Raw genomic sequence first — 72,089 nt, forward strand, 5'->3', positions numbered from 1 at the left:
TATGTGAACTAAGGTTAACTAATTGTGGTAATCATTTCACACACTATATATATATATCAATCATCACATTGTACACCTTGGACAGCTACAATATTATATATCAATTAAGTTAAATTTCCGTCTGGCCTGTCATTTTGCAAAGGCCACTCAAGGTCAGGGGACAGAACGCCTCCTCTCCAAGTGTCCTGCCAGCCCACCCACTCAAGATCAGAGGGACAAAATGCCTAACTAAAACAAAACAAAACAGAAACACAAAAAAACTGGAGAGAGGGAGGAAAGGGTGCCCTGAAAATTAAAAAAAAAAAAAAAGCACGTTGACAGCGCTAAGAATAAACCACCAGGAAAAAGAAACCCTACGTGTCAGATCCTGAAGTACAGAAGGGTAAGCCCGCCGGCAGTCCAGACCCGGGGGGACCGGGGTCCCCAGCCCTGCAGAGCCAACCGCAGACCGGCTCAGGCGCCCCGCGGAAGCGCGGGGTCCCCGCGGCCGAGTCGACGCCCCCGGACGGCGCCGGCTCCCCTCTGCCCACCCTGCGCGCTGGGGCTGGAAACGGCCGCGGAGAACCGCGGCGGGGCGGGAAGGGGGGCTCCAAAGAGGGTCTGGCGACTCGAGTCGCTCCGTTTCTCGGTAGGCTCAGCGCGCGCCGTGGGGGAAGAGGGGCGGGGGTTCGGGAGGAGGGGACGGGCGGCACTTGCGTAGACCGGCAGCGGCCACGGGTAGACAGCGGGCTCGGTCCCCAAGAGCGACTCCAGCCTCAGGGCCAGCTTCTCCCCCATGTCTTCGAGCGCGGTCCCCGCACCGCGCTAGTCTGGCGGCGTGGGTGGGCCTCGTCCATCAGTTGAAGGACTGGAGAGAAAAATGAGGTGCCCTAGAAAGAGGGAAGTGTTCCTCCAATGGACTTGGCACATCAGCTCTTCCCTGTGTCTCCAGCCCAGAGTCCTGCCCTGACTTGCCTGCCTCACGGTCACAAGAGTCAACTCCTTAAAACGAAACTATATATGTAAAAATATTGAATATATACAAGCCTATTAATTTGTATATGTGTGTATAGATATTATATATATATGTATACACATATGTTTATATTTGTATGCGTGTACATATGTACGTGTGTGTGTATATACACACACACCCTATGGATTCTGTTTGTCTGGAGAACCCTCACTGATACGGACACTTATGACAATTGAGCACCTGCTCTTTGCCAGCCAGGGAGCCAAACGCTTGTCCTTTCTGTGTCTCCCTTAAGTGTCGCAAGTCCCAGGAGGGAAGGTGATGCCGCTCCTACCTCAGGGGTGCCTCAGGGTCAGAGAGGTGCACAGGGCGGGGGGCTGGAGCCTGGTGGAGCCCAGGTGGAGTTCTAGCAGCAGTACAGCCTAGCAGTCCCACTTCCCCGGGTGCCTCTCACAAAGACGCCGAGGGAGAGACGGGGTCTGAAGGAGGGGATGAGGAAGCTTCCGTGGGTCTGCAAGCCCAGACCAAGGCTGACTCGTCAAGGGTGTTAGAGGTCAGGACTCTGGTTACCCTGGGGATGGGGTTACACAGAGCCATTCCCATTCTGAAAAAGTATCCATTCTGCTCTTGTTTGTATGTTTACCCCCCCTCCCCCAAATCTTTTAAAAACAGATTCTCTTGGTTGCTGGGAGCACACACGGGGAAGTTGTGTGTGAGGGGGTGTGATCCAGGGGACAGGGAGGATAAGCCCCCCACTCGTAGGGCCAGGAGTGGCTCAGCTTTGTGAGCTAAGGATGGCCCGCGGGGTCCCAGAGAGAAGGGTCCCTGCTCCGTCCCTGCTCCGTGCACCCCATTCCCAGCCTGAGAAGTCCAGAGCCCACCCCCCCTCCCACACACACACACACACACACACACACCAGGGAGGAGAGCCAGTCACCCTGGCTTCCAGGCTCCGGCTCCAAGGCTCCCGGCACTAGGAGCTATTTTCAGCTTTCATGCCCTAGGACAAGGCCAGAGCTAGTGTCTCCGGAAACTCTCTGTCTCTCGCCCGCCCGCCATCCCTCCCTCCCTCCCTACCCCGCCTCTTCCCCTCCCGCTCCAGCTGTCCTGCCCTCCACCCTGCATTTCTACACAGGATGGCTCACAGACAGCTGCTCCCCGGCAAAGCAAGCCCTGGGGACTTCCCTGGAGGTCCAGCGATTAAGACTCTGAGCTTCCACTGCAAGGGGTGCGGGTTCGATCCCTGGTCAGGGAAATAAGATCCCACATGCCGCCCGGCACGGCCAAAGAAATAAATGAATAAAAAATAAAGTTATAGTGATGAAACAGCCCTAGTGGTGCAAGGATGGGACGTATAGCTCTATGGTAGAGAATAAAGGTCCAGAAACAGATAGATGAGAACTTGATATGACAGAAAGTGGGGAAATTAAGGAGTTTTCAATAAATGGCATTAGGACAATTGCATATCCATGTGGGAAAAAGTAAATTAGAAAAAAAAAAAAGCAAGCCCTGGTCAGGTGTGACCTTGGGCCCAGGGCCATTGGCACACGTTGTCGTGTGGGATGTTCTTCCTTAGACTCCTCCCTCCCTCCTGTGTCACTGTCACTTCCTCCAGAACCTTCCTGGACTCCCCTACACAAGCCCGGGGTGTGCCCTCACCCGCTCACCCTGGATCACCGGAATTCCAATCCCGGCCCACCCTTCCCCGCCAGGTAAAGAACTGGGCCTGGTCAATAAGACCGTAGAGGTCCTTGGCCATTGCTATTGCAGTTGGAATTGTTACTGTGTTTACACAGGGTGACCAACACCCGCCCCCAGTTTGCCCAGGACCGCTCAGGTTTGAGCGCTGGAACTGTGGGGAAACCCTCATTTCTGGGGAACCCCAGAAGGCTGGTCAGCCTATTTAGGATGGATCTTTCACTTGATATCCCAACCCCCGAGAGCCAGAAAGGGAATCTCCCCCCTCCTTCCATGGTAACCTTCATTCATTCATCCACTCATCCCTTTATTCAACTCCTTTATTCAGCAAGTATTTATGAAGCATCTACTACATAGCAGACACTCTTCTAGGTGCTGGGGACAGTAAACTGAGAAGGTGTGATTTGTTACATGGGGATGATGTCTCGGAGACCACTGCAGGGCATGGGAGGTGGGAGAGGGAAGGGGCAGTTCTAAATGCAGGCTCTGACGGGACTGGGGCAGACCTTGCCCTAAGCCAGGCTGGTTGCTTCAACACAGCTGTCCTCACCCAGGGCCATCCTGCTTCCGCCTCACCCAGTTCTTCGGTGATGTCTGGGGAAAATCTGTGGTTGTCACAACTGGGGGGGAGGGGCCCCTGGAATCAAATGGGGGACAGGGATGCTGCTGAACCCCACACAGTGCCCAGGAGGGGCCCCCAGCAGAGAATGACCCGCCCCGAATAACCCCAGTGCCATGGGGGAGACCCTGCACTAATATTATTCAGACCCGCTGGTGCCCCTAGATTCCTGCACAGGCTGGGACTCTAACCGGGTCACCTCTGTATCCCGAGGTGACCTAGCGTGGGGCAGCCAGGAGGGCTGAGTATCAGGGATGAAATGACAAATCTCTGTGCCCACTCTCCCCGCCGCACCCCAGGGTCGATGGCCTCTATCTCCTCCCTGTGCAGGTAGCTTTTCCCTGAGCCATTTCTTCTTGTCAAGGTCCCTGTCGCATGTTGTGTTCCCCGAAGATGACGTTGAGAGCAAGGATTGGAGTGCAGGTGGTTGACGTGAGACGTGCAGAGAACAGATACAGCTGCCATAGGGTCCCGCAATTCCACTCCTGGGCATAGATCTGGAGAAAACTCTAATTCAAAAATATACATACACCCCTGGGATTTCCCTGGTGGCCTAGTGGTTAAGACTCTGTGCGTCCGGTGCAGGGAGCATGGGTTCCATCTCTGGCCAGGGAACTAAGATCCCACATGCTGTGTGACAAAAAAATAAAGAAAGAGAGAAAGAAAGAGAGAAAGAGAGAGAAAGAACGAAAGAAAGAAAGAAGAAAGAAAGAAAGAAAGAAAAGATACATGCACCCCAATATTCATTGCATCACTATTTATAATAGGCAAGATGTGGAAGCTACCTAAATGTCCACTGATGGATGAATGGATAAAGAAGATGTGGTACATATATACAATGGAATATATTCAGCCATAAAAAGAATGAAATAATGCTATTTGCAGCAACATCGTGGATGGACCTAGAGATTATCATACTAAGTGAAGTAAGTCAGAAGAGAAAGACACATATATGATCTCTCTTATATGTGAAATCTAAAATACGACACAAATGAACTTGTCTATGAAACAAAAACAGACTCACAGACATAGAGAACAGACTTGTGGTTGCCAAGGGGGAGAAAGAGGGAGGAAGGGTTGGATTGGGAGTTTGGGGTTAGCAGACACGCAAACTATTAAATATAGGATGGATAAGCTACAAGGTCCTACTGTCTAGCACAGGGAACTATATTCAATATCCTGTGATAAGCCATAATGGAAAAGAAAAAGAGTTTTATTTATAGGTTCCATCCCTAACTGAGCTGGCCCATCCCCTCCCATGGTTCTAAGTGCAGCCCGAGGCTGCAGACTTCCCACCGTGGTCTTCAGCTCCAGAGCAAGCCACCTGCAAACCAGCCGCATCTTCCCAGGGGCTGGCAACTCTCCTTTGCTACTGATTCCAAGACACATCCAGATAGCACAAATGTGACCATGAAAACAAACTCAGGCATGTTCAAATCAGGGAAATAACATTCTTATCTCTGTTTAGTAGTTGCTTAATTTTAGAATAGCTTAGAGTTACAAAGAAGTTGCAAAGATCTGTACAGAGTGTACAGAGTGCTGTGGACCCCTGACCCAGTAACCCTATTTCCAACACGTTAGTACTTTAGTACGTTAGTACGACATGCTTATCCAACTAAGGAACCGAGATGGATACGTTATTATTAACTAAAGTCCACACTTTACTAGAATTTCCCTAGCTTTCCCCTAACATCCTTTTTCTGTCCCAGTCTCCTCTGGGCTGTGACATTTCTCAGACGTCCCTGGGTTTTGATACCTTGAAAGTTTTGAGGAGGACTGGTCAGGTATTTTGCCCCTCAATTTGTTTGTCTGTTGGTTTTCTGATGTTTTTCTTATGGTTGGGCTGGAGTTATGGGGTTTGGGGCGGAAGATCCAGACACAGATAAAAATGTCATTCTCCTCAGGTCACATCATCAAGGATACACACCATCAAGGATACACACATCAAGGATACACACCATCAATGGGACTTGTGACAAACAATTTTACCCTTGATCACCTGGCCAGTATCGTCTTTTTTTTTTTTTTTTTTTTTTTTTGCTGCGTTGGGTCTTCATTGCTGCACACGGGCTTTCTCTAGTTGCGGCGAGCAGGGGCTCCTCTTTGTTGCGGGCACGTGCTTCTCATTACAGTGGCTTCTTTTGTTTCGGAGCACGGGCTCTAGCTGTGCGGGCTTCTGTAGTTGTGGCATGGGGGCTCAGTAGTTGTGGCTCCCAGGATCTAGAGCGCAGGCTCAATAGTTGTGGCCCACGGGCTTAGTTGATCTGCGGCACATGGGATCTTCCCGGACCAGGGCTCGGACCCGTGTCCCCTGCATTGGCAGGTGGATCCTTTTCTTCTTTGTTCCTTTTGGAACCAAAACTTTAATCCCAAGGAGTCTCACAAAACATATTACAAATGACAGCATGAAAAAAAAAATTGCACAGTAACTCAAAGTTCAGCTCTACAATATACTCTTCATCTGGCAAGACACTGGTATCTTGATAATCTCAACTTCCAAAAAACATTACAAAGAGCTATGTATTCATGTACAGTAATCACAGAGGGGACTTATGACCTAACTCAAAGGGAAACTAACTTCCTTGAAACTTCTTAGATTCTAAACTCACTGGACAACCTCTTGTCCAGTGTGAAGACTAGTGGAATTCTTAAACCTCTAATCTAGGGTAAAGGTGCGGCTTTCATTTCTACCTGCTGGCTTGTGTTCACAGCACCTTTTAAAGACTGCTTGCTTAACTACAGCTGCATACCATATCCCAGCTACAGAAAGTCTTTTCAATGTTTGCCAGTGTTGTTTCCATAATAATAAACATCACACTTTAGGTGGGCAGGAGTTAGAGTTTTATTATCAGTCTAGGCAAGACCAAAAATTCAAAGCAAATTCAATTTTGCTTACGAGAACATTGTAAAGAAACAATTCATCATATTACATGCCTCATATGACCCATTTCAAACCATAGAGAATGACACCTTTATGTGTCACTGTCCCAAGAGACAAACAAATGTGAACAGCTAAAACATTTAAAAAGTGCATCAAGCTTCAGAAGTCTCAAACGAAACTTGAATTTTCTGTACATACTCCTGTCAAATGAAGTTATTTCCTGTGCACCACTCCTCTTGCAAAGTGGTCTGCTATTTCCTTTCATTTGACCTGGATCGGCTAGGAGACCTAGAGAAAGATCGGGACGGCTTGCGATTTCTCTCCTGGGACAGTGATCTCTCTCTTCTCCTATATCTACTAAAGGGACCTGCTCCGGCTGCGGGAGAAGCTTCTCCGTCTTGGAGATGTGTGGTGAGGGGGAGGACTCCTCCTCCGATGATCATCTCGAGGGCGACGACCCCAAGAAGGCGGCGGCCACGATTTCGACTTCTCCTTTCCCCATTCGACAGGTCCACTCTTACTCGGCAGCCACAGAGCGTTCTCCGGTCTAGTTCTCAGACAGCATCCGCTGCATCTCGGGGATCTTCATTTTCAACAAGAGCGAAGCCGGGAGGGTTTTTAGCAACCCACACACTTCGGAGTGGTCCATAATATCCTAAAGCTCGTTCGAATTCAGTCTTGTTACCACTGTTTCCAAGATTCCTTACATAAACGTTACAGTCCAACGGACAGGAATCCCGATGCAAGACCCTCCTGGCTCCTGGGTTTCATGGGCCACAGGGTGATCCCGGGCCTCTAGAATCTCGCAGCTGAACCGGCTCGCACAAGCTGTGCTGTGGGGATGCTTTTCCCCCTATGTGTCCAGCCCAGGGCCCTGCTGTCTAGGCCCAACCTCCAGGGTGACAGGGTGAACCCCAGGTCCCTGGAGCAAACACTCAAGAGCCCTGGTGACCAGACTCAGGGGGCTGGGGCGGCAGCTGGACATGTGTGGCCACCCTGGTGGTGTTTGGCCCCATCTGCAGTTCCAGTTCCAGCTGAGAAAGAGCCTCGCTGTGTTATTTTCTCCTGGTTGTGTAAGGATCCCCGGTGTCATTTGACAGAAATGTAGATGGTGTGTTCTTTCTCTCTTTTCTCCCTGCTTCCTCTCGTCCCTCTCCCCCTCCCTCTCTCCCTCTCCCTCTGTCCCTCTCTCTCTCTCTCTCTCCCCTCTCCCTCTTTCCTCTGCGTCTCTCTCTTTCCCTCTCTCCCTCGCCCCCTCCCTCTCCCCCCTCCCCATCCCTCTCCCAACTCCCTCTCCACCTCCGTCTCCCCCTCACTCTCCCACATTCCTCTCCCTCTCCCCTCCCCTCCACCTCCTCCCTCTCCCCCGTCTCTCTCCCGCCTCCCCCCTCCCTCTTCCCGCCTCCCCCGTCCCTCTTCCCTGTCCCTCTCTCCCTGTCCCTGTTTCCCTGTTCCGCACGCCCTCCCTCTACCTCTTTCCCTCTCCCTGTCCCTCCACCTCCTTCCCTCTCTGGAGAGGGAAGGAGGTGGAGGGACAGGGAGAGAGAGCAGGAGGCGGGGGAGAGGGAGAGAGAGGGGGGAGAGGGAGAGAGGGATAGAGGGAGGGAGCGAAAGACGTCTCTCCCTCCCTCCCTCTATCCCTCCCTCCCTTTATCTCTCTCCCTCCCTCCCTCTATCCCTCTCTCCCTCCCTCCCTCTATCCCTCCCTCTCCCTCCCTCCTTCTCCTCCCTCTCCCTCTCCCTCCAACTCTCCCGCTCCCTCCAACTCTCCCGCTCCCTCCATCTCTCCATCTCCCTCACTCCCTCCCAGAGAGGGAGAGATGGAGAGGCAGAGACAAGAGAGAGGGAGAGGGGGAGAGGGAGAGATGGAGGGAGAGGGAGGGAGAGGGGGGGAGAGGGAGAGGGAAAGAGGTCTCTTCCTCCCTCCCTCTCCCTCTGTCCTCCTTCTCTCCCTCTCCCTCCCTCTCTCCCTGTCCCTGTTTCCCTGTTCCGCTCTCCCTCTCCCTCTTTCCCTCTCCCTCTCCCTCCACCTCCTTCCCTCTCCAGAGACGGAAGGAGGTGGAGGGAGAGGGAGAGGGAAAGAGGGAGAGGGAGAGCAGGAGAGGGAGGGGGGAGAGGAAGGGAGAGAGGGGAAAGGGAGAGAGGGATAGAGGGAGGGAGCAAAGACGTATCTCCCTCTCTCCTTCTCCTCCCTCTCCCTCTTCCACCAACTCTCCCTCTCCCTCCATGTCTCCATCTCCCTCACTCCTTCCCACATAGGGAGAGATGGAGGGAGAGGCAGAGATAAGGGAGAGGGAGAGAGGGAGAGGGAGAGATGGAGGGAGAGGGAGAGAGGAAGAGAGAGAGGGACAGAGGGAGAGAGAGAGAGAGAGGGAGAGAGAGAGAGAGAGAGAGAGAGAGAGAGGGAGAGCGGGAGAGGGAAAATGGTCTCTTCTTCCCTCCCTCTCCCTCTCTCCTCCGACTCTCCCTCTCACCCTCCCTCCGTCTCCCCTTCTCCTTCCCTCGCCCTTTCCCTTCCTCTCTCCCTCTTCCTCCCTCTGTCACTCCCTCTCCCACCATCTCTCCCTCGCCCTCACTCCCTCTCAGAGAGGGAGAGGCAGAGACAAGGGAGAGGGACAGAGGGAGAGGGAGACCGGAACAGGGAAACAGGGACAGGGAGAGAGAGAGGGAGAGGGAGAGAGGGAGAGAAGGAGGAGAGAGGGAGAGGGAGGGAGGAAGAGACCTCTTTCTCTCTCCCTCTCTCCCTCTCCCTCTCCCTCCATCTCTCCCTCTCCCTCTCTCCCTCTGCCTTATCTCTGCCTCTCTGGGAGGGAGTGAGGGAGATGGAGAGACGGAGGGAGAAGGAGAGTTGGAGCGAGAGGGAGAGGGAGGAGAAGGAGGGAGGGAGAGGGAGAGAGGGAGGGAGGGAGAGACATCTTTCGCTCCCTCCCTCTATCACTCTCTCCCTCTCCCCCCTCTCTCTCCCTCTCCCCCCTCCCTCTCCATCTCTCTCTCCCTCTCCATCTCCCTCTCCATCTCTCTCTCCCTCTCCCTCCACCTCCTTCCCTCTCCAGAGAGGGAAGGAGGTGGAGGGAGAGGGAGAGGGAAAGAGGTAGAGCCAGAGCGTGCGGAACAGGGAAACAGGGACAGGGAGAGAGGAAGGGAGAGAGGGAGAGGGGGAGAGGGAGAGGGAAAGGGGGAGAGGGAGAGGGGGAAGGAAAGAGGGAGAGAGAGAGAGGGACAGGGAAAGAGAGACAGGGAGAGAGGGAGGGAGAGAGGCAGGGGGAGAGATGGAGGGAGAGGGAGAGGGAGAGGCAGCGAGGTAGAGGGCGAGAGGGAGAAAGGGAGAGAGAGCGGGAGAGCGGTAGAAGTGCTGAGGAGGGGGGCTCCCTCCCCCTCCCACTCCCATCCTCTCCCTACTGCTTTCTCTTTTTTCTGCTTCAACAAACACCAGGCACCTTTTAGATCAGCCCTGAAGTCAACGTTGATGCTTGGACAGCCTGACCTCCCCGCTGACTTCCAGCCCAGGACCACCGCTGGGAGATGAAGTCTGCGGGGCCCTGGGCGCAGGCTGCACAGGCACCTCCCCTGATGCCCAATCTCTCCTCGTTTACGAGGCAGCCGACACTCCCCTCCCTGACTCCCCAAGATTTGGGGCCTTTTTAGTATGTGTCGATAATGCCATGAGCTACTATTTAACTCTTCCACGAGGACCCATCTCCCAAAATGCAGTGGTTTTCAGCCTTGGCTGCACTAGAGAACCCCCAGGGAAGGGAGAGACGTCTCTCCCTCCCTCTCTCTTTCTCTCCCTCTGTACTTCTGTCTACCTCTCTCCCTCTCCCTCTCCCTCTGGGGTGATACCCGATGAGCTCAGAATCGCAGATGGCCCCCCCATCCCCTCTCTGTGGCTTGCATGGGGGATGCACCTTCTCACTGTGGCCCGGGCATGGCCTTGACATTCAGACATCGGGTCCTGCATGGACACTTGTGTTTGTTCCATAGCGCATGTGGCTGCAGTCTGTGCTTCTGTAGATGGGGGCTGTGCGTGAGCCCTTCATCTTCCCCGCAGACACCACTGGTGCTCGCTCGGCCTCGCGGGTGATGCGGGGGGCATGGGGGACAGTCTTGTGTCCCCACCTTCTTGGGCTACAGACAGGCCACGCTGGTCCTGTGGTGACTGGGGGCTCCCAGGAGAACCCCACTGCAGACCGGAGAGGTGGCCCCAGAGAAGGTGGCGTACGCCTGGGGCCGGGCCTCATCAGTGAGCCACGGGCCACCTGCAGCAACAGGTGTCTCACCGTCCAGGGGCTGGGTGTTCGGGCGCCGTGGGGTTGAGCTACTGTCTGCACGGCAGCCGTGTTTGTCTTGTTGAGCCCGGGGAGGCCCCTTGGTGGCTCCTGGAAAGACTGGCCGCATTTCTTCCTGCCCTTGGCCTTAGAGCCCATCACGTTCATGCCACTTCCGGCTCCAAAAGGACCTGTGTTAATAAAGACCACGTGTTAGGACAGCACCAAAGTGTCTAGAAATCCAGGCCAGGAGGAGGAGGGAGGGGGATTGGCTGTGCCCACCAGTGGCCTGGGAGCCCTGCCCGCCTGCAGAGACCTGGCCCGGGGCCCGCGGGGAGGGCGTGGCCCTCGGTCCCCAGCGCCTTCCGTCTCTGGGTTCCAGGAGAACTGCGTGATCCTCAGGGAGCTGGTGAGGCTGTAGGCCCTGAAGTCCCGCCTGCTGGGGTTCCGCACGCATGCCGACTCCGTGCTGCAGATGAACATGGACAAGACCAGCCAGGTGGTGGCCACTGTCCTAGGTAACACCACCTCCCCCTGAGTCCCAGTGGGGACGGGGTCAGGTGCACCTTGACCGGACGTGGTGCTGCCTGAGACCCCACTGTGTCAGCCCTTGGGGGTCACCTTCCCAGACCCTTCATTCTGCCTCGAGGGGCGCGGGGTCGGGGGTGGCTGGGGGGCCGCCCCAGGGACGTAGCCGAGCCTCTCCCCTCCGCCCACAGGTGAGCTGGCCCAGAAGCTGAAGCCCCTCGGGGAGCAGGAGCGGCCGTGATCCTGGAGCTAAAGGAGGCCGAGTGCCAGAGGCGGGGCCTGCACTTTGACGGCCCCATCAATGCCTGGGACCTGCGCTACTACATGAACCAGGGGGAGGAGACGCGCTACCACGTGAACCGGTACCTGCTCAATGAGTCTTTCCCCATGCAGGCGCTCACACGCGGGCCGCTGGGCATCTCCCAGGAGCTGCTGGGGCTGACCTTCGACCTGGAGGAGGGCACCAGCATGTGTCACGAAGACGTGAGGCTCTAAACGGTCTGGGACGCGGCCTCGGGCAAGGTCATCCATCGGCAAGTTCTACCTGACCTCTATCCTCGGTGCGTGCGTGGGGGAACCTGTCGGCCGTGGGCCGGGGCTCCTCTGTGGAAGCGGGGCCCCATCCACGTCCCTCCGCAGGGTGGGGAAGTCCGGGCATGCGGCCTGCTTCGGCCTGCAGCCGGGCTGCCTACAGCACGACAGATCGCCATCGCGGCCACGGTGGCCAACTTCACCAAGCCTACGCCCAACCTGCCCTCCCTGCTGCAGCATGATGAGCGGGAGACCAACTTCCACGACGTCGGGCACGCGATGCACCAGCTCCGCTCCCAGGCGCAGGGCTGCAGGCAGGGGGCGGGGAGGGCCCGGGCGTGCGTGGTCCTCAGGCAGGCCCTCGCCATGGGATTCTTTCACTGACATCACCCCGCACGTGGTGACGCCCTCGGTGTCAGCTTCCATCACCAAACCCCAGGCACTGGGCGCGTAAATAACGGAAATGGATGTCCTCGAGGCTCTAGAGGCTGGAAGACCCAGATCACGGAGTCAGGGCTGGTTCCCTGCATGTTAAATACATGTACTCAAGAGTTGCCTTGAAAAAAGACAAAAGAAAAGAAAGGAACGTTGCCTGCAAGTCTGCTGACAGCCGGTGATGAGAACCAGAGGGAAGGCTCTGGGGCCGGGGGCGCAGTGCCCTGTGAGCTCGGGGGCTGCTACCAGTCTCCGTGGAGGCTCAGCAAGTCCCAGTGACTTCCCCACGTGGGGGGCGCCACCTGAGCGTCTGGGCCCAGGACCCACTGCTCGTTCAGTCTTCCTGTGGTCAGCCCTTCAGCCTGAGAGCGATGCTCTCACAGGCTGCACCGGGGCATGTGGGGACAGTTTACTGAGCTGTACAGACGTCACTACTGCTTTGGACCATTTCCGTCACCCCGAAAATGTCCCTCACGCCCTTAGCTATCACTCCGTCCCCTCGCCAGCCCCTGACAACCAGGAACCCACTCGCTGACTCTGTGGATCTACCTGCTCTGGACGTTTCTCCTCAGTGGGGTCACGCCCTGTGTGTCCTTCTGTGTATGACTTCTCTCGCTGAGCATCGTGTTCTCAGGGTGTATCGACGCGGCAGCGAGCGTCAGGGCTTCACCTCATTGCGTGGCTGAGGGACGTAAAGAAGACAAGAGAAAAGAAAAGAACGTTGCATGCAAGTCTGGTGACAGCCGGTGATGAGAACCAGAGGGAAGGCTCTGGGGCCGGGGGCGCCGTGCCCTGTGAGGCCCTGGCGCTGCTGCCAGTCTTGGTGGGGCACGGGCAGCACCGTCCCTCAGGAGCTGCTGGACAAGCTCATCAAGTCCCGGGAGGCCAACCCAGATGCGGCCGGACCGAGGGAAGGGAAGGGGGCTTCCGGTCTGCCCGGCTGGAAAGCACGGCCTGGACACGGTGCCAGCCCCCCGTCTCCTTCCTCCCGTCCCCCAGGCCTCTTCAACCTGTGCCAGATCGTCCTGGCCAAGGTGGTTCAGGCCCTGCACACGCAGACGCCCGCGGACCCGGCCCAGGAGAATGCCTGCCTCTGCCAGGAGATCCTGGGGTTCCCAGCCATGCCAGGTAGCCAAGCGCGCACCGGGCTCACCTCAGCGGTCGGTTGGCGGCTACTGCCCAGGTCAAGAGGCTCGTCTGGCGGTGTGTGAATGGGGACCGACTGACGGGCTCCGGCCGAGGCCCGCTGACCTCTGGCCTCTTCCTGCCACGGTTCCTTGGCTGGTCCCTCCAGCTGTGGCCCGCGGAGTCCGAGGGTGGGGTGGGAGGCTCTGCACATGCTTTCTAGAGAGCCTGGAAGAGGCACGAGATGGCTTCATACCCCGAACAGAAGGCATCGACGAGGTCTGCCCATTCGTGTCGGTGCGGACACGCGGTTCACTCCCTCGTGAGCGCTTTAACCAGCGATCTCCCCGTGGTGGAGGGCGAGCCCTGACTCATCTCTCGCAGCCTCGGCAGCTGACCTTGTAAGAGGCTTAGGAGTGAACCCTCGTGAGCTTCAGCAGAAAGTCGGCAAAGATTTATTTGTGTCCCTCCACTGAACTGCCAGCGAGGTCCCCGTTTTCTACAAGTGTTGGGCCAATACTCTCTCTAGTGGCAGGGGACTCAGACAAGGCTGCTTTGGGGCCCCCACCCCCGCTCTGGGGCAGGGGCACTGAGCGGCCAGGGAGCCGGGCAGGAGCCCCTCCGCGTGTGTCCCAGTGACCCACCTGCCTGCGACCTTCGGCCGCCTGGCAGGAAGCTACGACGCCCAGTCCTATGGCCAGTCATTCCTGCAAGAAACACTGGAACCAGTTTCTGCCAACCCGCCAAAAAAAAACGACTTCAAAGGCAACGTGGTGTCACAGGAAGGGCTTGTTTCTGTGTTTCTTTGTTTTTAGTTCATTAGGCCTCACTTAAAATTCTGATTCCACAATGCACTTGCTTTGGGATCTTGAACAACACTCATAACCTCTGCAAGTTTCAGTATAGTAAGTTTATGTGATTACCTTCATCTGTAATATCCCTGTGTTGCAAGCTTAATTAATTCAGATTAATTCATCTTAATCTTAATCTCAAGTTCAGATCAAAGACTAGTTCCTCTGTGACTGCTCCTCTGAACTGATTCAAAAGCCTCCTCTCCCGTCCTCATTTGGCTTCTCTTCTCTTCTCTTCTGGAATCTCATAAGAACTTCTATGACCTCTCTGGTTTTTTGTTGTTGCTGTTGTCTGTTTGTTTGGTTTTTAATTGAAATATAGTTGATTTACAATGTCGTGTCCGTTTCAGGTGTACAGCACAGTGATTCCGTTTTCAGATTCTTTTCCCTTATAAGTTATTACAAAATATTGAGTACAGTTCCCTGTGCCATAGAGGAGATCCTTGTTGTATCAGTTCTTTGCCTTCTTTGAATGACCGTAGCACTTGTCTGTATCATTTTTATGTCTGTTGTGGCTTTGTGACTGAAAATGAAAATTTTCTATTTGTTCATGTCCTGGCCCTTCCTTAAAAATGTGTTCATTTACCTATTTCATATTTATTGACTACATCTTAGACACCGTGTTAGCTGCTTGTTCTAGATGTTAGTAAACCATAGACCTTCCTGCTCAAAGGGTCACAGTATTTGTGGGAAAACAAAAAAACGAACAACTTACGTCTCAAATAGCTTTGTACTTCCCAAAGAGAGCACACCTCGTAGGTACAATAAATATATGTATTATACATAAATGTATAAATAGTTAATGGCATTAAAAACTTGAGATAACTGCTTTTCTATTCTGAGGAAATGATGATAATATCTCACCAGGAGCTCAACACCACTCTGAGAATGAGGGCTTAACCCCCGACCTGGCTCACTGCATCGCTTTCTTATATGAAAATAGACAAGTCTGTACATGCTCTCTACAAAAAGGCTTATCTGGCATGAATTTCAGATAGCAAGAAGAAAAATTCAAGAGATTCAGAGAAGCATCCAGAAGCTCAGGTGATTGTCTGGCACTAATACAACTTGCTTGACAGGAAAATAGAGCTGTAAATCTCACAAAATTAGATGATCTTCTAAGAATTTCAAAACCGCCTGCTATTAATTAGAAATCCTAGAAGAACCGCTTCTTTTAAAGCATACTGATAATATGCTTTACAGCTTAATATTCAGAAGCCTATGTTTTGGCTAAGTGAGCTTCAGGAATGAAGGAAACTTGTGGTTCAGTTCCATCTACTCTGGAACCTCTGGTCAAAACACCTACTTCTGTGCTCAGCCATCTTATCATCTGTAAAATGGAGGCAACTCTAAGAAAACATAGTTACAGAGATGTTGCACAGCTTCCTGTGTCACTGTCTTCATTTGTTTCAGAAAACCAATAACGTCTAAGCTACTACTGCAAAGAGTGCAGTGTTACTTGGGGTCATCTAGTGCAGCTCTGTCAAAGTAAAGAAAAGGAAAGGGGCCTAGAATAACTATAATTTTCCCAAGAGGACACTATTATTTGATGGCAAATCTGAGTCAAGAACCCTGATCTCTTTGATGCCATTCCATTGTTCTTTTGTTGGGTTCTCAACAACCCAGAGAAAGAAAGAGAAATAAAACTCCTATGTGCTGTGTCACTGGTACAGGACGTGGCAAGATTGGAATTGGAGAACTACATATTAACAGGTATTTGGGAAATTCTTCAAACTAATTAAGATATATACCAGGTACATAAAAAACAGTTATGTTTTCCCAAGATTATTCTGTGGAATGAACAGAACTGGTAACTGAAGGTGCCTGTGTGCTGCAGTTCCAAACAGGATGGGTGAATGCTTGTTTTCTGGCACCTTTAAGACTCCACCCCAATATACACATTAAAATAAAATTAACATTTCAACTGGGTCATATTTAATTCTGCATGCTCTTGTAAGTCAGCAAAATACTCCATATATCATTTAAGTTGTCACCCACTTTCTTTTCCTTTTTTTGCGGTACACGGGCCTCTCACTGCTGTGGCCTCTCCCGTTGCGGAGCACAGGCTCCGGACGCGCAGGCTCAGCGGCCATGGCTCACGGGCCTAAGCCGCTCCGCGGCATGTGGGATCTTCCCGGACCGGGGCACGAACCCGTGTCCCCTGCATCGGCAGGCGGACTCTCAACCACTGAGCCACCAGGGAAGCCCGTCACTCACATTTTAACTTGAGTTTTAATTTCTAAAAGTCTTTCCAAACACAAAACAGAGGTGGGAAAATGGTATATGGGAAGCTGCAGAGATGAAATAAGCTTACTTCATGCGGCATAAAGATGAATACCCAAACAACTTCTGCATAGCTGGAAGTGTCCAAATCTACTATCTTCGTTTTGTAGTCAAGGCTTCCGGAAAAATATGCTAACGGCTTCCTAATTACCCAAATGCCCCATATCTGTTTCAGTAAGTATCATTATATATTATGGAAATTTTTCTCAGTGACAGAGAAAGACATCCTGGCCGAGCATCCCCCTGCCCATGACAGAGATGATGGGTCTCAAGCTACCTTGAAGGCGTTGGAGCCCACTTTATCCATTACTAATATTAATGGAGGACAAAACTTCATATTCTGTTTGCTCTGTGTTTGTTAAGTCACTTCTTCCCTTCATTAAAATGGATGACACATAATTGAGTCTGTAGTGTGTGTATCACTGGAAACTGAACACATTTTTGTTGGTTTTATTAACGTCATAGGTTTCTAGGGGGGGTCTACTAAATAACTAAGTCTAGTTTCACAGTTACAAATAAATTATGATGTAATTTTGAATAAATTAAGCTCATCATAAAGGAAGGATACTGATAGTTGCTACTACCCCTTCCTTGAGGGGCTCTTGTAAAGCACTAAATAAAGTAACAGAGGTTTATATGCATGCATATATTTTCAATGATATTTGAACACACTTGAAAAGAACTCTACAGAATGCATTATAAAACCTCGATGCTGTGTGTCCCTAGTTCCCAGCTCTCTCGTTAAAACTATTTAAATGAACAAAATGTTATCTATTAGGATAGCTATCAGAGTACTCCAACTACTACTTCTTGCAGTACCCTGTCCCAACCATTTGCCTTCCTCTTCCCATTAGTCCTTAATTCAGAAACCCCAGAGATTTGTTCATTAATTTATGAACATATTTCTTCATTCAGCCAAGAAAATTGATGGATCCCTTACCAAATTTCAGGCACCCTTCTTCAGTATGTTTTCTAGGCATGTTCAGGAAACACAGCAGTGATTAACACAGATGAATACAGCCTCTCTTGAGCTGAGGGGAGAGACAAAAGTAAAGAAGCAAATATAAAATCATAAGTGTAAATACGTAAATAAAAATTGAATAAATGGGTAGAATAACTAGTATATCAGGTAAGTGCTGGAGAAAAACAGCAAGCAGGGAAGGGGGATGGAGATTGTTAGCTGGTAGGAGGAGGCTGCGATCTGAAACTAAGTGATCACTGAGGGCTTTCTGGGGAAGATAAAATTTACGAGGGAACCTAAGGTTGTGAGAGGGAGCAAGGTGCATATCTGGGAAGTGAATAGTACAAGCAGAGGGAACAGTCAGATGGAAAGGCAATGAGGCAAGAGTGGGCTTGGAGTATCCAAGGAGCAGAAAGGATGTCAGTGTGTGGAAAACAGAGGGAGCAAAGTGGAGAGGAGAAGGAAACAGTCAGAGAGGAAACAGAGGCCCAGATTTCTAGGGCTGTGGAGGCACTTTGAGGACTTTGCTTTTCCTGTGAAGAAGCCATTGAAGAGACTTGAGTGACATGATCTGACTTATGTTTTAACAGGATCTCTCTGGATGCCATGTTGATTAGAGACTGCAGGAGAATAAGGACAAGCCCCAGAAGACCAATAGTTGATTCAAATGTCAAGAAACATTTATGCCTTCACCCTTCAACTTCACAAATGATGCCATTTCCATTGAGCTATTGAAAAATATAATCTGGCTTTCAAAACAATAAACCAGAAGGCATTTTCTCACATAAGCAAGGTCACAAACAACTGTCAGCTGAAGTTGAAATAGCAACAAATCAAATAATAACAAAAAACGTTTTTTACAGATTTTAAAACCTTACAAAGCATTTTCTTGTCCATTATCTAAGTTAATCCTCAAATCAACGCCATGAGATAGTTATTATTTTCCCATTAGAAGTGATCGCATATTAAATCCTTAGTGATTGCTCAAGAAAAGCTGAAATCTTGAGTGTACATCTATTAATGCCAAGGTTGGGTTTTTTACCCATGGGAACATTGGATGCTAAAATCCACAGGGATTTTCAGCTCAAGATGGCAGACTAGGAAATATATTTACTTTCTGGTCCTCCTGAAACCACGTTTAAATAAAACTGTAGAAATACCAAAATTAATCAACCAATAAAAGCCAAGACATTGTGGAAGTCATCAACCACAGAAAGATTTCAACACATTTCGAGAAGGCAAACAATGAAATGGAGGGGCCATGAATAAAATAATGAAGAAAAGACTACCCTAAGTAGGGTCTGCACAAAGCCAGTCAGCTTTTGCTGAGCCCTGGTTATAGTAAAGGACAGAAGAAAGAAGAGGGGCTGAAAACAAGGAGACAAAAGTCATTTTAGGAAAAAACGTTCACTTAATGAGCTCCAGGGAACCCTCAGCCTGCTGCCATACTCACTCATGTATTACAGTGGATTGTTGGTAAGCAAGACAAGAAAACAGGGAACCAACAAACAAAAATCAAGACACTGTTTCTTACTGAACTCTTCTCAAATGAGATCAAGAAATTAGGGTTCAATGCCATAGCTGTAAATCATTTCTGCTCCTGGAGAGGTTAGAAAGGGCTTATAATAGTTACCCTTTTTTTTCAGACAGAATTTAGGTCTGAGCAAAAGCTTTTGTGTCCTCCAACCTCAAAGTTTATTGGGGATGGAAGTCCAAATTTGCTTTGACATACCATAAAAAGAATCTCATGAGCAGAGGGTCAAACTACTTTTGGAATATATGAATTATGCCCAGTGTGATTTTAAATAAACAAAAATATATCAATTTTTACTGATCTATATGATTCTGGGTTCTGAAACTTCTACATGTTACATGCCTGATATATAACACACAATGTCAGTCCCACGAGAGAGAAAACACTCCAATGAAGCAAGCCAAAGAAACAAGATTCGAACAAGGTAAAGTGATGTGTAGACCAAGACCAGGATTTTTCAATTCTTTCCTGTCATGCTGTAGCTTCCAGCTCCTGAATAAAAACACATGTTTCCCTTGTCCTAGACACACAAGAGTATGTCTCCTCTATGGGGCGTAAGAAGCTCTAGAGTTACATATGTGTAGTAAAGAGTGGACCCAGCCGGCATATTCACAATGACCAAATTGTGTTGATCGTACTTTATTTTAAACCAATACATCGCTCCATGCTGAAGTTGCAATAAATGATATATTTGCTTTCTAGACATGAATGAGATGCCTTACTGGATATACTCCAGGAAGGCCAGAGAAACCGGCTTCTAATCCATACAGAATAATTCATTGATGAATTCCTTTCAGGATAGCCCCTGATTTATCTAGAATATAAGCTTTACATACCTGGATCCTTCAAACTAGACCAAAGGGAAAAATCTAGGCTGCAAGCCTCAATTAGAAATGTGGGATGGTGCTATGCTGACAACTGGTGGTCCCTGACCTATCTTCTGAGATTAGAACCCAGTGTGGTGGATGACCAATTCACGCGTTGAACAAAAAGAACACCTCCTACAGGGCAGTGTATGTGTTCATTACAGGTATGGCACTTAGGGCTAAGTATCATAAGGACTTCAAGAAAAAAAAGAAAAGCATATGACATGAAGCATATATGTCAAGGAGGCACCAGAGTCCAGAGCACAAGCTCTGGAATCACACAGGCTTGCTTCGAATCCCGGCTAAGCCACTACCACCTGTATACCCTGAAGAACAGTCGAAGGTTTAAATGTTCTTTCACCAAATTTCGAAAAACAAGTGAAGAAAGAACCTACCTGCCAGGAAGGGACATCGTGGGGTGCAGCATCCAGTCGCGTCAGGGCTCTGCATCCCCTGCTCAGAAACCTTCACCGCCTGGCTCATGGTGATGCTGGCAGATCAGCAGCCCTGGAGAAGGCGCTCCTGTCTCCAGGGCTCACGGACAAGCTGGGGAGGTCCACGGAGGAGGCGGGCCACAGCCTGGCAAGCTCTGGGTGCCTCCTCCACTCAGCTCTGGGCAGGCTCTGGCCTCTGGACCCCGTTGCGGGGAAGGGCTGGCCGATACATACCCAGGGTTGAGGGGTCTGCAGAGCCGGTGCCCAGGCAGGGTGAGCTCTGGAGGAGACGGCTTCCACAGTCCCCAACAGTCTCCGCATGGTGGCCCATCCGGTGCCAAACACCTGCCACCCACAGCGACAAGTCCCAGCCGCTAGAAAGTCCAGAAGGGGTCGGGCTCTTTGCCCTCGGGCTGGGTTTCTCCAGGCGCTGGGCTTGTGTGGGGCCCCCAGCCCACCCCCTGACCCGCCCGCCCTTGCTCTGTGACACGTACAATGCAATGTCAACACCCAGGCTGAGCCGGCCAGTGTTCAGTGCGTGCTAGACCTTGAGAAGAGTTAGCAGCTAGGGAGAAGCTCTCCCACTTTCACTCGCTTTTCTCAGATCACGCAGGCAGCCCATCTCACCCCAAAGCTATGGACACCACACCTCCTTCCCAGGCTATCGTTTTCCGTTCTGCCCCTGTTTTCCCTTTCCATTCTGCCCCTCTTTTCCCCAGCACCCCATTTACGGCTTCGGGTGTCATCGGTGCTGCAGCAGGCAGCACCTCTGACCCCGAAGCTATGGACACCACACCACCTTCCCAGGCTTTCGTTTTCCGTTCTGCCCCTGTTTTCCCTTTCCATTCTGCCCCCCTTTTCCCCAGCACCCCATTTACGGCTTCGGGTGTCATCGGTGCTGCAGCAGGCAGCACCTCTGACCCCGAAGCTATGGACACCACACCTCCTTCCCAGGCTATCGTTTTCCGTTCTGCCCCTGTTTTCCCTTTCCATTCTGCCCCTCTTTTCCCCAGCACCCCATTTACGGCTTCGGGTGTCATCGGTGCTGCAGCAGGCAGCACCTCTGACCCCGAAGCTATGGACACCACACCACCTTCCCAGGCTTTCGTTTTCCGTTCTGCCCCTGTTTTCCCTTTCCATTCTGCCCCCCTTTTCCCCAGCACCCCATTTACGGCTTCGGGTGTCATCGGTGCTGCAGCAGGCAGCACCTCTGACCCCGAAGCTATGGACACCACACCTCCTTCCCAGGCTATCGTTTTCCGTTCTGTCCCTGTTTTCCCTTTCCATTCTGCCCCTCTTTTCCCCAGCACCCCATTTACGGCTTCGGGTGTCATCGGTGCTGCAGCAGGCAGCACCTCTGACCCCGAAGCTATGGACACCACACCTCCTCCCTAGGCTATCTTTCTCCGTTCTGCCCCTGTTTTCCCCTTCCATTCTGCCCCTGTTTTCCCCAGCCCCCCCCCCCCATTTACGGCTTAGGCCGGCATCGGTGCTTCAGCAGGCAGCAGCTCTGACACCAAACCTATGTACATCACACCTCCTTCCCAGGGCTGTCATTTTCCAGTCTGCCCCGTCTCCAAGTAGAACCACTACCTATTTCACACGGCTGTTCCTAGTTCTGGGAACACACCACTCACTGGTAGCAATGCCTCAGCCCATGCCTCGACTCATTTACCTGCAACGCTGGCCAACAGATAGACCAACATTTCAAAGTTATGACAGAAAGTTGAGTAAGTTATACACTTGGAATTGCATTTATTATTATTAACAAGCACAACTGTAGTGCTTAGACTATAACAGGTAATATTCTAAGTTCTTAGCAAATATTAACTCACTTAATCCTCATAATGGCAACCCTATAGGTAGGTAATGTTCATAATATTCACCTTTTTGGGGGGAAACTGAGGCCCAGAGGGGTTGAATAGCTTGTCTAATGCCACACAGTAAGTAGCGGGCAGAAACCCAGGATGAAAACCAGACCGTCGAGACTTTCATCACTTTGCTATGTCACCTTAATAGATGTTGTGGTTAGGGAAGGGACTAAACTGACAAGACTCTGAACTTGAGAAGGGAGAAATTAGAAAGTGACTGATCCTAGAAACTAGAGAGGATTTCAGCTCAGAAATTTCTGGTGATGAGACCCGGAAGAACAAGAACATGGTTGGAATATTAACTTGGGGTAGTATCTGAATCCATTGAGAAATGGTTTTGTCTTGTGTTTTTTTTTTTTTAACTTAGAAAGGCCTGTTGGATGAAGATTAATGAAAAAAAAAAAAGCAGAAAGGAAAAGAGTAAGGTGCCTGAAGTGAGACATAACCTCTTCCCTGTAAGTACTAGGGGTGGGTGTCCTGTGGGAAAGGATGGAGCTCTCAATACAGGTTTGTCACCAGGATGAACAAGGAGAAACATGGCAACCATTGTACTGGTTTTGATGATTCCTCAAAAACCAAGGCTTTAGTTTCCAAGAACTACCCACAGTAGCATACCTACCGTGTGTCAGACATGCCACCAAGTGTGTTTCCAGTCACACATTTTAATTGGAGAAATAGTTCCTATGAGGTACACATTAGTTCCCTATGGCTGCTGTAACAAATTACTACCAATGAGCTTGTGTAAAACAAAACACACTCATTCTCTTATGGTTCTGGAAGACAGAGGTCCAAAACCAGTTTCCCTGGGCTGGAACCAGGAGTTGACAAGGCCGTCCATTCACCTTCTAGAGGCTCTAAGGGAGAATCTGTTTCCTTGACAGCATTCCTTGACTTCTGGCCACATCAATCCAACCCCAACTTCATCATCACATTCTCTTTGGAGTAAAAACTCCCTCTGCCTCTCTCTTACGAGAACACCAGTGGTTACATCTGGGTCCATCCAGGTAGTCCAGAAGAATCTCCCCATCTCAAAACCCTTACTTTCATCCCATTGGCAAAGTCCCTTCTGCCATTTAAGGTGACATTCACAGGTTCTGGGGATTAGAAGGTGGACATTTGGGGGCAATGGTACTATTCAGTCTACTACAAGGTAGATACTATTATCTTTCTCAGATGTAGGAAATGAAGTTTAGGGAAGTAATTTGTCTCAGGTCTACAATTTCCAGAGTAGAGATTTAAATTCTGCCAGTGAGACTTTAGGACACACTCTAAACAACTTTAACCTGTGTCCTTAATTACTGCATAATCCTTGGTTAAGAGTCACACTTAGGTATCAAGACCCAACTGAATATAACACAAGTACTGTCTCCTCTTTCACTATGTTTGCCTGGTGTATTTATGAATCTTGCCCAGAGCAGAAGAGTTCAGAAAATTGTTATGCACCTTTACTAGGAGAAAGCAGTTACTGTTTGATGTGCACGGAGTAATGGAAGGCTATTTAAAATAAAATAAAATAAAATAAAATAAAATAAAATAAAATATGCCACCAAATCGTCAAGTGTCACAACAGAGGTAACCCCGTGGGAGTCTTGAGGAGACTAAAATTATCTCCAATTGTGCAGGTGAGAAAAGTGTCACTAAAGGCAGTTGTAGTTCAGCCAAGCCCTACGGCACAGAAGTAGGAATTTGGATATGTACGAATGGGAAAAAAGACATTTTAGGCATGGGAAACAGTTTAATGCTGAATGGATGAGAAATATACATTAGACCTTTCTAAATCAACTGGCTTATTAACTCAGTAAATCAGATTTGGTCAGTCAAACTAGCTTTAGCTGATTACTTATCCAGGGCATAGCTGTTGAGAGTAATTTTTGTCATAGAACAGTAAATAAAATTCTTGAACTATAGCTTTAGGCTTGCTAAGTGAAATAGATTGCTCTAGCTGATGTTCAAGTGACTTACTTGGTACTATTCACGAAATTGGGGGTTAACAACTGCTTAAGACAACATAGAGAATTGATCTTAAATAGTACTTGCAGTAGTTACTGTGTAAAGTATCTGTTCAGTAGCTCATGGTAAATGGGTGTTTATAATCCCCACTGGACAACCAACTGCTTTTTTGCAAATGGTAATGTGAATTGCTGTTGCATAAACTATAGTAATGACCACCTATCTAATTTGTGGTCCAAACCAGAAATCTTCTAACAATACTGGTCTCCTAATAAAAGGAAGCATGAAGCTAACACACACTGGGTGTCTCCCGTGTGCCTGTGCATGCATCTATATCTCACTGAACCCCCATAACAGCCCCCAAGAGAGGGACTCTGAGTGTCCCCATGCTGCTGGTGGAGAAACAGGCACAGGAAGGTTCAATAGTCTATCTACCTAAGATAACACAGAGGGTGGGAGAGCCTGTTTTTAAACCATCTGCCTCCAATTCCAGGTGCCAGGAGCCAGATTCAGCCTACAGGCCTCTTCTGCTCATCTGGAGGTGAAACCATGTGTAAGGATTAGTCAAATCCTGTCTTCACTCCTCAAGGTAGCTTGAACACTTGCACGTCCTCCAAATAGCATGTAGCATAAGCAATAAGATGTTTGCCCCGGGTATTGTCCAGGAACTTGGAATCAGCTGTGTCTAGTTAGGCTGAGCTGGTTAAGACTGGAGAGGACCACCGATCTTCCACCTGGGCCAGTGCCTTTTGACCTCCTGCCATCAGAGGGCCGAAAACTACAGCCTGAGAATGTGCTGAGCCCCGTAGCCTACTTACGCCAGCTCAGAACAATGATGAGCACACCTTTTTCCAATCACCTTTCCTCATGCTCCCCATGCCTCATACTGCCCTGCTTCTTTATTCTTTATCCCCTAGATACCCCAAGCCCCTTGCCTTTGGGGAGGCGGATTTGAGACCTATTGTCACGTCACTTCCTCGCTTGGCTGCCTTGTGAATAAACCTCCTCTTTGCTGCAAACCTCAGCATGTCAGTGTTTTGGCTTGCTGCGCCTCAGACAAAATGGTAGGGAGCAGTGGTAAAGGTCCCTTGCCTGTGAGGGAAGCTGGTTACTAGTAGTCACGTTGCGGATGTTTTCTCCTCCCGGGGGGGCAGACGTCCTGCTCTTCCAGAAAGAAGGGAGAAAGGCAGGAGCTGGACCCTTGCTCTCAGGGTCACCGTCACCTAGGAGCTCGTTAGAAGCACAGAATCCAGGCCCCACCCAGAACTACTGAATTACAGCCTGCATTTAACAAAATCCACAAGAGAGGCATACCCATATTAAAGTTGGAGAGGCACCAAGCTGGAGTCCACGTAGCAGAGAAGCAGACAGGATTCTAGACCACGCAGAGTGTTAAAGGCCAACAGTTTGTTTTCTATTCTCAAAACAATGTTTTTGAGCCATGTTTATGAGCAATGTCCCAACTTGCTTTTAAGGTTTCTTGGGTGAAGAATGGATTGGAAGGAAACAAGATATATGGACACTGGTTAGGACCTCATTGCAACAGACAGGCAAGTTCAGTATTAGGATGTTGAGGAAGAGTTGACAGATTCAGAAGAAATTCAGGAGATAAACTGAAGCGGGCTTAATGGGGTATGAGATGGAGGAAAGGAAGGTCTTAGGGAATTAAAGGGTTTACTACACGTATGAGCAAAGCCTCAAAATTAATCCTTTGAACGTACAGAGGTAGAGCTCTCAAAGGACACCGGTTAGGAAGCAACAGTACGCCCTTTATAATTCCAAGAGACAACACAGATCAACTGTTTCGATGGAAAATTCGGCAGTACCGGTGCGTTTTTTCACTCAAACTTAGTTCCAGTGACTATTACTCACATTTTCTGTGCCTAAACAACACAGCTTGAGGAACTGAAGGGGATTCCATCCTGGTAATTAAGGAGGGTCCCCAACACTGACAGTCCCATCTTAAAAAGCAGTCCCCCTGCATTTTACCCGAGGAGCAATGGCCAGAGCCTCCCTTTTAAAACGATGGGGAGAAATCAGAACATCACACACTGTCCCTTTCAGCTACTGTGAACTGAGCCGCGAGACGACCAGTACCCCCTAGCACAGCGCGGACGGGCCAGCGCGCGGGGGCCACTGTGACAGGCGACAGCACAAGAGACGAAGCCCAGGCCCAGGGGCTCTGAGCTCCACCGGCAACGCCCAGGGGCCAAGGCGTATTACCTTTCCGGGATGTGCTTTCCGCCCTTCCTCTGGCCGACGAACTGGCTCACGTCACCCCCAAGATACCGCCCACCCAACGCCAGGAGTGCCAAAGTCGCCAACCCGGCGTCCCCGGTGCCAGCACAAGGCCACGAACCTACATCATCCACCTCCCTCCTTTGCCCTGCCAGCCTCCCCTGATCTCATTCTCTACTGCCCTGCCCTCACTCACTTTCCCCTGTCCAGCCACACTGGCTTCCTTACTAGTCCTCAAACATGCCAAGCACAGTCGTGCCTCAGGGACTTTGCACCTACTATTCCTTCTGCTTCAGAACACACCCTCCCACCCCATCTCCACTCTCCCAGAACACACCCTCCCACCCCATCTCCACTCTCCCAGAACACACCCTCCCACCCCATCTCCACTCTCCCAGATAGCCAATGGCTTGTTTCTCACTTCAAGGCTCTGCTCAATCCACATCTTAATAGAGGGGACTTCCCTGATCACCTACCACATTCCCTCACCTCTTCATCTTCTTTTGTTATTCTCCAAAGCACTTACCACCGCTTGACACTCCATATATTGACTTATTTATTCGTCTCTCTCCCCCACTAGAATGGAAAGTACGTAAGGGCAAGAACTTTGTTCTCTTCCTACTTCCTAGAACAGTGCCTTCAACTTAGAAGGTGTTATACAAATATTTGCTGAAAATCAATGTATGACTTCTTTGCCCTTTCACACTACCCTCTAGTCACACCAGAGGCTGCCCCTCCAGAGCACAAGTTCAAGCCCTGTGCCTTCTGTACCTGTCCCCAATACCTGGGCTGTCCTTTCCTCATTCCGGCAAAATCCTCTTCCCCCAAGCCCAGCTCAAACGCTGTCTCCTCAGTCAGGCCTTCCTCAATTTCTCCTCTATATTCCTGTTGCACTTGATTCTTTTATCATAATTAACCCACTTATACTCACTACATGTTTCTCTTCCTAGATAACTGTAAGTTGCTATTGAACAAAGACTTCTACTCACCTCTGTATCCCCGTGCCCTAACCTATAAGGCTCTCGGTGTTTACTGAAACAATTTATTTTCTGAGTCTCTACCAATTCTAGGGAGTGCATAGTATAGTCTCCTCCTCCTTATCAGTGAGCCTGGCACCTGTGGGAGGGCCTTACAGCAGAGGAAAGTCACCAATGGATCATAACTAAGGTCCTGAGACTGCAATGGCAGACAGCATGGTGAAGTTAGCCCACTGCATGCAGAAGACCCACAGAGGAGTCAGCATATGCAATGGACTACACTTGGTATAACATGTGAACAATCAAGGTTTACAAACGTGTTCTCATGCACTTGTAAGGATCTTCTAGCCCACGCGGAACAGACAGAACACACACAAAGGAGCCTGGAGGAAGTGAGTAGGCCGGCAGCTGCGCCCTAACATCTTAAGAGGTAACATTTCTGTGACTACAGTTTAAACAAATCAGATAATTTGCCTCCTTTCTAGACACCCTGGTTATGACAGGACAGGCCAAGCCTCTCAAGTTTTAAAGCTAAAGTACACGGAAGATCTGTGAATAGGGCTTAAGATATTTAAGAGCTAGTACCTGCATTAAGCAACCAGGTTATAGAATGAAAATTTATCTTGAAATTCCCGTCTCTCCCTCTCTCTCTCGCCTCCTATCCCCTATCTTCCCACCTCCATCTCTATTCCTTCTCCCCTACTCCCTGTTTTATGTATATACGTGCATCATTTTATATATACACGGAATATTTACTGTCTGTTACGTTTATTTAATAAAGTGCTAAATTTAGAAAGAGGACAAAATGAACACTTTCACATGGGCGTCAGTGGTGTTCCAAAGACAAAAGATTCCTCAGTCTTAAAATATGGCAAACACCACGTTCCTTCTGATAGTTAGATGCTAGAAAAAGGCAAGTGGATCCTTAAAATTCACACGCTATTAAGACCTACTATCAACAGAGTAGATCTTAAAGCGGAAACAAGAAAACACCAGCCTTTTAAGTTCTTCCTGTCTGAAGATAAGAATAAGAGGTGGTAGTGTTCTTCCTCACTTGCACCGAAGTGTAAAAGCGGCAAAAATATCTTAAACACATATATGATGAGGAAGCCGCTCTTCTGGTCCACTCTGTTTTGTTTTGCTTCTAGGGATCTGTCTCACTCCGAACCTTTGCTTTTTGTTTTCTCTTTTATGTACGCTAAGAACCCGAGAGTCTTAACCTTTTCTTCCACCTCCCAACCAATAAATAGGACAAAAGAACATTTTTATGTTTTTATGTATTTTCCATTCAAATTTTTAAAAAAGAGATAAGTAAGCTAGCTCAGTTCATATTTCTCACAAAAATCACTTTCCAAACTAAACTGTTTGTGACCATAAACAGGAAAAGCACCGTACTCTATTAGCACCATCTGACATTTCCACCTTAATGTTACCAAACACAACTTGACACTAATGTCAGAACTATTAAAAATGTTAAAAATCCCCAACCCCACTCAAAATGCATACCAAAGTTCAGGTAAAGGAAAAACAAAAACAAAAACAAAAACAAAAGCAACTCACCGTTATCTTTATGTTCTTTCAGAAACCCATTAACAGCACACTGGAATTTAAAACTAGCGTCGTCATCTGACACCTGATGCCCAATTGTACAAATTTTTAAATAAGGAATAGTTTCTGGTAAGTCCTATGAGGCAAAACCATGAAAATATGTATTATTTCCTTTGTAGGGAAAGAATAAAAAATTAATTAGAGAAGGCAGACTATAAACCAGGAGAGTACATTAAACTTTGTATGTCAGTCATTCTGATGAGAGCCATTTTTTCCAAAGCTGCTTTAACCAGTAATTATCACTTGATTTTCATTAAAACTGCAGAACGGACAGTTACCAGGCATGCAAAAGGAAAAGCAAATCTATGTGAATGAATGCACATGTAACTCAAAATGATATAAACAGTTCTACCTACATTTATTTTCTATCTTACATTTCAAGGGCCATAAAGCGGCTGTGATTTAAGGAGAGGAGTAGAATAGAGTCAGAAGAACTTGGATTCGAATTAGGAAATAGAGGCAATTTCAGGCATTGTTGAGAACTGGTATTCTTGAGGTGGGAGAAAGTAGACTATCAATAGAAGACAGAAAAGGATAAGTGAAAATTCTCTAGTTCTGAATTTAAATGGAAAGTAGCAGCAGGAACCTATGACATATTTTAAAAATATTAAAAACAAACATGCATATTTCCTAGTTCTGACCACTGAAAAAGTCTAGAAACAACTGATGTCATGTCAAAAGGACTCAGGAGTCACCGAGAAGCTCCAACTGGCCAAAGACAGGGCCTCAGTTAGAATAACTCTAACGGAGTCCACGGTGATAGGAATAAATAAACTTTTACAAAACTGGTCACCACTGGAGGATATTTGTGAATCAATTCATTATTCTGAAAACTGTTAAATAAAAGAAGAGAATCATGCCTCTACAACTGGGCAACCAAACAGTTGATGAGGGGAATCTTCTCCTCGTACAAATATACCCAGCTAATAAGTGAAAAAAAGAACAACAGAATTCACCATTCTTTGAAGCCTCAACTGAATTAATGGATGTAGGTGTGAATCATCAGTGACTGCTAATACCACAGAAAGACACAATTATATATGTCTCCATGGAAGAACACATCATCACCTATGAAACTGTCTTGCCAAAACAAAACATGCAAGCTTCATTCGGATCAACTACCAATTTACAGGAAATAAAAGGACTGAAGAATATGTTACCAACACACGGAATGTAATCATCGACATCTAGATGGGAAAAATTACCTGGTTTCTTTAAAAACAAAATTCAAGGAGGAAAAAAAAAGTGAGAGAGACATGGAGGGAGAACCTATAGATTAAACAAGACTTCCGAGACCTAACAATCCACGGCAAAGTGTGGACCTTATTTGGATCTAATTCAAAATTCTTATAAACAATTTTTTATGACGTTTAGGAGACAACTGCAAATTTGAGCACTCCCTGGGTATTTAATATTAAAAAATGATATTAAGGAATAAAAGTCCTGTATTTTAAATGCACGTACCAAAAACGTACAGGTGTAATCACATGCTGTCTCGGAGCTGCTTCAAGATAATATGGAATGGGGTGAAACAGGTGGGGGTACAGATAAAACATGACAGCCATCAGTTGGTAAATAAGAAAGCTGGATGAGTTCATGGGTATACAAGGAACACTCACAGTATTTTTATACTTTGCTTAAAATTTGTGATAATTGTTTAAAAACAAGACGACACTGTAGAAAACAGTTTGGCACTTTCTCAAAGGTTAAGTGTAGAGCTACCGTATGATCCAACAACTCTGCTACTACCTACGCTGCACATCTAACAGACCTGAAAGCAGGGATTTGAACAAATATCTGTACACCAATGATCATAGCAGCATGATTCACAATACCTACAAGGTGGAAAACAACCAAGTGTTCATCAACCGTTGAATAACAAACTATGGTCTATATACACACAATGGGATTTTCTAAGCCAAAAAAGAAAACGGCATTTCGTTACGTGCTATAACATGGATGAACCTTGAAAACATGATGTTTAGTGCAATAAGCCAGACACAGAAGGACAAATACTGCAGATTCCACTTACACGAGGTACCTAGAATAGGCCAATTCACAGAGACAGAAAATAGAATAGAGGTTACCAAGGGCTGGTGGGAGGGAAAATGGGGTTGTTACTGTTTGATGGTTACAGAGTTTTTGTTGAGGATGATGAAAAAGTTTTGGTTATAGACAGCGGTGATGGTTACACAACACTGTGACTGTACTTAATGCCACTGAACTGCATATTTATAAATGGTTAAAATAAATATGATTTCTCTATATTTTACCACAATAAAAAAAAGGAATAACAGAGCTGAAATTTCAATTCTTCCTTTTCCGAGAGTCAGTTTCATCGTCTGTAAAATTAGTAATTGTAGTTGTCTATCCTCTGAGCTTAGTGCAGGGTAAGCACTCAGTAGGAGATATCAGTACTACTTCCACTTCAAGAGCAAAGGATTGCTGTGAAGATTAACTAAGTCAATGGATATGAAAGAACTTTCTAAATGGCAAACTGCTCTACAAATATTAAAAGACATTAGGTGTTACTGTCTCCCAAGGCCATGGAACAGGTCAGAAGAAGGATAATTCTTTTGCACTGGAATGTCCTACATGGGCCAAGAGAATATACGGGTTTCTGTACTATATCAGAAGGCATTAGGAAAAGGAAGCATAAAACTTAGAGAACAATTGTCTTTTACAGTGATGCTTAAGCACGCTCAGGCAACTGCTTAAAATAAGTGCTAAAGACATAATGGACATACCTTTCTTTCTTTTTAGGATACTACTGTAACTACTAAAAGTTTACTTCATTTTCAAAATATAGAACATGGAAGCTTACAGAATTTCTTAAGCATATCTAGAGCCTACTGCCAAATACTATAGTTCAATTCATATCTTTAATCTCATTTTGAAACAGCAATTACAAATGTGTATTTAAGGAAACCACTAGCTTCCCTTTTTGAACCCACGAGAGAAGGCCAGGATTCACCTTAGCATAAGATGATAACTACTGAACTACTATGAATTATTACAGTATCAGAAAGAAGGTCATTTTCAATTACGGCTTCCATTTACCTCTGGCTTGTAATAGCGGCGAGTATTTGTTAAGTCAATAATCAGCCCAAGTTCTTCATTCTGTCCTTGGATTTTGTCAAGAGATCCAAGGGGGAGAAACGTTCTTCTGGAGCAAGATTCTTTTCAAAACTCTGTCAGAAAGAATAAAATAAGGAAGAACATATGTTTAAAATCCTTTACTATATTATCCATTTATTCAAACCCTGTGATGCTAACATATGAGATTCAAAGTAAAGTTTCCTCCTCTGGAGTTTACAAGCGATATTACAATCCTTTCTTCCAGAGAGATTAGACAGAAGAAAATAAGCTCACTTCTATATAGTTATTTCTATGTTTGTTTATTTCATGTTGGTCTCCTAACCTGACTCTAAACTCCCAGAAGGCAGGGACCACATCAATTTTGCCTACCACTGTATTGCCAGCTCCAAGCAGAGTGCCTGAAAATAGACACAGAAATAAATACTTCTTGAATATCTACATATAGGAAGGATGGCTTTCACTGCTAAATATTCTTTCATGTATTTGGCTTATACATGTACCCTGTTCCATTGATCTCTTTGGTTATTCAAGTGCCAGCAACACACACTTTTTTTTTAAATTAGTAGACTAGTTTTAGAGCAGTTTGAGATTCACAGCAGAACTGAGCAAAATGTACACGGTTCCCACTTATACCCTCTCTCCTTCATCCCACACAGCCTTCCCCATTATCAACATGCCATACCAGTGTGCTTCATTTGTTAGAATTCATGAACCAACACTGACACATCATTATCAATCAAAGTCCATAGTTTATTGCATTCATGGTACAAGTAACTGACTATTTCTTTATTTCTAGTATAGTCATCCCCAAACAGTTACATACTGAGATACATATTACTTTCTTATAAATTACTTTATTCTTTATTTATAGTTAGGGCATTGCATTGTTTTTTTTGTTTTTTAATTAAGTACAAAAGTTGGTTGTATTTGTCTATGAATCCCATTTCTGGATAGTAAAAGAGGTATTAAAAAGTATTTGCTATAAAAAGGTTAAATGGAGTACGACGGGGTTGAGAGCCAGGGCTCTATATGGTGAATTCAGATTTCTGGAAGAATACGGTATTAACTTTTGCTCACCTTTTTTAAAGGAACTTTGAAAGCAATGAAACGAGTCCCAGGCATCCGCTGTTCAACTGGGAGATAGTCTTTCCACCTGTTAATATATTTTTTGTTAGGCAAATTGTATGTTAGGCTGTCTCCCTGCATAGGATGAATGCGCCTTGAAAATGGAAATCATATGCCTCTACATCGGCTCCCAGGTGGTCCCAGCGTCCCGACCCCGACCCCGGCCGCGACACACTTTCCACAAACTGACACACACGGAGCCCGCGCGAGGGCCGGGTCGCGCGGGCCTCCCCGCCGGGTCGCCTGGAGGCCGGTCCTCCGCGAGCCGAGCGCACGAAAGGGCGCCCCAAAGGCGCCGGCCCAAGGCGCCCGCTGCGCTTCCCCTTCGGAAGGTGGGCTGCGGGGCCCAAGCGTAAACCCTGAGACAAGGAACACGCGCACCACGCCGCCACGGGGGACGAGAGGCCGGGCGCCCACCTAGCCGGACACCCTGCATTTCTGGAATCACCGGACACCTGTGTACATTTCCGTCTGGCCTGTCATTTTCCAAAGGCCACTCAAGGTCAGGGGACAGAACGCCTCCTCTCCAAGTGTCCTGCCAGCCCACCCACTCAAGATCAGAGGGATAAAATGCCTAACTAAAACAAAACAAAACAGAAACACAAAAAAACTGGAGGGAGGAAAGGGTGACCTGAAAAAAAAAAAACTAAGCACGTTGACAGCGCTAAGAATAAACTACCAGGAAAAAGAAACCCTACATGTCAGATCCTAAAGTACAGAAGGGCAAGCCCGCCGGCAGTCCAGGCCCGGGGGGACCGGGGTCCCCAGCCCTGCAGAGCCAACCGCAGACCGGCTCGGGCGCCCCGCGGAAGCGCGGGGTCCCCGCGGCCGAGTCTGTGCCCCCCGGCCGGCGCCGGCTCCCCTCTGCCCACCCTGCGCGCGGGGGCTGGAAAGTGCCACGGAGAACCGCGGCGGCGCGGGAAGGGGGGCTCCAAAGAGGGTCTGGCGACTCGAGTCGCTCCGTTTCTCGGTGGGCTCAGCACGCGCCCTGGGGGAAGAGGGGAGGGGGTCCGGGAGAAGGGGACGGGCGGCACTTACGTAGACCGGCAGTGGCCACGGGTAGACGGCGGGCTCGGTCCCCAAGAGCGACTCCAGCCTCAGCTCCAACTTCTCCCCCGTGTCTTCGCGCGCGGCCCCCGCACCGCGCTAGTCTGGCGCTTGGGGGAGGGGCGCAGGGCCGCCGGCGGGGGCGGCGCAGACGGGCAGGCGGGAGGCTGAGGGGAGGGGGCCTGGCCTGGGCCTCAGCTGCCGCCGCCGCGCTCCCGTCCGGCCCCCGGCTCCCTCTTTGTGGTCACAGGCCCGGGGCCTCCAGCACTGCTGCGAACTCGGGCCGGCGAGAGGCGATCACGATGAGCCGGGGTCCCGGCTGATACACTGCTGGCGCGCGCGATCCACCCCGTGGAGTCGCACGCTCTCACGCACGCACGGTTCCACGCACGCACGTAAGCACGCACGTAGGACGTCATCGGCTGCCCCTGGCCACACCCCCCGGCCCGAAGTGGGGACCCGGGAAAACCCTCTCAGGGCCATTGGTGGCGGGTTCGACTCCCGACCTCGACGTACCCTGACACACCCCCCTGCCCCCCAATAATAAGACTATAATTCCTATTAAATATAACAGCTGGAATCCCGGCTTGTGTTCACAAAAATGCCGTGTATTTAGCCTATGCTAGGCACCAGACCGCGGACGCTCAGTACTGGCAAAAAAGGAAATGCCCTGCCCTCATAGCACTGCCATTTTAATTGGAATAGTAGTGACAATGGTCAAGGGAGAAAATAAAGTGTCATCATCGCCACGGGGATGGTTAATCTCATGTGCGCACTGCATGGGGCCTCGGCAACCACAAACATTATTCCAGATGTGGCCGGGAAGGTATTTTTCAGAAGAGATTAACACTGAAATTGGTCCATTTTGCGTAAAGGAGATTGTCAGTGCCGCGGCGTGGGTGGGCCTCGTCCATCAGTTGAAGGACTGGAGAGAAAAATGAGGTGCCCTAGAAAGAGGAAAGTGTTCCTCCAATGGACTTGGGACCTCAGCTCTTCCCTGTGTCTCCAGCCCAGAGTCCTGCCCTGACTTGCCTGCCTCACGGTCACATGAGTCAACTCCTTAAAACGAAACTATATATGTAAAAATATTGAATATATACAAGCCTATTAATTTGTATATGTGTGTATACATATTATATATATGTATACACATATGTTTATATGTATGCACACATTGTAGTATATGTGTAAGTACTATATACAGTATACATACAAGCCTATATATTTGTGTGTATATATTGTATACACGTATGTATGTGTATATATACAGTATACATATTATAAAGGTGAACATGCTGTTTCATAGAGATAGTGATAAAAAGAAGAAAAAAGTAACATATCAAAATGATAAAATCATTAGAGTTTGCTTAAACATCAACTCATTACTCTCAAAAGAGATAATGGTAAGGAAATACACATTTTACTATCTTTATGGTAGGAACTGTATTTTAGATAGTCAAATAGCTCTGAGGGTCACTGTTCTTAAAAATGAATTCTATCTCAAAAATGGAGAAGAAATGATCAAATTTAAATAACTTTTTGCAATCTATATTGAAATAATGGATTTAGGCAACAGTCATGATGGCTGTTACCATTGTACTATGGTGGAACGCTAATGGGAAGAATTATAAAGAAGGAGTTATTCATGACTGGAATGCAGTAATCAATCTTAGTATCAGAAGCAGGTTACCATGAAGGTAATTAAGCTTCAGCTTCAGGTTCCCTTATTTGCATATGTCACTTCCAAGCTTTGGGAGGGGCCAGAACAGTGTATGATGTTTGAAGAAATTAGTTAGGTTTTATGAATTTTAATTTTTGTGTCTGTAATTTCTTTACTATTCTAACTAAACATTTACATTTGTCACTTTTTTTGTAATTCTGTAGCCTTTTTGTTAAAGAAGAGACTTCAAATTGTAAAAGTTTCAGGCCTTAACTAATCTAGACTTATTCCTGATTAGAATCACTAGTCCTGAGACAAACAAACATACTATGCTTCTCCATCTTATGCAATTGAATCACCCAAAATTATGTACACAGTATTCTTTTTTAAAAAAAAATATTTATTTATTTATTTTTCGCTGTGTTGAGTCTTCGTTTCTGTGCGAGGGCTTTCTCCAGTTGCGGCAAGCAGGGGCCACTCTTCATCGCGGTGTGTGCGCCTCTCACTGTCACCGCCTCTCTTGTTGTGGAGCACAGGCTCCAGACGCGCAGGCTCAGTAGTTGTGGCTCACGGGCCTAGTTGCTCCGCAGCATGTGGGATCTTCCCAGACCAGGGCTCGAACCCGTCTCCCCTGCATTGGCAGGCAGATTCTCAACCACTGCGCCACCAGGGAAGCCCAGTATTCTTGACAAAAATTTTGAAGTTTAATATATTCAAACCTTTATATCTAACTAAAATACTGAGAAAATATGGAGAACAGGGAAAAAGTTAAAACTACCTCATAAGGAAGCAATCAATAAAATCCAAAATTTGGAGTGTACTATAGAATAATTGCCTCTATTTCTTTAAAATTTTAATAGAATTGAAAAAAATATTAAAATGGAGGATTTTGTGTGATTTTTTAAAAATTCTGATGTGATCAAAAACTGTGAAAATACATTTTTTAGAAGGTAAAGGAAATTGATTATGAATTGAATATTATTACATGACATTAATAAATAATTAAATTTGTAACAAGTGTTAATGTGATTGTGTTTATGTAAGAAATATTTTTATTACTATTTTTGAGATTCATATTAACTTTAAAGTTGTTTGGTTTAAAGAACAAATGTTAGGGGATAGATTTAAAACATGTTTTTTTTAAGCTAGATGATGAATTCATAAGATTTATTGACCTTTCTTCTTTTGTAAATATTTGAAAATTTTTATAATTTAAAAATATTTGTTAAATTTCCCCATAAACATTCTGTTTACTTACACCATGACCAAGTGGGATTTATTCCTGGAATGCAAGGGTGGTTCAGCATATGAAAATCAATCAATGTAATATTCATACATCACATTAGCAGAAAAAACAAACCAAGCCAGAACAAAACACATGATCATCTCAATGGATTAAGAAAGAGCATTTGACAAAATTTAACACATTTCATGATAAAGACACTCTAAAAACTAGGAATAGAAGGAAATCACCTCAACATAATAAAGGCCATATATGAAAAACTCATAGCTAACTTCATACTCAATGATAAAAGATTGAAAACTTTTTCTCTTAATATCAAGAACAAAACAAGAATGTTCTTTTTCAACACTTATATTCAACATAGTCCTGGAAGTCAACCTGGGCAGTTAGACAAGAAAAAGAAAGTTAAACGTTCCAAATCAGAAAGGAAGAATTAATCTTATCTCTGTTCACAGATGACATGACATTATACGTAGAAAACCAAAACAATTACACCCCCAAAAAGAGAAAAAACGGAACTAATAAATGAACTCAGCAAAGTTATAGGATACAAAATCAATAACGAAAATTAGTTGCATTTCTGTATGCTAACGATGAACAATCAAAAAGGAAATTAAGAAAACCATTCAATTTACGATAGCGTCAAAAAGAATAAAATACTTACGAATAAACTTAACCAACTAGAAAAAATATTTACACTGAAATTAAAGAAACAAATTTCAAAAAGACACAAATAAATGGCGAGATGTCCCATATTTATTGATTGGGATATTCAATATTGTTAAAATGTCAACACTACCCAGAGTAAACTACAGATTCAATGCAATACCGATTAAAATCACAATGATTTTTTTTTTGCAGAAATAGAAAAACCCATCCTAATGTTAACATAGAATTTAAAGGGACCTGAAGTAGTCAACTGGTTTTTAACAAGGATGCCAAGACTATTCAATGGGGAAAGAAACATCTTTTCAACAAGTGGTTTTGGGAGAAGTAGGTGATCTACATGCATTAAGAAAGGAAGTTATGCTCTTAACATATATAAAAGTTAACTGAAAATGGATCAAAGACCTAAATGTAAAAGCTAAAACTATCAAACAGAAGAAAGAAAGAAAACATGGCAAAATATCAGAAGAAAACATGGCAAAATTTCATGACATTGGATTTGATCATGCTTTATTGGATATGACACCAAAAGCTCAGGCAGCAAGAGAAAAAATAGATAAGTGGGACTTCATCAAAATTTAAAACTTTTGTGCATCCAAGGACACTATCAACAGAGTGAAGATGTAATCTACAGAATGGGAGAAAATATTTGCAAATCATATACTGCATAAGGGATTGATACCCAGAATACCAAAAGATGTCCTACACCTCAGCAATAAAAAGACAGGGCAGTCCAATTAAATATAAGGGAATTGAGTGGACATTTCTCCAAAGAGGATGTATGGGTAGTGCATGAGCATATGAGAGGATATTGAATATCACTAATCTTTAGGGAAATTCAGACTGAGAGCAGGATGGCATGTCACCTCACACACTTGGGATGGCTGTTGTTGAAACAAAACACAGTGGCAGGTGTTGGCAAAGATACGCAGAAATTGGAGTCTTTGTGCTTTGCTGATGGGAATATGAAATGGTGCAGTGGCTCTGGAGGACTGTCTAGCCCTCAAAAATTGTACACCAATTGCCATGTCATCCAGCAGTTCCACTTCTGGGTATATACCCAAAAGAGGTTGGAGTAGGGACTTGAACAGCCACTTGTACACCTATGTTCTGGCAGCATTTTTAACAGTAGCCAGGAGGTGGGGGTAACCTAGGTGTCTATCCAAGGAAGAAAGGATAAACAGAATGTAGTTTATGCATACTGTTGACTATTGTTCAGACTTGAAAGAGAAGGAAATCCTGGCATGTGCTACAGCAAGGATGAACCTTGAAGATGTTATGCTAGAAGTAGGCCAGTCACAGAAGGATAAATGTTGCAACATCCCACTTGTGTGGGAATAGCTAGGGTGCTTAGGTTCATGGAGACAGATACTGTTACTTGGGGCTGTGGGGAGGAGGAAATTGGGAGTTGGTATCTAACGGGTATAGAATTTCAGTTGGGGAGCATGGAGAGGTTCTAGAGATGGATGGTGGTGATGGTTGCACAGCAATGTGGGTACGCTTAATGCCACAGAGCTGAAGTGATAAGAATTGTGGATTTTGCCACAATAGAAAAAAATGAAAAAGTAACTATTAATGAAATATTTTTTAATTAAAAATACACAAAAGATATATAAAAATACTGTGTTTACCGAAAGGCATGCATAACTTCATATTTATCCTTTCACAGTTACAAACTCAACCTTTCTCAGTAATTTCTGGTGGTAAATATGGATTGATGCTTTTCACACTCATTAATCAATAATGTAGACTCCTGTGGGGACCTCCTTGAATTTTCACATGTACAGTATTACATCAGAAACAAGCACTACTGAAAGAAAAAATGAGGAAGAAACAAAAATAAAATCTTCATCATCTGTCATGTATGCACTTACACTGGTAGCCAGCAAATTTTTCTTTAAAACTCCAAAGTGTAAATATTTTAGACTTTTCAGACCATACAGCGTTTTTTGTAACTACATAATTCTTCTGTTGTTGTATAAAGGCAGCCATAAACAATACATAAAGGAGTGGGCATGGCTGATTCCAAGAAAACTTTACCTACAGGAACAGTCATGGGCCAGCCCTGGGTAATTTGCTGACTGTAATCTTTACCATGTAGTAGTTTGATTGCCAAGAGCTCCAGCTTTTCTTTGGGCACTCAGCTGAAGCTAATGGCTAGAATAAATTTAACATAGGTATGCCTGTGAAGTGCACTGGGAGGCCTCCTCAATAATTGCAGCACTTATGATTGGTGTTGGAATCATCCCAGGTTTATTCCTCTTCCATTATCTTTAAATTAAGAATTGCCATGTGATTTGCTTTGGCCAGTGAAATGTGAACAGAGCATTATGTGGATTTCCAATTGGAAAAATTGAATACAGGTGCAACTTGCCATCTAACCTTTTGCCTACTGCAATGGTTGTAGAATTACGTGTCCAGAATGAGTCTGTATCACCCTAGATTCCTGAGTGACAGTTATAAGCAGAAAGCCCCTGCAGTACCACAATAGATATGCTTAATTGGCAAGAAATAAATTGTGACTGTGTTAATCCAGTGAGATTTTGTGATTGTAAATTATCACATCATAATTTAATCCATCCTGCTTGATAGTACACTATTTGATTAATAATTGTGTAATTTTAAATTTTCATTAATTGTAAATCATGATTTGCCAATATCTGAAGCAGCGATTAAAGGAGTTTTATGTGAAAGGGCATCGACAGACTTGTATCTGCTTTGTAATTAGGGATTACAATGCATATTTTATAGTGCTGAAGAATTCTGGAAATCTACTATGTCTTTCTGAAGCTGACCTAAGCAGTATGACATAGGCTCTTTTAGCTCACAGCCCATATTTGATGTTTATTTGGAGTACCATAAATCTATATCAGTGCAATTTTTATAACTTCTGTTAAATCTTGACTATCAGTATGAAAATTAGAGATTACAATGAATATTTTATAATGCTGATTTTAATACTGAGGCATGTCAAAATAAAGTGATTTTCCTTTACACATAGAAGAAAATAAAGATGTCAGTCACATTCCTTCCCTCTGCCTATTGAGAAAGCTCATCCCAATTATAAAACATCATGCTTTTTATTATAGCTCTGTTTAACTGTATTTAAATAGAAAAACTCTAATGTATAAATTGATAAACATAACATGAATTCTAAAAATCAGGATCAAAGAATAAGTTGTATTGTGCATATTGCTAATTCATGTAGTTCATTTCATTATAATGTATACCTGACTTTATAATATTGAACTTATAACCCTTTATCATGAACATTTTAAAAATAAAATCCAAATATCTACAGCATGCCAGTTGGGTCTCTGAATTTTATGTACCTGATCATTCTGATACACAGCATTTGTCACCTTCGTTTAATGTGCAAACAGCGCTGAGAGCATCTTATTCCATATTCCTTGCCACAGGTATAGACAAATGATGACAAGCTGTGAATCTAAAAACTGTCTTCAACGGTCTACTAGAACAGGTTGAATATTGAGAGTGAAAACATTTACTGATAAAATTTCTAACTCATGCCGTATTGGGGAATGGATGACAGAGGGAACGGACTCCTGGCAATCAGCACACACTAGAGAAAACATAAACAATGAATGTCTTTGCAACCTTTGTCACCTCCTATTTGCTTTACATTTGTCATTGGTTTTAGTGAATAGGAGCTGGGTTCCAAGAAATCTCTGCAGGTTTCTTCAACTTCTCTCGTCTCTGAGCTTCTGCAACCAACATGTCTGCTTGAACCCAACAGCTGTGGTAAGTGTACATTTAGAGTCTTAAGGGAATCTGCAACTCGAGTGCAGGCAGCACCAAAGTAAAGATCCTACATGGCTTTAATACATTTATACATTTTTAAAATCCCATTTTAGGTAAATTTGTCCCTGAGATCAGTGTATGTGAAATCTCAAGTAAAGCCTTAAACATGTGCTTGAGACACTGGTGTTTCACAGACTTCAAAGGCAACAGATGTGACAATCCAGGGTGAGTCATTCAGTGCCAATTTAGTCAGAGACTGGGAATATCAATGATGTTATGCTTTAATTCAAGTAAATATATTATCTGAGTTATTTTTTCTTAGCAAAGTATCTGTTCATTAATTTTTTACAGCGCTTTTATATAGTTTACTTTGGCTTTCATTTTACAGTCTCCACTCAGTTCCACAGTTACTTAGGTCAACACCATTTTCCCCAAAACTTCTTAAGTTATTTCATACTTGTAATACAGTTAGATGTTTTGTCACATTCTGTGTTCCATTGTGGATTCTCCAGAATATCTAAATGAATGTTTTTTTAAAATTATGTATATTAAGGTTCACTCTTCGTGCTGTAAATTTCTGTGGGTTTTAACAGATGAACAGTATCATGTATCCACCACTACAGTATCATACAGGGTAGTTTCACTACCCTAAACAATCCTCTGTACTTCACCTATTTAACACTTCTCAGTCTCCAAACACCTGGCAACCACTGACTTTTTAAAATTATCTCTATAGATTTGCCTTTTCCAGAGTGTCATACAATTTTTCATGATTCTTTTCAGACTGGCTCCTTTCACTTAGCAATATGCATTTATAATTTATCCATATCTTTTCATGTTTGGTACCACATTTCTTTTTCTCATGGAATGACATCTCATTGTTGGGATGTACCACAACTGTTTATTCACACCTGTTAAAAGGAGAACTTGGTTGCTTCTGATTTTTGACAATTATGAGTAAAGCTGCTATAAATATTTGCATGAAGTTGTCTTTTAGGATCTTTATCTTTGATTTTCTATAGTTTGAAAATGATACGCCTACATGTAATCTTTTGATATTTATTCTGTTGGATGTTCTCTGAGCTTCCTGGATCTGTGATTTGGTGACTGACACTAATTTGGGGGAAATTCTCAGTCATTATTGTTTAAAATATTTCTTCTGTTATTTTCTATTGTCTCCTTGTGGTATTCTTATATGTGTATGTTACACCTTTTGTAGCTGTCCCACAGACCTTGGATATTCTAGAGATTCTTTCTTCCGTCATGTCTAGTCTACCAATAATCCCATCAAAGGCTTTCTTCCCATCTCTGTTGCAGTGTTTTGCATTTCTAGTGTTTCTTTTGGGTTCTTTCTTAGGATTTCCATCTCTTTGCTGACATTATCCGTCTGTTTTTGCATGCTGTTTATCCATTAGAGCTCTTAACATATTAATTATAGTTCTTTCAAAATCCTGGTATGATCATTCCCAATCCCTGTGATGTGTGGTTCCTTCTATCTCTTGTGTTTTCTTTGCCTTTTACTATGCCTTGTAATTTTTCTTGACAGCCAGATTTGAACAAAGAACTGCTGTAACCAGGCCATTAGTAATGTGGTGGTAAGGTGTGGGGGGAGGGGAAGTGTTCTATAATTCTGTAATCTCTAATAACTAGCTCTCAGTTGTTTAGTGGGCCAGTGCCTCTGGAACTTCACGAGTGTTTTTCAGTTTTTGTCTCTCTCCTTAGGTGAATGAGGATGGCTCAAGTGGGCTAGAGCTGTGTATTCCCCCTCTCCTATGTGGAAGGCTACAGCTGACTAGAGTTGGGTATTTCCCTTCTCCCAGGTGAGCTAGGCTCTGCTAATATCTCAGCCAATTAGACTCCGGTTAATTAATTTCTCCTGAGCGCTGGCCTTGTTAAGTAGAACAGCCTGCTCACTAGCATATTTCAAAATGGTTCCTCTTCCCTTCCTGCTGCTGACAGCACAAGGGGATTTTTCTCGTACACTTACTGTGAGAATCCAGCTGAGCTCCTGGAGGTAAAACTCACTAAAGTGTGGGAGCCCCACTATGACTGGGCTCCCCTGGAGTTTTTAAACGTCAGGATTGTCCACACTGAGCCTCCAGCAATTAGACAATTCCAGTTCAGGTTTTCCTGCTCCGGCACTGGTTCCCTTGCCAGTTTCTGCCCGCCAGACTCTGCTCAGGTGAGTCATGACTCTCTGTATTCACTTGTCTGACTTTCCAGTCCTGGAGACAGCAGTTTGCACTGTGTCCTCCCCCTCTGTTATGAATTCAAGAAGAGTTGTTGATTTTCCAGTCTGTTCAGTGTTTTACTGGTTGTTAGGACAGAGTGGTGACTTCCAAGCTTCTTTCATGTAAATCAAAAACCTGAAGTCTGCAGGGGTTTTGTGAATATGTTTTAAAATAAGTTGAGTAAACATCTAGGAGCATGGCTGCTGGATTGTGTGGTAAGAGTATGTTTAGCTTTGTAAGCAATTGCCAACTGTCTTCCAAAGTGGCTGAACCTTTTGCATTCTCGCCGTCAGTGAATGAGAGTTCCTGTTGCTCTGCATCCATGTCAGCAATTGGTATTGTTAAAATTTTGGATTTAAAATCTTTCTAATGGTTGTGTAGTGATACCTCTTTGTTGTTTTAATTTGCAGTTCCCTAATGACAAATAATTTTCAGCATATTCCCGTTTATTTGCCATCTGTATGTCCTTTTTGGTGAGGTATCCAGATATTTTGCCTTAATTTTTTTTTTTAATTGTTGAGTTTTAAAATTTCTTTTTGTATTTTGCATACAATACCTTTATCAGACATGGGTTTTCCAAATAGCTTATCCCAATCTATGGCTTGTCTTTCTATTCCCTTAAAAGTTTACTTCAGAGCTTAGAAATTTTTAATTTTAAAAATCCAACCTACCAAGCTTTTCTTTCATGGAATGTGCTTTCGGTATTGCGTCTAAAAATGTGTCACCAAGTACAAGGTCACATAGATTGTTCCTTACTTTACTTTCATACTGGTACACTTCAGCATCTTCTTATTTGCAAACTTCCTTTTTAAGCATTGCAATTCAGTAAAAGCCCCCAAACCTGAAGATTTTTAACCTCCTAATTATCTCATCTTTAATTATTGGTTTTTCAGTCTGAACATGATGTAATCAAAATATAAAGGACTTTCTACCACAATAGTTCTATGTTTTTAAACACACTTAAGTTGTTTATAAAGCTTCTCTTCAAAGGCTTAAATATTGATATTTGAAGAGAGGTAGCAAAGAGAAAATTCACACTGCCATGTGGGAACTTTTATTTCATTATTTTGCTGTTCTAGTTTCCCATTAGTAAATTTCACTTTGGTAAATTTTTAAAACCACCACTTATTTTCTGTTCGAGTTTTATTAAGAAATAATTGACATATATTACTGTATAAGTTTAAGGCACACAGCATGATGGTCTGAGTTACATGTATTCTGAAATGATTATCACAGTGGTTTCAGCTGATATCCATCATCTCATAGCTACAATAAAAAGAAAAGAAATAAGAAAAACATTCTCATTGTGATAAGAACTCTTAGAATTTACTCTTTTAACAACTCTCTGATATATCATACAGCAGTGTTAACTGCTATTAATTTTTTAATAAACATCTCTGTTAATTGAGATAAAGTTTAACACATTCCTGGACACAAGGTGCTGACACAACTTGGAATCCATGTGTCTTTTACATTGACTCTCATTTCCAAAGAAATTTAACATATGAAAATTCTTATACATTTTGGGTTTGATGTTTTTTAATACATTATAGATAAATAGACATAATAGATAAGTTTTGCTAAAAATTGAAGAATCAAAGAAACCAGTGTATTCAGTACCCTAGAAACCTCAAACCCAAAGGAAATAGTAAACATACAAAAGGAAATAATATGGAAGGAAAGCATAGGCTTTTATAAGTTGTCCTAGAATCATCTTCTCTTACATTATAACTTTAATGACTTTAAACTCATTTAATCTACATGTATTTAGTCAGCTTTTTTCAGTGATTATAGAACAATCTCTTAAATGATTTATGATTAAAATTGACTAATCTGGATAGGAAATTCTCTTTATATAATAAAAAAGTTCCATGTGAAATACTCTATTTAAACTAAGAGGAACAATTATGGAAAATTCCTACCATGTAGTGACCTGGCACAATGAAAGTACTCAAATATGTTTGCTGAATAAGTTATAAAATGATAATAAAAAGTTAGCAGAGCAAAAAAAGATGAATAAATTAGATCCACATTTTTGAGTCTAGATTGACAAGATTATTAATATTTGCTTAATATCATTAGGTACTTGCTGTGTTTTGAGCTTTATTCTAACTATTTTACATTAATTACTCCTCCCAACACCCTTATGAGATAGTTGTATTTTATAAGAGCTTTGCCACTTCTAATAAATGTTTGCTTTCTATTTGATTCATATGTATTTCTAAGTTTGACTACAAGCCTATCCATATTTAAGATACTCATACCCATTGCATTGAATTAAAGGATTTGGGTGGCTAATCAAGGACAAGACATATGCTAGGGGGTGGCAGTAGCACACAAGGAGCTGCATTGTGGGCAGCACTTGGACAGGATGCATGTGAGGGGAGATCCCTCACAGCAGGAGACCTCTTAGACACAGCAGCTTAGGTTCACCATCCATAAAGGGAAGAGGACAAAGAAATGACTGGGGAAGAGAGCTGGAGAGGAGGCTTAAGTATCTAGGTGGTGCCTGGGTCAGAGAGCTTTCAAAGCCAGCAGGGACTTGGGATCTTTAAAGGGCCATGGTTTACCTTATTTATGGCTAGTAGATGTTGGGTGCAGTTTCTTGGGGTTTGCAGAGAAGACTGGCTTCTAAATGACTAAAAATAGGCCTATTGGGGCTATATTTAAAGCAATTGGATGTGTAAGAATTTGAGTTTAGCACCAGTAGGCTTTTGAGCTAACAGTCTAGACTGCTGTGATGAAGTAAAAACATGGGGGCCACAGTAAACAGGGGATATCTTTGGCTTATTTGTATAACACCTATAAAGTAATATCTATTCATTCTTAAATATACAAAATAAAACATACATATTGCCGATTTTAAGTTGCTTGGGGTATATGTGTGTGTATATACATATAAATGTATATATTGCATGAGCTGTATTTTCAAGCACATGCACACACACACATGCACGCATAAACCCTAAAACTATTAAATATATGAAAAAAGCTGTCTACACGCACTATCAAGTTTTCCTTAGGGGATTTTTTCCTTGTGTCTTTAGGGTTTAGGGAGTGGTATTAGGCAACTAGGGATGTCATAACAATGCCACAGAGTGGATGACTTAAACAACAGAAATGTATTTTCTCACAGTTCTGGAGGCTAGAGGTCAAGGTGATGGCAAGTTTGGCTTCTCCCTGAGACCTCTCTCCTTGGCTTCCTGCCTTCTGTGTCTTCATATGACCTTTTATTTGGTTTCTCTTCTTCTAATAAGAACACCAGTCTTATTGGATTAGGGCCCCATCCTTATGATCTCATTTAACCTTAATTACCTCCGTAAAGTCCCTAGTTCCAAATGCAGGCACATTGGATGTTAGGACATCAATGTGTGGATTTAGGGGGGACATAATTCTGCCTATAAGTACACTGTACCTCTGGATTGCAATTTTGTATGATATATGTATTTAGATATAGAGCCAATAATATATGCCCTGCACGATTTCACTATCTTAATTGCATGTGTATTATATACCACATTTTTATTTAAACTTGGACAAGAATTGCAGGTTCATTTGGCTTATGAAAGTCAGTTCATTTATAACCTGTTTCACACAGCACTTCAGAACAGAAAATTAACTTTCTTAGCTGAATAAAACCAAAATGGAAACAAAATTTTAGTTCCTAAAAGAGCTTTGTAAATGATTTTGTATTGAACATTTCATTTAATTTATTCCAACCAGGATTAAAATATGTTAAATACTCTTTTGTTGTGAAGATATTCACAACTACAAAATGAAGTGGCCATTGTATTCTTAAGAGCTCAACATAATTAAGACTATACTTTATTGAGATCAACCAATTCCATTAAAATATCACTAGAAATGAATAAATTGAAAGGATCCTCAGCGAAATGAGAAGGAATGATTATGAGTTACTGAAATTTGAGCTCTATGAAGGCAGTATTTTGTTGCTGTGGTTTTGTTCATCTATACAAATAGGAGCAAAAAATTTGTTCATCTATACAAATAGGTAGCATTACATTGAAAAATAACTCTATATTAAGTTTATACTTCCCCACAAATATTTGGCAATGTTTAACGTTGTATCTTCATGCCAGGAACTTTTCTAGGATTTAGGAATAGATCTCTTAATAAAATAAACTCCCTGCCCTCATAGAACTTCATTCTAGCATAGAGACAGAAAATAATCTAACACTTTTTTTAATTTGGGTTTCCCCTTTAGAGCTAGCCAGTGACCCTGACAGAAGTTTTTAAGTATTCAATGTATAAAAGTATATCTATAATCTCTGAACTGTAAAGTTCACATACAATAATTGTACCTACAGTTGCTACATTTCAGGGCACTATCATGTCGACCTACTCTATATGACTAAAATAATCAGCAATACAGTTCAGTTGTAGTTTCTAAATGTACTAGTGGTGAACAGAGGACCAAAATGCAAGATGTCATATAAAAGAGTGGTAAAGAAATGAGTTTTTTGCTCTGTTTGACTCAGTTTTCTGCTGCATACTTACTATGATATGAGACAATGTATTCTATCTCTACAAAACTCAGGTGTTTCCTTTGTGAAATGAGAGAAATAATTAAAGGATGGCTCTGAGTATTATAGAAGATAATATGTGCATTGTACTTAACATGATACCTGGTATGTAAGATTCATTGAAATTCATGGTAGCTATTACTATTGCTAAAATGCAGATGTGTTGAAGGGGGCAAAAAGATGAGCTTTTTTTTCCATTTGGAGCAAATTTCTTAGATTTCACAACATGGATTAATTATTTTTAAACCAAACATTCCATTAGATATGGGAAATTTCCCATGACTACTATTATGATAGTAATCACCCTAGAAAACTGATAACTTAATCTTAGCTGTTTATGTTCAGAAAAAAAAATTGAGACTACTTTGATGTATTGTTTGTGGGGAGGTTTTTAGTAATTTCAGTTTTCTTGATACATTTGTATTCTCCATGTTTTATATGTGTTATTTTTGAAAAGTAAGAATGTAATTGGAGTAGCAGTTTACAGATAAGCAAGGAAAGGAGGCAGTTAAAATAAAAGTTTTTCAATAGTAAAAACTTTATAGTGGAAAAACTGGACAAACACTACCTCAGCCAGGTGGTCAAGGTCAACATCAATAGTGCTAAGTCATGTTCATAATATGTACCCTTGATATGACATGAAAGTGTCACTTTACTTCTATAGTTTTCCTTCCCCCAAATCCCAAACTCCAGTCTAATGAGAAAACATCAGTCAACTCTCAATTTAGGAACATTCTACAAAATACCTGAACAGTTTTCAAATCTGTCAAGGTCTCCAAAATATACAAACAGCTCACATAGCTCAATATCAAAAAAGAAAAAAGAAACCAATCAAAAAATGGGCAGAAGACCTAAATAAAAATTTCTCCAAAGAAGACATACAGATGGCCAAAAAGTGCATGAAAAAATGTTCAACATTGCTAATTATCACAGAAATGCAAATCAAAACTACAATGAGGTATCACCTCACACTGGTCAGGATGGCCATCATCAAAAATTCTACAAACAATAAATGCTGGAGAGGGTATGGAGAAAAAGGAACCATTCTACACTCTTGTTTGGAATGTAAATTGGTACAGCCACTATGGAGAATAGTATGGAGGTTTCTTAAAAAACTAAAAATAGAGTTACCATATGAGCCTGCAATCCCACTCCTGGGCATATATCCAGAGAAAACTATAATTCAAAAAGAAACAAGCAACCCGATGTTCATTGTAGAACTATTTACAGTAATCAAGACATGGGAGCAATCTAATGTCCACTGACAGATGAATGGATAAAGAAGATATGGTATATATACAATGGAATATTACTCAGCCATAAAAAGAATGAAATAACACCATTTGTAGCAACATGGATGGATTAAATATCATCATACTTAGTGAAGTAAGCCAGACAGAGAAAGACAGTTATCATATGATATTGCTTATATGTGGAATCTGAAAAACAAAGATACAATTGAGCTTATTTCCAAACGAGAAATAGACCCATAGACATAGAAAACAAATTTATGGTTACCCAAGGGGAAAGGTGAGGAAGAGGAATAAATTAGGAGGTTGGGATTAACATATACATAGTTATATATTTTATATATAAAATAGATAACCAACAAAGACCTAGTGTATAGCACAGGGAACTATACTCAATATTTTGTAATAACATATATGGCCAAAGAATCTGAAATATGTATATATATATATATATATATATATATACACACATAAACTTCAGTTTATGTATATATATATAAACTGAATCACTGTTCTGTATACCTGAAACTAACATGACATTGTAAATCAACTACACTTCAATAAAATTTTTAAAAATTAAAAAATAAACTTTCAAGGTCATCAAAAGTCAATAAAAGTATGATAATCTGTCACAGCTAAGAGGAGCCTAAGGTGACATTACAACTAAATGTAATGTGGTATCCTCAGTGAGATCCTGGAAGAGAGAAAAGACATTAAGTAAAAATTAAGCAAATCTGAACAAAGTTTGGAACTTGTTAATAATTATTTAATAATTAACAATTTGGGTTCATTAATTGTGACAAGTGTACCATATTAATGTACGATGCTTTGATAGAGGCTACTGAATATGAACTATTTGGGAACTTTCTGTACCAGCTTCACAATTTTTCTGTAAATCTAAAACTGTTCTAAAAAGTAAAGTTTACTAATAAATATATAATCAAAAATTTTTTTAATTCACATAGTTTGGATAGTTCAATGACAAAATGGTGGTGTTCAAAGAAGAAGTCTTGGAAATAAACACAAAATTAAAAGTCTACTTACAAAATGGATGGAACTATGCATGTATTTTTTCTTTGTAAAAATATCAAAATTTTGGAAATATTTACACAGTCAAAATAAAGGCAAAAGAAAATAAAAGTAAAAGCAGATTTTTAAGTCATATCAAATGGATACTGTTGTCTACACTTGGCCAAAATTTTGCATCAAAATTAGTATTTTTATCTTGTGATTTTCTAAATATGTAACAACTGGTAGAACTTAGACCTGGCAAATGAGAGCAGACAGTAGTAAACAGTACTCATAACTATATAACACCTAAATATTAGAGTGGTATTTCTAAAACAGAATGTCAGCTCAGCCCAAAGACAAAACGTTTAGATTGAGTACCTGAAGTCTTGCTATGTTACACAATGGGAAGAAAATTATATTACAAAAACAGATACAATGCAAGTTTCCCAGACCAGATAATCTCAACAACTATAAAGCCCTAAATCGATACCAGCCATAAACCTAAAGGAAGGAAGGAAGGAAGGAGGGAGGGAGGGGCATTACAGCTCTTCCTGGCCTCACTGCCTCGCTTGCTGTCACTTGGGACTCCCCTTGCTCTTTGACTATGAAATTTGGTATATACATCTCCTCCTTTGGATAGCTTCCTATGCATCCTTCAAGACCTGCTCAAAAATCACTTTTGCCAACAAGGCTTTCATGAAACTACCAGAAAGAGTTAGCTGCCCCTCATCTGAGTCCCCATAGTATTGTGTTCATTTTGTCACTCCTTCAACAAACACTTAGCAATTACCTACTGTATTCCAGGCCTGTATTTGTATCTCTGTACCATCATTTCCTGAACTCTATGACAGCCATGTCTGATTCCCCTGCTAGACTCAGACTAGTGCTTGGTGGTCTCCTCCTAAAATGAATGAGAAAAAGGAATCAGCAGTTACTCCTCACGGCCTGCCTTGTTTGAGGTGTGTCCTATTATAAACCATACTTTACAAATGTGAAAAATGAGACATGAGAATGCAAGGTAACATGTCTGAGGTAATACTGCTGCAAAATTTTCTTCTTTAGCCTTTTGATGCAATGGATTACACTGATTATTGAATGTTTAGACAGCTTTGAATACCTGGGATAATCCTAGTTGGTTATGGAGTACATTCTTTCTATACATCTTTGGATGCAGTGAGCTATAATTTTGGTTAGGATTTTTGCAGCTACCCATGAGATATATCGGACTGTAGTTTTCTTGTCTTTTTCTGGTTTTGTTATGGGGGTAATTCTGGTCTCAAAGAATGAGTGAGGAAGTGTGCCCTCTGTTTCTCTTTTCTGGAGGATACTAAAGAGATTTGGGATCATTTCTTTCTTAAATGATTGGTAGAGTTCACCAGTGAAAAAATCTGGGCCTGGTGCTTTCTCTTCTGGAAGGATAATTATTGTTTGAATTTCTGTAATAGATATGGGCCTATTAAGATGATCTATTTCTCCTTGTGTCAGTTTTGGTATGATGTGTCTTTCAAGCATTAGTCCATTTCATTCAAATTGTCAAATCTGGGATCATACAGTTTTTCATAATAGTCTACTATATTTTTAAATGATGGTCCCTCTTTCATTTCTGGTGTTGGTAACTTAACGTCTTTATATTTATTCTTAGCCTGGCTAGAAGTTTATTGATTATATTAATGTTTTCAAAGAACCACCTTTTTGTTTCATTAATTTTCTCATTGTCTCTATTGATATTTCTCTATTTCTTATTTTAAGATTCATTAATATCTGCTTTAAGTTTGTTACTTCTTCTTTCTTTTGGTTTATACTGCTCTTATTTCTCTAGTATCCTAAGGTGAAATCTTACATTTTTGGTTTTAGATCTTTATTTTTCTAAAAAATATGCATTCAATGCTATAAATTTCCCTCTAAGCATTGCTTTCACTGCATCTCATAAATTTTGATAGGTTTTATTTCAATTTTCACTAAGTTCAAATTATTTTTAATATCTCTTGGCATTTCTTTTTTGACCCATGTATTATTTACAAGTGTGTTGTTTGTTTAACCTCCAAATACTTTGGGATTCTCTAGCCACTTTCTGTTATTGATTTCTAGTTTATTTCCATTGTGTTCTGAGAGCATACTTTGGATGATTTCAATTCTTTTAAAATGTGCTTGAGGTGTGTTTCATGTCCCTGAATGTGATGTATCTTGGTGAATGTTCCATGTGAGCTTGAGAGGAATGTGCAGTTGACTCTTAAATAACATGGGTTTGAACTGGGCAGGTCCACTTATACCTGGATTGTTTTTAAGAAATATTTAGTCAGCCCTTTAAATTCTTGGGTTTTGCATCTGTGGATTCAATCAACTTGGATTGAAATTTCCATTCATTTTACTACTACATTTTATATGAGGGACTTGAGCATCAGCAGATTTTGGTATATGCAGGGGCTCCTGGGACCAATCCCCCTCAGATACCAAGGGATGACTGTAATATTCTGCTGTTGGATAAGTATTTTATAAATGTCAATTAGATACAGTTGATAATGATGGTGGTTCAGTTCAACTGTATTCTCACTGATTTTCTGTAAGCAGAATCTGTCAATTACTGATAGAGGTCTGTTGAGGTCTCCAACTATAATAATAGAGTTTATTTCATCTTGCCATTCTATCTGTTTTTGCCTCACTTATTTTGGTACTTTGCTGTTATGCACGTACACATTAAGGATTAAGTCTTCTTAGAAAATTGACCCCCTTATTGTTATGTAATGCCTCTCTCTATCCCTGATAATTTTCCTTGTTTGAAGTCTGCTTTGCCTGACATTAATATAGCTACTCCAGCTTTCCCTTCATTAGTGTTAGTGTGGTATAGCTTTCTTCATCACTTTGCTTATAATCTATGTCTTTCTTTTTAAAGTGGGTTTCTTGCAGACACATATAGTCAGTTGTTTTTTTATCCCCTCTGTCATTTTCTGTTTTTAATTTTTATAGTTGCATTTAATCCATTCACATTTAAAGTGATTATGAGTATAGTTGGATTAATCTCTCCCCTTTCTGTACTGTTCTCTATTCATTGCACTTCTTATTTCTTATTTTTTAATATTCTACCCCTTTTCTGCCTTATCTGGTTTAATTAGGCATTTTATATGATTCTGTTTTCTCTCATTTCTTAACAAATCAGTTATACTTCTTTTTAAAAAATGATTTTAGTGGTTGCCCTAAGGATGGCAACATGTATTTACAACATGTATTTACAAGTCCACTTCTAAATAAGTCTATATTATTTTATGAGTGTGTAAGTACCTTAAAATATTTCATATTCATCCCTTCTAACATTGATGTCACTCATTTCACTTATCAATAAGCTATACTCATCCAATATATTGTTGCCGTTGTTAGTTTGAACACTTATATATTAAATCAAGTAAGAAAAAGAAAAGTAAAAGGGTTTATTTTACCTTTATGTGTTCCCTCTCTAATGCCCTTCATTTCTTTACATAGATCACAGTTTCTAACCTGCATCATTTTCTTTCTCTGAACTTTAAAAAAATTAAACTTCTTTAAACATTTTTTGAAAGGCAGATCTACTGGTGAAAAATTCCTCATTTTTGTTCATTTGAGAAAGTCTTTATTTCTCCTTCATTTTTGAGGAACAATTTTCCTTAATACAGAATTCTAGCTTGGTGATTCCTTTATTTCAACATTTTAAATATTTCTCTCCACTCTCTTTTTGGTTGCATTGTTGATGACAAGAAGTCTGCTATAAATCTTATACTTCTTTCTTCATAGGTAAGGTGGTGTTTTTCTGTGTGTGTGTTTCAAGATTTTTTCTTTGATTTTCTGTAGTTTGAACACAACATGCCAGGTGAAAGTTTTTTTATTATTTATCCCACTTGGACTCCTCTGAGTCCTTGATCTATGGTTTGGTGTCTGTCATTATTTTGGAAAAATTCTTAGCTATTTTCACCTCACAAATTATATCAATCTTGTGAACTGAAATCCCATGTTTTTTATTACCAATTCATACTCTCCTCTAATAAGCCATTCATCATAGAAGACCTGCCACCTTACACTTCCTCTAGATCCACCTCTGCTGAGACCATTGCATCAAAGTGAGAACTAATCTCAAACTGATTTTTCCAATTTTCTCTTTGCACAGTGCTGAGTAGTGGGAACTTTAATTGTAACTGATCAATTTTTGTCTTTTATATAGTGTGCAGAATGTTTATTTGCACAAAACATAAATAACATGTGTATATATATGTGCATGTATATGTTATATATATATACATACACACACACACACACACACACATATATATATATATATATATATATATATATATATATATAAATGTTATGATTCCTTGATTGGAAGGATGGAATCTAGGGCAACAAGAAAAGGGGGAGTGAGACATGGTCTTCCTCTTATCTTTACCTTTTTTTCTCTCCTTTTCTTTTTTTACCTAAGTTATTTATTTAATTCATCTCCTGCTACAAGAAAAGTGATGCAAAATCAGTCTACTGGTCATCATTTGATGCAAATAAAGAACATGGGCTTAAGGTCCTATACATTTTACTGGTCCATGTGCAAGAATAGTCCAAATCTGAGCTGTGGTCCATGATGTAGAACAATGGTCCAGGTTTTCTTTATTCATCTTCATTGTAGGTCAGAAGTGGTTTCAAATGAGGGTTATGGAATAAAGAACGGTTACCGTATCTCTAGGAAAAGGGCTTAGACCTGATGCAGAGATGGGGATAGGCAAAAACTTGGGTTCTTATGTTTTCTCTGGTGCAAACAGGAAGGCGTTCAGCAAGCTGACTCCCACCCTGGGGAACATGACAAAGTAAATAGGGGCCTTCCAAGTGTGAGCTAAGCCCTCCTTGCTTGAGGCACCTCTAGACGTGGGAAGCCCCAGATGTGGTTGGGACATGCCTACAACCCCAGAAACCCAGAGTCTAGCCACCACTCCATTTTCGACCTGATTCAAAGCTATCATTGCCTCTTTATTATTCTAGAGATTATAAAGAAATTATTATTCCGGATTAAAAACAGAATTATCAAATTTAAAATCATTGTGATAGCAGTAAGCAGCAAGTTATATTCCTTAGAAAATCAATGCAATGAAATACATACTCAGCATACATACATACTCAATTTTTCTCAGAATTCAGAAGAAAATAATAGAAACTAGGTGTGATGAGAGAATAGTTAAGTGAAAGAAGGTAGAAAATAAAATCCAATCTACAGAAAATTGTAACTTCATGAAACAGTCACTTTTACAAATTACAAGATTTTTTTTTAATCCAGAAAGTGACATAGTTATTTATCAGTTACTAGTTTCAGATTCCTTTCAACATTTCTGAAGACACAAGTCAAGACGAAGCTGATAATTGCCCAGTATTTGATCTGATAAAAACATAATGCTGCAAACGAAGGAGAACTTTCCTCTGGTGAATGGTGGACTGAGGGGGGAAAAATGAAGCACGTTTTCACCTCATGGAACTGAGAATGCATGAAGAAACGTTGATAAAATATTTGATTAACTTAACCACAGATGTTCACAAACTGAGTTTTAAATAGATATTTATGGTTTTCCAAAGCAACCGAAGCAGCAGCCCATCTTCATGGGATCAGCTAGTGAGTATCAAAATTATTTAATACACTCTATCCCCTACTGTCAAAAGTGAATACACTCAAGTGCTTGGCATTCTGTAGAATAGTGGTTAAGGAGAAACTTGAAATGTGTTTTCTCTTGTCCAGCAAGTTAACATTTTCTGTTAGGTTTCTGTTTTCTCTCGAAGGACCTACTCTTCTCTTGATGGTAAGTTATTCTCTTTAAGGACACACTGTCCCCCCGCCCCTCACCTCAACTACAGTAGTATACTTTATTCAGAGATTTCTGTAGGGCACAAATATCATGATATGATAATGCAAAATACATATGTACATTTTAGTTAGCAGATGGTTGGTCTCCTTATATAGATTTTAAAATACAAATCAAAATAAAATTCAGATGGAATAAGGACTTAAATATATAGAGCATAAAATTACTGAAATAATACAGGAGATAACTGAAACTCTGAGTTACACAATAAAAGCAGACATAATGATTTGGTTAAACACCAAAAGCTTCAAAAAGTTTAAACAAATCTCAAAATAGAGAAATAACTTCTGCAATGCAAAATAATCAATATAGGGGCAAGAGATTTCATTAAAAAATGAAGGTAAGTATTATATTGAATAAATGCCAGGAAGAAGAAATTCAGGAAAGCAAATGTAAAAAATGTGATAAATACAATGAAATGCTCAAACTAACCAGTGTTCAACAAAACAAAATTTAAAATAAAAATAATATGAATGTTTTGTCTATATGTTTAATTCATGAAATTTGTTAAATGTAAACTATTCAAATTGATGGAAATATAAACATTGGACTAATATTCTGAATTGTTTTGGATTTTGCTTTCTATTTGATAGTAAGATTTAGAGACTTTTTCATGTCTGTTTATAGATTTATAACTTTTTCAAAATACCTTCATAGCACATATTCTGGATTCTTCAGAATTTATTTGTCATTCTTATGGGGATTTCGAGTTGTCCTTACTTGGTTGCTATGCCAGGAATTCTATACAAGAAAACCTTATCCATACAATTTGGTTTCGATGTGTTTTCTTAGCACTCATTAATTCTCCTGAAGAAACCTGCTCCTTTTCCCAAACTTTAATTCAGGAAACACAAGGATAGTCACCTAATTTTAGAACTTTGTTTTGTGTTATTGAGGCCTGTATTGTTAATCTTATGATCTCACAGTTCTTCCTCAGTTTGGTCATATTTCCTTATGGTAACAAAATCTTCTTTTGAGAGGTAAAAAAAATATTTTTTATTCTTACTGAAGATGCACTTAAAATATTTTTCATTAACTTTTACTTTTGTTGTTGGCACCAAATTACTGAGAAAAGGGCAAAAGAAACAACTTTATTCAGCCATATATAATTACAAATCAGTTTGTTGATATTTAGTAATATTGGTTCTTATTATCCATTATCCTAAATTAAAATTTAGTATATTTACAGAAACACTAGGAAGTTAAAATTACATATTATTTCTTTGCTCTTGAAATTACATTTGATAAGCTTTTGTATTTTCTTAAGGAACAATCTGTGTCTTCAGCACTTTTTGATGTAGCATTACATGAAGAACATTTTCCATGTTATTAAATATTTTTTGAAAGCATGTTAATACCTACAAAACATTCCATCTTATGCAAGTACCACATAATTTATCTGTGCCTTTATTACTTGATATTAAATGTGTTTCTAATTTCTTCTATCCCCAAACATTCTATAATAAGCATTTTTGTACATTAATCCTTGTTAATTGCTTTATTTCTTTAAAATAATTCTTATAATGCTATATAAGTAAAGTATGCTGTGGGCACTCAAAACCATAGAGAAAACAGTACATCTAAATGTATTAGTGTTTCAGAATCATAACACATCGAGGGGGATTTTAAGTGAATGAACCTAGTGATTAATTTTAAGAACATAAAACTTGAGACAACCAGGTATTATGTGCTCCCTAATGTGAAGAAATAAGAAGTGTAGCACATCAACTATGAAGAACTCTTACCAATCAAATCTGAATCAAAACTGTAGTTCCCAATCACTAATTTGTTAAAAAAGAAAAACATGAAAATTGGAGAAATATGTTAAAAATAAAACAGGAATACACACAGAAAAATGCAAAATTTTGTTAACTCCACAAGGCAAATGACCACCCACAAGGAAGAATAAACGTCATGGAAAAAAGAGAGAGGGACAACCTGTAGATTTAAAGACAAGAGAATAATCAACCAAACTATCAATATTCTGAGCCCTGTTGGGATTCTGATTTCAATAAAACAACTTTGGAAATAAATTATGATACATCATGCCGATATATACACTGACTAGGTTTTTTAATATAAAGGGTTTATTGTTAAATTTGTGGGTGGATAGCTGGAAAAGCTTTTGTCTTATTTTGTATTGTTTTAGTCCTTATGCTATTTTTTCCCCGATGAAATGTTATGTTTAGGATTTTCATCTATACTATTCAGGGGTTAAAGTAACTCTGAAGTAATCCTAAAGTAACCTTAAAGTAATCGTGTTTTGGGCAGAGCCAAAACACGATTGGACATATGTTGATAATTATTGATCTTCTCTATATTTACATATTTTTTGAGAATTTAAAATGCCACAAAAGGGAGAAACAGGAAATGAGTTTACTATTTTGGTGGGGAATAGATAATACAGTCTTGTTATATATATATATATATATATATATATATATATATATGGTTTATCCTGAAGAGATTTGGGAAAGGAAGAGATATGATGGGATTCACAAGTGAGAGTGCACTCTTATGAACATGGACATGAATTCATCCAGGAGCAAGGAGACCATTAATACCTTCCTCAATTTCTATAATTCCAGTCCCCTCTCTGTCACACTCTTATGCGCTATAATTTCTCTACAGAATGATAATAGAATGATAAAGAAAATAAGAATGAATTAAAAATGAGATGTGAAAGCCAAAGGGACTCCTTGGTAGAGGCAAAGAAGCCCTCGTTTTGCAGCAGGAGTGCAGAGAAAGCCAAACATGAGGCCTGAGATTTATTAGTCTGTGCGACTAACTTCAAAGGAGGTTAAACTTGGCAGATTTGTTATACCAAGGGCATTGCCCCCATTGGGAAAATCTGAAGATTTAACACACAGAATCTAGACATGCGGATGATTGCTCCTGACGATTTTGATTCCTCTGACTCTTCTGAACCTTCTAAGCCTGCAGAAGTGTTCCATTCCTTTTTGCTAAGAGCAGTCATCTCAATAATCCTGAAAGGCAGCAAATATACCACTCAAGATCTGCCCTCACTTTCCCTCCTGGCCACTTGGCTTATACCTAGGTTTTAAGTCACAATATCAAGCAACTGAGGATGCACTTGGCTTCATAAACAAAGTACTGTAATTTAAAGATGCTGCAAATCTATCTGACATGTATCAGTAGCCATCTGGGATGTATGAGTGGCACTGTATTAGAAGATTCTTTATCAAAGGGACTAGAACATAGAATTGGAAAGGGAAGAATTTATTTACCTGAGAATATTCTTTGGAGATAAAGGATTTAGTGTCCTGGAAAGAACCTCAGGAGATTGTACAAACTAATAAGGTGGCTCCCAGTGGCATGGTACACAAGTGGGCAAGCTGAACAAAATTGAAGTGCATGAACTGCAATGTCAGATGATGGATAAAGAAATTAAAAAGTTCAGAGAAATAGACGTGCTAGAATGGATGTAATATGTACAGTCAGAAGATAAGCATGATGGTTATGTTCCTTGGGAAGGCCCAAAGGACACAAAATTTATCAAGGCCATATGAATGGCCTGGTGAGACAGGAAGCATCATTAAAAAGTTCAGGGGCTTCCCTGGTGGCGCAGTGGTTGAGAGTCTGCCTGCCGATGCAGGGGACGCGGGTTCGTGCCCCGGTCCGGGAGGATCCCACATGCCGCGGAGCAGCTGGGCCCATGAGCCATGGCCACTGGGCCTGTGCGTCCGGAGCCTGTGCTCTGCAACGGGAGAGGCCACAACAGTGAGAGGCCCGTGTACAGCAAAAAAAAAAAAAAAAAAAAAAAAAAAAAAAAAAAAAAATTCAGTTGTGTCTCTACTTTTCATTTTACGGCTGGAGATAGAAAATACTGTTACAGAATTTATCTAGCTGAAAACAATGTCCATGAATGGACTTTAAAATAGTAGAGTCTAGGTGGCAGCAGTTAACTGTCAGTAACCAGGTGGTACTTAACCACATATGTTGTGATCACTAGCAAAGTTGGAGTAATAGCCCTGGGAACCAGATACACAAGGTCTTACAAGGATGGTTAATAGAATATGACCTCCCTAGGGGCAAAATAGATTGGTGTCTGACAAAGTCACTACTCAGCTTGAACCAGCAGAAGAAATCAAGGTTTGGTGATTGGGTGTCTGAGGATAGCCACCCTAATAAATATGTCAGGATTCCTTGCATAGGTTTCAGACTGGGGACCATTGTTCAGAATCAGAGCCCACTAAACAGTGGTTCCAAGTGGAACAATTGCAGTACCATAGCATGTATACAAAGCAATGATTTGCTGCATTTTTCCTCAAGAAAATTATGGCCATTTACTCACTTGACTATAAATTGGGAGATGGGGATTACTCATATTTTTAGCACTGTTGGTATAGGTTATGGGGTTTCTGTGATATTGAACTATGAATACTTTGAAACATTATTGTGGCCTTCCTATATGTATGGGGGCATATGGGAGACAGGTAATAAGTCACTTACATAGACCACCTGATGGTCATTTCCCTGGACCCTGAATGTTTAATTGGTATTAACATACTTGGAAGTTAGTACAACTTCCAGATTAGGTCCTTGGTTGTAGATAACTACCAAAATAGGGAAAGCCACATGGAAGCCTCTGAAACTGTTCCTGTCATGAGAAAGTAAGTGAAAATATATAAATAAAAATTGTATCATATATGTATTATATAGAGTTTAGGAGATTTATATCAGCCATGAGTTTCTAACAGATGCAAGGATGGTGGTCCTTATCACATCCCCAGTTAAGTTACCTAGCAATGATCTTGCAAAAACCAGATGGATCCTGGAAGGTGACTGTAGACCGCTGCAAGCTCAGCCCAGTAGTTGCCCTGATTGAAGTTGCCATGATGGATGTGGTAACTTTGTTAGAACAGATAGAGCCTCAGGTTCTGGTATATGGACATTGTTTTGGCATGTGCATTCTTTTCTATTTCAGTAAGAAAAGAGGATCAGGGAGAGTTTTTGCTCACTTCAAATGTGTTATTTTTTAGAGCTAAGAAAAATTCTAGTAGAGATTTGCTGAAAAGATAGTGTCAGAAGCTCATTTTACCATTTTGGTATCATTCTTTGGCACAGGGAAGTTGATTCTTTCCTCACATGCACCTAACATACCTTGTTTGCCTTTTGAAAATTTATGCTGCTATTAAACATCAAAAATTATATCACATGGAAATGTCTTCCTGGGAGGGTGTGCTGTTACTGTTGAATCATCTTTCTGTGGTATCATTAGGTACAAAAGCTTTGAAGTAAGACCTAAAGCCAAAATTCTCACAGATGTTGCATGCAAACAGACTTCAAAAAGGATCTCTGTGCTCTTTCACAGGCAGGTAAACATCTGTGAGAGAGAAAAAAGAAAGCAGGAGAGACAGAGAGAAACTCACTTAAAGGCTTAACTTTGAACAAAACAGGCCTTAGGCCTTTTCTTTCAAATTGGTGTCTCTTTATATGACTTCCTGCCCCTCTACTAGGTAACAATTGAAGTCTCACTTTGTGAACTAATTTACATTGACCTCTTCCTTAGCCCTCAATAGTTCTTTTTAAAGTGAGGTTTGTTTTCCCTAATGAGGATCAGCTGTGAGCAGGGGCGGCCAAAATAAATTCCCTTTAACAAGCTGTGCCTCTGCTTAGGCTGAAATTTGGAGAAGAGGAGAGGCCAAGAATACATAAAAGGTCTTGAGCCTGCCGGTTAACATTGAAGATCCTATAAATGCAATGTATTTAGACGCACCACATTTTTCTTTATTAAGGAATTATTATATTCCAAACACTAAAGCTACAAAATGAGGATAAACAAAGCCATGAAAAGAATGACCATCTTTGATAGCTCTTGGGCCATAAATTAAACTTTCTCTATTTTTAATAAGTGTACAAAATTTAGATCAAGGTTCACTTTATTAAAATTATTTGTTTTTCTTTGTCTTTTCATTTTATCAACTAGTGGCTTAGAAGTACTCATGCCATCACAAAATGAAGAACAAGAAAACAAAACTACAAATTAGAAAGGGTCAATCTATCAGGATTATAGCTTGATCTCTCAAAGCCTAGAGCTTACTAAAACCTCAAAATAATTTCATCAAACAATGTTATAACTGGAGATAAACAGCCCAGTTTTCTTTAAGTTTTCAAGTCTCTTGTCTTCTATTATTAGTTTGTCATATGATTTATTTTCCAACAAACAAGGATCTATCAAATTGTGCCACTAAATCTCTTCTCTACTTTGATCTTCATTTATGATTTAAGGCAAAACAGCCTATGTGATGCTCAGCTTTATGGAATGTAGATTCTTTGCTCTTCATGTATAAGCCAAGCTTCCCTCACCTCCAAGCATTCTGGAACTGATTGATGGCAAGCCTACCTCAAAAAGTCTTTTCTTATCCTCAGTAGGAATATAACAATAAATAGGAAGAAATGATGATGCTACTGAAGCCTGTGAGCACAGCTGCTCATTTCATCAGTTCTGCTGTTACCTCTGGCTCAGAGGGTTCCATTTTCTCTGCTTCTATGGGATGTGTCAGGACTGCTCTGACAGCAAGCCCCATAGGCACATGGCATAAAGCTTCTTGCTTTTAAAGCCGGCTTTTACTGACTCACCAGTTGAGTGTAGTAGCAGTTCTAATGATAACTGGGGAGCTAGTAGAATAATCCAAAAAGTGCTGCCCTCAAATTCTGAGTTAATGAAAAGAAAACAAACTTAGAGTAAACACATCATACTCTGAAGATAAAAGAAAACATATTCTTCTAGTTAACACTAATTATACGAATATTATTATTATCGTATTCTTTTTTCTTAAAAGCTCATGAGCTTTGGGTCAGAAAAATGTGGGTGGAAGTCCTGACTTTATAACCTATGAGCATTATGACTAGAGAAATCAGAATAATCCTATAATGTCCTTGAAATTCTTGAACTCAGCTGCAAATCACTTGGTATAATCATATGCTGATTAAGATTTTGTGATGTTTAAATAACATGTATTCATGATTAGGATTATGAGAGACACAGAAGTAATCACTCAGCATGGATTTTTTTTGTCTTTAAAAACAAAACAACATTAAAACTCTTTCTCTCTGCCAGGTTAAATATACCTACCTTAAAAGCAGGGGGTTCCCTGACTTCTTTCTCTATTTCTATAGATTTTGGTGTTTTATTGGCCATAATGAATTGAATCATGGCCCCCAAAATATAGGTCCATGCCCTTATATTCAGAATGTCTGAATTATTCCTAGTATGGCAAAAGATGTGATTAAGTTAAGAATCTTGAGAGGCAAAACTTATCTTGGATTAACCAGGAGGGCCCTAAATGCAATCACATTTATCTTTATGAGAGAGAAACAGTTTTGAGACAGACAGAAAAGGAGAAACACGAACACAGGAGGAAGAAGCTGTGTGACCCAGAGAGACTGGAGCAGTATAGCCACAAGCCAAGGAACACGTGGAGTCACCAGAAGTTGGAAGTGGCAAAAATAGATGCTCCGTTCTAGCTTTGGGATGGAATGTAGCCCTGCCAACACGTTGATTTAGGACTTTTGGCCTCTAAAACTGTTAAGACAATAAATTTCTATAGATTTAAGGCACTGGTTTCTGATGTTTCTATAGGAACCACAGGAAACTAATGCATTGCCATTTTATCACTTTGTGCATTCCAAGTGTATCTTGGCAACTTATCGATAGACTGTTACGACCTTGAAAGTGGAAATCACATCTTACTCCTCTTTGTGTAGAATTCAGTACCTCGCCCAAGTCTTTACACTTAGCAAGGTCTAGAACAAAATTCCCAAATGGATTAATAAATGCCATCATCAGTGAGAGAATTATTCTGGACCCAGTTCCTAAATACAATGATTAAGAATACTGATTTGGTGAAAAGTCAGCAAAATTGAACAATTATCTAGATGTACCTTTTGGGGAAAGGATAAAATGAAACATGCATTTTAACACTGAAAAGATTTAAAAGTCACATAGGAAATAACTGTTATTGACCTATCTAAGAGATGAACTGACGATCTAAGAGAAAAATTCATAAAAGGACTTTTGTATATTGTGTTGATTGTACTTCTGGGTTTTAGTCCAAATTGTAAGGAGCCTGAAAGTTGTTACTTGCTTCCTCACAACAGGAAAAGTGATGAATAAACTGAAAAGCAGCAACTCTTTTTAGAGTCATCAGGGAGCTAAAGCCACAAGGCAAACTGCTGCCCCTAAACCTGGAGAAATAGGAGAATACAGAGTATCACAGCTTATTGAGAGTATAAACCCAGAAGTGGAACAGAATCCCATCACTGGTGCCAATCCCAGTAGGAACACAAACTGTATTGACAGAGTGCTAGAGGCTCAGTGTGCACTAGCTTGAGAGTTAAAATCTCCATGTGGCCCCAATCTTTAATACATTTTACCTCTAGGAGTCCCATTAGATTCTTACTGTGAAGAATAGAGGAAAAATTCTCTCATACTTCTGGCAGGGGGAGGGGAAAAGTCACTATTCTGAAATATGCCCACATGTCCCTGTTCTTAACAAAGTGCACCCTCAGGGAAACTTTTACCAGAGCCAAACAGTTTGGAATTTATCTAAGCCTAACCTCACTGGCAGAAGAGAAATACCCAACTCCAGCCCTCCAGCTCTTTGAAAGAGAAGAAAATCCTAGATGATATGTTTGAATACATGTTCAGGAAGCAGAAATACAATGAAAGAGTAATAACTGTTACAGCTGGTCAGAGAAGTTACCACCCAGAGTGACTGCTTAAGGCATCCTGGCCATTACCCAGTCAATTTGATAAAGAATCCAAGAAAGATTCAACACCAAGACCCAAGATAATTACTGAGGGATGGACTCCAACAATATTACTGAGTTAAAAACAGGAAAGCATGAAGATCAGGAAACAAGGGATGGGACGTAGTGGAGGAAGTCCTAAGTTGAAGATGAATGGAAGTTCAAGGAAGAAGACTGCTGCATGAGTGGAGAACAACCAGTTCAAAGTGTAACAGAAGAACCATCTGCAAGAAAATATTATGGTTGGGAAAAAGTCTAATTCTAGAAGGAGAATAGATCTCTGGATCATTTGGGGAAAATTTAAAAATAGTTACAGAAAACAAGACAAAGGAAGCACTGAAGTATTTTCTCCAGGAAAACACAAGAAAGACACAGGAAAGACATTCAACTGTGTGCCCAACTGGGTCATGCAGTGAACACACTTTACATGTTTTTTTTTCCTATATATGTGTATTTGTTTGTTAATTTTATTAAGCAAAGAGAAGAAAAGAGCTATTCTTGTTTCATAGGGGTGACTTTGTTTTTTAAAAAATAATATTCATAAAAGTACATACTGCAGAGGTTTCAGCTTGATTGATAGTGATTTGCAGATATATCTAATCTACTGAACGATCTCAGAATTTCATAAACTTTTACTTGTGAAGAAACATTTTACATAAAACGGCCCTTTGTTAAATTTTGGCCTAGCCAGTTTTTGGTTTTTGCAGCAAAATTATTTGGTTAACGTATTAAGATACAACTATATGGTTTCTTTTTCATTTCTCTTTAATCTTATTTTGTGTTTTTTTCCCTTCAGTTTTCTACCTCATTACACTTTCCTCCTTTTATAATCTCATCCCTTTTTAAAATATGGAACTGATTCTCTTCTAAATAATACACAGTGAATATGTGCATAGATGGAAATTAATTGGGAGAGTTATTACTTCTAAAAGAGGGAAAGGAAAATAGGATAACAACATAGAAATGTGCTTCCTGAACTGCCTTTTCTGTAATCTTTCTCTTCCATTATGGCACATCTATTTTTTTTCCTCTTTACTGTGTATGCCTAGATTCTGGATCATTTCAAATCCATTTTTTCTGGCACATTATGTTCCAACATAGTGCCATTTTTTTTTTCTTAAACAGATTACTTATTTCTTATATCTTATTGGGTCTCACTTTGTTTCTTCCTCTGATGGGGAACAAAACACTTCAAGAAATCCATCACTGTGCTCTTAGAGTGGCGGCACCAGTTCTTAGTTGCAGCAGATGGCCTCCTTAGTTGTGGCAGGCCGGCTCCTTTGTTGCAGCACGTGGGCTCCTTAGTTGCAGCAGGAGGGCTCCTTAGTTGTGGCACGTGAACTCTTAGTTGTGGCATGCACGTGGGATCTAGTTCCCTGACCAGGGATTGAACCCGGACCCCCTGCATTGGGAGCATGGAGTCTTATCCACTGCACCACCAGAGAAGTCCCTGAGGCCTGTATTATTACATGCAATTTACATATGAGGAAATAGAGAGTTTAGAGATATGAGTAGTTGCTCTAGATGACACAGTTCATAAATAAGAAATGGTGCTGAAATTTAAACATATATTTAAACCCACACATATTTAAATCCAAATTTGGTGTATATATTAAATATTGATAGATATTGTAAATATTGATAAATATTGGTGGTAATCTATTACATTTCATGATAATTTACATTGTATAATATTTGTTTGATTTTGACCATTTTTTAGCCTCACAATAGGCTGGCTGAAAGGAAATAAAGAAGATAACTTTTCTATTAGAATAAAATTCTATTTTTTTAATCCATGATATGGAGTTGAAAACTAAAATTCAAAAGATCAATAATGTATACATAATAATGGGTAATATTGGCTTCTTAAATTGTCAAAAGTAAATATGTCAGAATAAGCCCGTGTAAGATTTAATTATAGGCTCAAATAGATCCATCCCTACAAGCAGGGTAAAGCATTTTCACTGACAGAGCATGGAGTCCCTGTTATTGAATTCTGCTCAATACTAAAGAAACAGACATCAATTTGGTGACTTAAACGTTTAATTTTCTAAAGACACAAGAGTGAACACCCAGTGGAATGAGAATTGTGCACGCAATTACAATTTGTATTGTAGACAACAACCAAACATGGCAAAGTGACATAAAATAAGGTTTGCATGGACTGAGATATTTAACATGCTTTTGACTGAGAATGTCTAACAATGTAAATATATTACTTTTTCCTTGTGGATGTATACGTATAATAAAATTTAATGAAAAATCTCAATGGGTATTATGAAACTTAATTAAATAATATAAAATTAGTCTGGAGAGGAAGTTTAGGATCATTTACCATACTTCCCCCTTTTGTGGTCCAAGTCCCCACAATGCCTGCTCTTCTTTACTGGGATTTCCAGTCCATTCACATTTCGACTTCCTTCCATCATCTTCTCATTTCTGTTTCTATATTTTAAATCCCTTGGCTTCTGATTCCAACCTCTCTTTTCCTAGTGCTTGAGAAAGTGTTTTGCCTGTTTTTCTTTCACAGTCTCAGCCCAGTTACACTTACTTCTGGACATATTCTTTAAACTGACTTCTCCAGGCCTAGGCCAGCTGTAAGATTATAGGGAGAAAATCAAACATCCAAGTGTGTGGCTACACTTGTGAACTGTCTGCCTCCAATTGTTTGGCAAAACCACAGTCTCCTTCTGCTCAGTCAACTTCACAATCACTGGGGGAGGATCTAAGTTTTTAATCCTTCCAGGCCTTCGTTCCAAAGCCTCATTTCTCCTTTTTTTTTTTTAACATTTTTATTGGAGTATAATTGCTTTACAATGGTATGTTAGTTTCTGCTTTTTAAAAAAGTGAATCAGCTCTACATACATATATATCCACATATCTCCTCCCTCTTCAGTTTCGCTCCCACACTGCCTATCCCACCCCTCTGGGTAGACACAAAGCACAGAGCTGATGTCCCTGTGCTATGCAGCTGCTTCCCACTAGCTATCTGTTTTACATTTGGTAGTGTATATATGTCCATGACACTCTCTCACTTCGTCCCAGCTTACCACTTCCCCCTCCCCATGTCCTCAAGTCCATTCTCTACGTCTGCATCTTTATTTCTGTCCTGCCCTTAGGTTCTTCAGAAACAATTTTTTTTCAGATTCCATATATACGTTTTAGCATATGGTATTTGTTTTTCTCTGTCTGACTTACTTCACTCTGTATGACAGTCTCTAAGTCCATCTACCTCACTACAAATAACTCAACTTCGTTTCTTTTTATGGCTGAGTAATATTCCATTGTATATATGTGCCACATCTTCTTTAGCCATACATCTGTTGATGGACACTTAGGTTGCTTCCATGTCCTGGCTATTGTAAATAGAGCTGCAATGAATATTGCGGTACATGAATCTTTTTGAATTATGGTTTTCTCAGGGTATATACCCAGCAGTGGGATTGCTGGGTCGTATGGTAGTTCTATTTTTACTTTTTTAAGGAACCTCCATACTGTTCTTCATACTGGCTGTATCAATTTACATTCCCACCAACAGTGCAAGAGGGTTCCCTTTTTTCCACACCTGCTACAGCATTTATTGTTTGTAGATTTTTTGATGATGGCCATTCTGACTGGTGTGAGGTGATACTTCATTGTAGTTTTCATACTTCATTGTAGCATTTCTCTAATAATTAGTGATGTTGAGCATCCTTTCATGTGTTTGTTGGCAATCTGTATATCTTTGGAGAAATGTCTATCTAGGTCTTCTACCCAATTTGGACTGGGTTGTTTATTTCTTGATATTGAGCTCCATGAGCTACTTGTACATTTTGGAGATTACTCCTTTGTCAGTTGCTTCATTTGCAAATATTTTCTCATTCTGAGGGTTGTCTTTTCATCTTGTTTATGATTTCCTTTGCTGTACAAAGCCTTTTAAGTATCATTAGGTCTCATTTGTTTATTTTTGTTTTTATTTCCATTTCTCTACGAGGTGGGTCAAAAAGGATTTTGCTGTGATTTATATCATAGAGTGTTCTATGTTTTCCTCTAAGAGTTTTACAGTGTCTGGCCTTGCATTTAGGTCTTTAATCTATTTTGAGTTTATTTTTGTGTATGATGTTATGGAGTGTTCTAATTTCATTCTTTTACATGTACCTGTCCAGTGTTCCCAGCACCATTTATCAAAGAGGCTGTCTTTTCTCCATTGTATATTTTTGCCTCCTTTATCAAAAATAAGGTGAACATATGTGCGTGGGTTTATCTCTGGGCTTTCTATCCTGTTCCATTGATCTTGATTTCTGTTTTTGTGCCAGTACCATACTGTCTTGATTACTGTAGCTTTGTACTATAGTCTGAAGACAGGGAGCCTGATTCCTGCAGCTCCCTTTTTCTTTCTCAAGATTGCTTTGGCTATTTGGGGTCTTTTGTGTTTCCATACAAATTGTGAAATTTTTTGTTCTACTTCTGTGAAAAATGACATTGGTCGTTTGATAGGGATTGCATTGAATTTGTAGAGTACTATGGGTAGTATAGTTATTTTCACAATGTTGATTCTTCCAATCCAATAACATGGTATATCTCTCCATCTGTTTGTATCATCTTTAATTTCTTTCATCAGTGTCTCATACTTTTTTTATTTTTGCAGTATGCGGGCCTCTCTGTTGTGGCCTGTCCCATTGCGGAGCACAGGCTCCAGACGCGCAGGCTCAGCGGCCATGGCTCACAGGCCCAGCCACTCCGCGGCATGTGGGATCCTCCCGGACCGGGGCACGAACCCGTGTCCCCTGCATCGGCAGGCGGACTCTCAACCACTGAGCCACCAGGGAAGCCCCAAAGGGAGGATTTTAATGCTGCAAAATAGCTTTGACATGTAATTCTCCTTTCCCATAATCTGGCTAATGATACCTACATTCATTGGCAAAATTAAAAATATTTTGTTACTCAATTCCTAATTACAAAATATTTTATAATGAGTAAATGGATTACAATTATAGATATTCTGCCTTCTGTTAAAAAAAGCATTTTATACACAGAAAAAATTTTTACTCCTGTCATCTCGTGATGAAGACATTTCCACCGCCTGCACCACTGTCCCTACCGTGCTCAATTCAGACTCAGCAATTGGAGACTCTACCCTGAAGAAGGTTTTGTCGGCTAGGGAGATGGAAAATACATTGCTGTGGGCCTGTGTGTATGTGTGTGGTGGCCATGGCTGTGGCAAAGGAAGACACAACTGGAAAGCGCCCCCTCTGTGCAGCCTGCAACTCATTTTATAGGCAATGAATTTGGCAAGGGGATGCAAACCAAGTAGCAAATTGTTGGCATTTAGTTTTAAAATCAAATATGAGTAATTCTGGTGGAAAAGAATCCATTGTTGAAAAGTACCATTTCTGTTAAAGCACAACATGTAGACATATGTAATCATATATGTACACACATATTTACTTTTTCTGTTCTGATACGACATTCATTCTACCAAGGGGGTCAGAGCTTTTAGGTAAGATGCTTTACTGCTATCACCAGTGGTTTCTCAAACCTCACACCTCTGCTTCCATATCAACCCTGTGCAAAATGTCATCAGTATTATCTGGGGGTGTTTAAGAACTTATTCTCTTTATTCATAGATTTGCTAGAACACCTTTTCATTCTCAATACGATATTATATTTATAAAGTTCTTAGAAGGTCACACGAGGTCAGATTTAATGGTTTGCTCGATTATACAGGAGAGAACTAGGTGAGGACACTTGGACACGATTGGCTTCTAAGTTTAATTTTCTCTCTTAAAATTCCATGAAATCTGTGCTCATTACTCAACACTTTCATTGCTCAAAAGAAGACGTCACTTGAAGGGGAAACCTGTTATACAAAGATGTCCTAACATTTCCACATAATTCGTCTCTGTACCCGAAGCGATATATCACTTTTCTTGATTAATGCCCACCAGAACAAAATAACCTGGGATGGTTTCATGTAGTTTGCATTAATATTATCTGGCCTACATACCTAGAGGTTACTGGTCTATTGAGTAGTAGTTAATAGCTAGCTGTAGAATGCTTATTTAATTTTTCAATTTAAATGCCTAGATAATGCTGGGGGCAGTGCAGATATATAAACAACTTGTTCTTGGCCTTAAGAGGTGTGATTATTGCTTAGGATGAACAATTATTCAAGATATCCTCAGGGGATGTGAGATGTGACAGATGACACACTGACACTATTTAGAAGGAGCCTGCCAGATGGTCAGAACCTGCAGTTGTGGAATGAGGACAGTATGAAGGGACCTGGGGCAAAAAAACAGTTTCTGTAGCAATCTGGTAGCAGCAACATTTGGAAACCTGAGAGACCCGGTCCAAGGGTATGGGAGAAAAACTTCACAAAGTACATGAGTTAAATAAGAACTGAAAGTAGACTCATTTCACAATTCAGTCTTTTCCTGATTAAATCATCTTCTATGGCCTGAGAGGTTGGCTGTTTCTACTTGATCTTGATATAACATACAAGTTACAGTAAAATTTAAAATTTTACTTTAAAAAGTGAATTTTTTTCCCCCTCGGGCTACAGAGAAAAGAGTTGGTTATTGCTCTGGCCACAGTTTCAGCACGTTCTTTAAGTCGCCCTGTTATCAAAATATTTTGCTCTCTTCACAGTCTCCATATGCTGTTTACAGCTTGTAGTGCTGAGGATCATTAATTCTTTGTCCAACCGGTATATCATTGGTGGATGAGTACACAAGGAAGTATGAACTACAAATGAATGTTTGGAGGACAGGAAGGCAAGAGTCTCTGTCAGCCTCATTTTTAGTGTTATATTAGAGAAGCACAATACAATGGTGGGAAAATAGTTATTAAAGGGAAACATCAAATTTTACCCATCCCAGCAAGAATATGCCCTTCCGATGAAACATAATATTTCTGACATGTTTTAAATGTAAGGAATGATAATTTGCTAGATTATAGGAGAGAGAAGCTGTCACTGTAATTACACATCACTATTCTTTAGATTTTTTTTTTTTTGAGGTACGCGGGCCTCTCACTGCTGTGGCCTCTCCCGTTGTGGAGCACAGGCTCCGGACGCACAGGCTCAGCGGCCATGGCTCACGGGCCCAGCTGCTCCGCGGCATGTGGGATCTTCCCGGACCGGGGCACGAACCCGTGTCCCCTGCATCGGCAGGCGGACTCTCAACCACTGCGCCACCAGGGAAGCCCATATTCTTTAGATTTTT

At 41.9% G+C, this 72,089-nt stretch overlaps 1 protein-coding gene and 1 pseudogene across 7 annotated transcripts; both read right to left on the minus strand.

Annotated features, from left to right (window-relative positions):
* Nucleotides 1–6,096: 6,096 nt before the first annotated feature.
* On the minus strand, nucleotides 6,097–10,132 carry LOC125960445 (serine/arginine-rich splicing factor 3-like; annotated as a pseudogene).
* LOC125960474 (uncharacterized) lies at nucleotides 8,031–34,233 on the minus strand. Of its 7 annotated transcripts, XM_049694537.1 has the most exons (10): nucleotides 33,873–34,233; nucleotides 32,787–32,862; nucleotides 31,671–31,801; nucleotides 28,563–28,686; nucleotides 17,112–17,202; nucleotides 13,066–13,265; nucleotides 12,462–12,594; nucleotides 11,491–11,919; nucleotides 11,313–11,396; nucleotides 10,617–10,887 (listed from the first exon to the last, which is right to left on the minus strand). In XM_049694537.1, the coding sequence occupies exons 7-10, from the start codon at nucleotides 12,533–12,535 to the stop codon at nucleotides 10,632–10,634; spliced, it is 843 nt and encodes a 280-aa protein (XP_049550494.1). In that variant the 5' UTR covers nucleotides 12,536–12,594; nucleotides 13,066–13,265; nucleotides 17,112–17,202; nucleotides 28,563–28,686; nucleotides 31,671–31,801; nucleotides 32,787–32,862; nucleotides 33,873–34,233; the 3' UTR covers nucleotides 10,617–10,631. The 7 variants fall into 7 exon arrangements, with proteins under 7 accessions (XP_049550496.1, XP_049550499.1, XP_049550494.1 ...); XM_049694539.1 differs by lacking the exons at nucleotides 28,563–28,686; nucleotides 31,671–31,801; nucleotides 32,787–32,862; nucleotides 33,873–34,233 and adding an exon at nucleotides 8,031–10,609 and having other exon boundaries at nucleotides 10,735–10,887; nucleotides 17,112–19,668; XM_049694536.1 differs by lacking the exons at nucleotides 28,563–28,686; nucleotides 31,671–31,801; nucleotides 32,787–32,862; nucleotides 33,873–34,233 and adding an exon at nucleotides 19,928–20,067.
* Between the last annotated feature and the right edge of the window lie 37,856 nt (nucleotides 34,234–72,089).

This window comes from Orcinus orca, chromosome 11, assembly GCF_937001465.1.
Source record: "Orcinus orca chromosome 11, mOrcOrc1.1, whole genome shotgun sequence".
NCBI classification, from domain to species: domain Eukaryota; kingdom Metazoa; phylum Chordata; class Mammalia; order Artiodactyla; family Delphinidae; genus Orcinus; species Orcinus orca.

Bases quoted from the DNA above. Each gene is read 5' to 3' on its own strand.
- LOC125960474 (XM_049694537.1), bottom strand. From the start codon at position 12,535: ATGCTCAGCGAGAGAAGTCATACACAGAAGGACACACAGGGCGTGACC. The intron at 11,920-12,461 runs GTAGATCCACAG...TTACGCGCCCAG, and splicing joins AGGAGAAACGTCCAGAGCAG to TGCCTGGGGTTTGGTGATGG. The intron at 11,397-11,490 runs GTAGAACTTGCC...GCCCTCCTCCAG, and splicing joins GCACCGAGGATAGAGGTCAG to GTCGAAGGTCAGCCCCAGCA.